This window comes from Polistes dominula, unplaced genomic scaffold (assembly GCF_049000335.1).
Source record: "Polistes dominula isolate Pdom_NZ unplaced genomic scaffold, Pdom_raw_medaka contig_73, whole genome shotgun sequence".
In the NCBI taxonomy this organism is placed as follows: domain Eukaryota; kingdom Metazoa; phylum Arthropoda; class Insecta; order Hymenoptera; family Vespidae; genus Polistes; species Polistes dominula.
This window is the reverse complement of record NW_028300951.1, coordinates 4,480-75,063: the sequence shown is the minus strand read 5'-3', so window position 1 is coordinate 75,063 and position 70,584 is coordinate 4,480. Positions and strand designations below refer to the sequence as shown.

At 39.1% G+C, this 70,584-nt stretch overlaps 6 protein-coding genes and 2 long non-coding RNA genes across 20 annotated transcripts in view; 5 read left to right on the top strand and 3 right to left on the bottom strand.

The window, feature by feature from the left end:
- Mtmr6 (Myotubularin related protein 6) overlaps positions 1-5,306 on the top strand; it is a 24,026-nt gene extending 18,720 nt beyond the window's left edge. For 4 of the 7 annotated variants that reach the window (XM_089171956.1, XM_089171958.1, XM_089171957.1 and 1 more), the window contains one exon: positions 4,895-5,306. The gene's annotated coding sequence lies outside the window, so the exon portion shown is untranslated. Of the gene's footprint in view, positions 107-4,894 lie in introns of all 7 variants that reach the window. The other 3 variants (XM_089171961.1, XM_089171960.1, XM_089171959.1) reach the window with 1 other exon arrangement.
- A 137-nt stretch (positions 5,307-5,443) lies between these two features.
- LOC107072103 (uncharacterized) lies at positions 5,444-14,446 on the top strand. The gene is made up of 6 exons (XM_089171962.1): positions 5,444-5,623; positions 5,707-5,819; positions 7,105-7,218; positions 10,688-10,758; positions 11,672-11,950; positions 12,051-14,446. Exons 3-6 carry the CDS (start codon positions 7,149-7,151, stop codon positions 12,168-12,170), a joined length of 540 nt encoding a protein of 179 aa, XP_089028088.1. The 5' UTR covers positions 5,444-5,623; positions 5,707-5,819; positions 7,105-7,148; the 3' UTR covers positions 12,171-14,446.
- Positions 14,447-17,790: 3,344 nt separating this feature from the next.
- On the bottom strand, positions 17,791-34,893 carry LOC107072101 (uncharacterized). Of its 2 annotated transcripts, none has more exons than XM_015331754.2 (5): positions 31,946-32,049; positions 30,394-30,492; positions 27,332-27,978; positions 26,976-27,252; positions 17,791-20,006 (listed from the first exon to the last, which is right to left on the bottom strand). In XM_015331754.2, exons 2-5 carry the CDS (start codon positions 30,470-30,472, stop codon positions 19,723-19,725), a joined length of 1,287 nt encoding a protein of 428 aa, XP_015187240.2. In that variant the 5' UTR covers positions 30,473-30,492; positions 31,946-32,049; the 3' UTR covers positions 17,791-19,722. The 2 variants fall into 2 exon arrangements, with proteins under 2 accessions (XP_015187240.2, XP_015187239.2); XM_015331753.2 differs by lacking the exon at positions 31,946-32,049 and adding an exon at positions 32,269-34,893 and having other exon boundaries at positions 17,792-20,006.
- An 18,994-nt stretch (positions 34,894-53,887) lies between these two features.
- On the top strand, positions 53,888-55,721 carry Ppt2 (palmitoyl-protein thioesterase 2). Its single transcript, XM_015331764.2, has 4 exons — positions 53,888-54,109; positions 54,353-54,602; positions 54,697-54,815; positions 54,913-55,721. Exons 1-4 carry the CDS (start codon positions 53,954-53,956, stop codon positions 55,258-55,260), a joined length of 873 nt encoding a protein of 290 aa, XP_015187250.2. The 5' UTR covers positions 53,888-53,953; the 3' UTR covers positions 55,261-55,721.
- A 174-nt stretch (positions 55,722-55,895) lies between these two features.
- LOC107072105 (venom serine carboxypeptidase) lies at positions 55,896-57,481 on the bottom strand. The gene is made up of 2 exons (XM_015331763.2): positions 57,185-57,481; positions 55,896-57,106 (listed from the first exon to the last, which is right to left on the bottom strand). The coding sequence occupies exons 1-2, from the start codon at positions 57,470-57,472 to the stop codon at positions 56,000-56,002; spliced, it is 1,395 nt and encodes a 464-aa protein (XP_015187249.1). The 5' UTR covers positions 57,473-57,481; the 3' UTR covers positions 55,896-55,999.
- Positions 57,482-57,640: 159 nt separating this feature from the next.
- On the top strand, positions 57,641-63,155 carry Mad1 (Mitotic arrest-deficient 1). Of its 5 annotated transcripts, none has more exons than XM_089172419.1 (10): positions 57,641-57,773; positions 58,599-58,865; positions 58,967-59,197; positions 59,293-59,729; positions 59,846-60,298; positions 60,391-60,689; positions 60,869-62,095; positions 62,192-62,345; positions 62,500-62,732; positions 62,807-63,155. In XM_089172419.1, the coding sequence occupies exons 1-7, from the start codon at positions 57,753-57,755 to the stop codon at positions 61,219-61,221; spliced, it is 2,061 nt and encodes a 686-aa protein (XP_089028545.1). In that variant the 5' UTR covers positions 57,641-57,752; the 3' UTR covers positions 61,222-62,095; positions 62,192-62,345; positions 62,500-62,732; positions 62,807-63,155. The 5 variants fall into 5 exon arrangements, with proteins under 5 accessions (XP_089028545.1, XP_089028546.1, XP_089028544.1 ...); XM_089172420.1 differs by having other exon boundaries at positions 60,869-62,100; XM_089172422.1 differs by lacking the exon at positions 57,641-57,773 and adding exons at positions 58,037-58,245; positions 58,492-58,520 and having other exon boundaries at positions 60,869-62,345.
- A 2,809-nt stretch (positions 63,156-65,964) lies between these two features.
- LOC149032605 (uncharacterized) lies at positions 65,965-67,254 on the top strand. Its single transcript, XR_016176532.1, has 2 exons — positions 65,965-66,795; positions 66,857-67,254. It is a non-coding gene; the product is annotated as an uncharacterized LOC149032605 (long non-coding RNA).
- LOC149032604 (uncharacterized) lies at positions 66,740-68,556 on the bottom strand. Of its 2 annotated transcripts, XR_016176531.1 has the most exons (3): positions 67,453-68,072; positions 67,098-67,306; positions 66,740-67,025 (listed from the first exon to the last, which is right to left on the bottom strand). It is a non-coding gene; the product is annotated as an uncharacterized LOC149032604 (long non-coding RNA). The 2 variants fall into 2 exon arrangements; XR_016176530.1 differs by having other exon boundaries at positions 66,740-67,306; positions 67,453-68,556.
- Positions 68,557-70,584: the final 2,028 nt, after the last annotated feature.

Genomic DNA, 70,584 nt, shown 5'->3' with positions numbered 1-70,584 from the left:
ACCAAGTGCAATAAGCAATGCATTTGTGTGATGCATCTGTACGTTCGTCTGTAGTAACGACGAGAGAGAAAAATATAGGAGCGTTTTTGCGACACACAACTATGACGTAAGAGAGAAAATTACGTTCTCTTTGTTTCCACATTCTTGTCTCTTGTAAGGTTGTTTTAGCGTGCAGTATACTCGAAAGTCGCAAAAGTCTAAGCGGAGAGAGAAGTTGTTTGGAAGGTCCGTGTGGCCTCTTTTTGAGCAATGAAGTAGCGCACAAGAGTACGTCTAATGATCATACGTTAAGAAAGTATAAGATGAAAAAGTCGCTCGCTCTACCGTACGATCCTAAACAAATAGAATTATGTTTGAAAGTTGGAATAGAAAGAAAATTGGAGCACACCACCGACCACCGACCACCGACCACCGACCACCGACCACCGTGGTAAGTTATGCGAAAAGGTACGCAGGCAGGCAGGTAGGCAGGCAGGCATTCCATGCTTACCGACATCGGTGAATTGGTCGAACCGCGTTATGCCACCTCGAGGCCACCGAATCAATAGAGCCGCCTGGCCGATAGTTAACAATTTGGAATACCACGAGAGACAGGGAGGAAGGAAGGAAGGAAGGATGCTCTCTCTCTCTCTCTCTCTCACACACACACACGATCGACCACCAATTCGTATTTTATCTTTATACTTTTCCAAATCGATGAGGACTGACCGCTGCCACTTAACAAGATTCCGATCCTTCGATTACTACTTCCTAGTTATATAATGCTATAACAGAAATTTATTGATGACAAGTATTTTTAGTTTCGTTCTTTTGTAATTATTTAAATGTCGAGTTCCTACAGCAATTACCTTTTACAATTTAGTAGGTTTCATTAAGCCGTGCCAATGTTTACAGGGTAATGGTACACGGGAACGATATGTAAAAAATAGATCGAGTTTAACGGGTAACAAAGAGTAAAACGATAGGTTAAGCCGCCTACGGATTTTCCATGGAAATGGAGTACCAATGGGAGATCGTTAACCTCGCGAGGCCTACCGGAACTAATTCGGTCGATCCCCCTAATCCGCCGAAACAGTCAAACGCGTAAAAGCTTCAAAGGTGACTACTTAAAGGTTTCTCCTTTCACATTAATTGGAAAGTCGGGACGATATTTGGTTATCAATAAGGTGATAATTGAACGTTCATTAATGCCAAGCCCAAACTACTGTCCTCGTTATTCTCTATTAAAATAAAGATCGAGCGATTTCTGCTGTTTTCACGCGTGTCCGTTCTGTTGAAATTGCCTACATTGCCATTTTGTCTACTTGCAACGACGCACACAACACAACACACACACAGATTAGACGGATACGCCAACGTCAGTTATATGTATGTAGGAGCGACGTCAAATGCGCGAGCATAAATCATAAGCAGGTCGTGCGTTATTGTTATGCGCGCTTGGATAGAAGATAACGCGAAAGGAGGAAACAAGGGAGAGGACACGGACCGATGGCTGAAAGGAGAAGGCTGTCGAGCTGCTTGAGATTTATAAGCTCGAACCTTCGACAAGGCTACAAATCAGTTATTCTCTGTCTTGTAACTGGAAACACTGTTATACTCTACTACTGTCTTCTATACAGTCGTGGACGAGCGCTCTTGTTTTTCCAATGAAAAGTCAATAATTGTAGAAACAAACTCTCATCGTTGCATTGCCGCATTACTACATTATCGCGTATCAAACGCGTATCAAACGCGTATCAAACGCGTATCAAACGCGTATCAAACGCGTATCGACTCTATTAGTAGTCCTACAGAGGAATGTCGTCGGGAGGCCCGATATAGATTAATAAAATGACATAACATCGTTTAACGATTATCATCAGCTAGGGCGAAAATTGATTTGGCGCCACATTTGGCGATATACTGCTGGCGATGGCGAACGTGCAACGGATATAATGTATAATATATGCAAATGATGTGCCCCCTGCTTAATTACACTATATTACACTTTGAACTTCTTTTGATAATTATACATATTCCATTAAATATATTGCTCCAAAAAGGGACACAGACAAAAAAATGAAAAAGTGTAAATCCTGCTTTTACCCAAATTGCGATTCTTTCCTTTTCCATTAATTTTCTTTTTTTTTTTCTTTTTTTTTCTTTTCTTTTCTTTCACACACGCAAAATGTTCGTCTAAGCCAACGTCGACGTCTTCTTCGTTCTAATATAGAAATAGAAGAAATAGAAGGCAAATAGTAGTGACTTTAATCAAAGTGAACGAAATATTAAGCCGATTAGAATGAAAGAAATTTCGATTTAGAGAGAGAGAGAGAGAGAGAGAGAGATACTAGATTATATAGGATAGGTGAGGGCAAACGTAAGGGCAAACGTAAGGGCAAGAAAAGACATTTGGAGAGTCGGAGACGCTTTTAATTTGTAAGATTTCATTGTACCGTGTACGATACACTTATGCTCGAAGGCATTCGCTTCTCATTCGAGGACGAACTGCCAGAGGCATTTGCCTGGGAAACGTTGAAACGAGAAGTTCATTGTGTTCGCCACAATACGATGCCTCTCGCATCCTATTATCACGTACCATACTCGTGGAGTCGACGTGTTTATCGGCTCTTCTATATATTGTCCGCTTTTCGCCCCTATATACTTTGGAATAAAAAGCCAGGTAATTTGGCTTTCTCGAACATTACTTGGAAAAACATACGGAGTGGTACCTCGATAAGGATGCAAACACGTGTATTTGTTCACGTTATATGAAAGTTAGGAAGATTGGAAAAAGGTCCCTTTTTTTATAGCAAGCTTGACGAAGTTTGACTCGAACGCGTTGATGAAGAATCTTGTTGGAACGTTACTTGCAAAGGAAACAAAGGAGAAGGAAGGATTGTGAAAAGACGAAACGTGGCTGGCGTGCAAAGAAAGTACGTGCCTCGTCGTTTGATAAATGTCGTCGTCGTCGTCGTCTACTCTCTTGCTCGATTGTTTCGTCTCTTTTTGGAACAACTAAACTTGTCTTGCGATAAAGGAACTTGCTTTATCTGGCTGCGCTTATTAGCTTCGTCGTTCCTTCCTACTCTCAATTGTTTTCTTCAAACCTTTGTCCGAATCTTATTTTGCCAAATTAACTTACCATTAGAGAGAATAAATATATACAAACAACTCGTAAAATTCGTTTTTCCATAAAAGTCTTACGTACATTCGTTGCATACACAATTATCGCGCATTATATATTACTATGTATAAGTATTTAGAAAGGAACATGTAATTACAGTCTATACGCTTGGTCACGTGAAACGTGAATCCCGAATCAAACCCGAATCAAACCCGAATCGCGGTTCCGACTTGGTATAAGTAATACGAGCCATTACCAAGCGTATGGTAGCGTATGGTAGCGTATGGTAGGGTATGGTAACGCCAACGGCAACGCTAATTGGGTCGCGCACATTGTGTAAGTTACGTCCGAACGAGCAACGATCGGTGTGAGTACGTCACAGTTACAAAATACGTTTTTTATTTTTTGTTATCATTTTACGACGCATTGTTCCGTAAATCAGTTGCTTGCTCGAAATTTTTCGTCAAATAACACTGTTACAATTTAGATCTATCTGTTTCTCGAAAGAATACTTTAATCGTCGAAAAGTTCGGTTGGCATGATTAATTATGGCATTCCCAACTCTGATTGAATTAATCGCAACGCGTCGTCGTTTCCAACCAATTCCATACTCGTCATCGAAACTTTAGCCAATGTTCGTTCATTTCATCTTCTTAGTCGAGCTAGCCGATTTCTTTTTTTATTCTCAATCGTGCATCGCCGCCACGTTCCTACGATTCAATTTGCATCTTTGTCTGTTGAGTTGAAACTCAAGAGCGTTGATGCAACTTTTCTAGAAAGTCTTCAAGACGAATTGCCGTTTGTATACACTCTTGGAGATTTAGCGGATGTCTCAGACGTGGAAGGGAGTAGGACGAAGAAAAATGTATACGCTTCTTCAAGAGGGTGCAGTTTATAGGAGATCTTTCTAGCGTGCTCTCTGCTTTATACTGCTCTCCTACGTACTTTGGATACTATAACTAGTTGGATAACTCGTCCTTTTTTCATGATACAACGTTTATATATAGGTATACCTAAGGCACGTACGTGTACGTATTTCTATGCGTGTCTCTAAAATGAGTCTTTGAATGAGTCCTCGTCAAGTCTTATGGAGAAAATAGAAAGAAAATAAAAGTAGTAAATCAAAGCAATCGGAATATTGAAGTAATTGCAAGTGGCATGATGGTAAATTGGGAAAGGCTCAACGTAGATATATGCCATATTAATGCATAAGGTAGGAGGGGAGTACCGCAAGCACTTGGGAGTGATAAGCGAGATAGTGTCACTCTTCCTTGCAAATTACTATCCGGACGAGTCTATGGAGACTAGAGAGAGAGAGAGAGAGAGAGAGAGAGAGAGAGTCATAGAGTCATGGTCCGACCATGCTGGACATAACCACACGGACCAACCGAGTTAATAAAGCTTGCGATCGTTCGATAACGGATGCCGATTAACGAACGACGAAAATAGGTGCAAAGGTTTGTTTGTTACTGTCGAAGCGGAGATTAAGAACAAGTGGCGAGAGGAGCATCCCTTATCTTGTAACTGTGCCAGCCGAACGCCGCTCTTACAAGCCAGAGAACGCGAACGGAATCACCTTAAGAGATAAAAGATCCATCCATCCTTCTTACGATTTACGACCAATTTCGTTTGTTGTTCGAATAATCTTGATATACTCGATATTCGCGATCAATCTTCGATTTTGTTCTTTCCTCCCTTTTATAAGTTTAGCGAATAAAAATTAATTGAAAGATAAATGGAAGGAACCCTTTTCACGATTTAATATTATATTGACGTATTTGTTTGCAGGATTGCCGAACGTAGGAAAGAAATAGTTGTCAAACTACAAAATCGATTTACAATGAAACTTCGATAATAATCGATTGGAAAGACTTAGAACGCAACGAACGCGATACGATTTAACGAGACATTATGAAAAATACTGTATAGGAATGGGAACGTTCCGTGAAATAATGTCTATTCATCGATCTTCGCCATTCAAGCATAACACCTGCCATAGAAATGACACGTTTACGCGATTACAATAGAAACTTGATTACGTAACTTGAGAATTCGCGGCTTATTCGTCGACCACCACCACCACCCATTGTCGTGCCCACAGCAAGGCACGTACGTGTTTTATCCTCCATGTTTACTCGGACGTGCTCTTCTCTACTAGATGTGACCAAATTTTGCGCCTACTAATAAATGTGTTGCGATTTGACGTTTGTGTGTTGCGTGATGAACGTTTAGAAAGGGGATTTTGTATTGCAACAACTACAATATTTCCTATTTAATCGAAGACGACGACGACGACCCCGACCCTGGTTGGTGCACCAAGTCGGTGGAATTAGTGTGCACCCTGTCCTCCTGTCGTCTCATGCATATATTGCGTTTATGCACGCGCAAAACAGATTCCTCGTTTACCTATTGCATTTGCGTCAACTGTGTTCAGCCACGTGACCAAACGAGAACACGTTCACAACTCAAGAATTTCATGAATAACGCATGAACCTTCCTCCGATGTTAGCTGTCACGGTAGGTTCGACCGTTCGAGTTTCTAGTCTCTAGTCTAATTTATTCTCAACTTTTAGGATAAAGTTTCCTTTGCTTTCTTTCAGAGTCGCTCTGTATACCGGACGGCGAAAGAATGTGAGAGGACTATATGGATAAACACCAAACGGGCAGCGTAGATTCATCGAAATCACGAACACGTGGCGAGACGTGAAGCGGGGTAAGACTAGACGACATTTTGTCAGCTATTTTTCACTTTTATTCTATATTTTCACTATCCTTTCGAATGTAGCCTTGGACGAAATCGATAGGGCATTAAGGGTAACTTCTATCTACGCTAACCACGAGGCTTTTCTCTATCTCTTTGGCAGACAAAGCGATTGGAAAGCTCGCTGCTGCTTTATGCATAGGACCTTTGTAAATGCGCATAGAGAGTAACCTTTGCAAACCGCAGAGAACTGGTGTGTGCAACAACGATCGACGCGGAATTTGCGAGAGTAAAAGCTTCTCTCAATTTTTCCAGCAAACAATTTGCACACAACACAGTTCTTCCACCTACAATATACTTATGTTGGAATTTCTCGAGCGAATGCGTTCCAACAGTTGTTAGAAATGTTACGCGACGTAGCTAGGAAAAACCTATATATAATAATACATTTGAAGATCGATCCTATCGCATCCCATCGCAATAAATGAAATGGCACATTTTATATTTGCTACTTCCACTCGTACGCGATCAAAGATAGAAATGTTTCCTCTTTATTTTCCCTTGAAATTAGAATGTTCGATGGGTAAAGCGGATCTACCGCAACTGTAATCGCGGTCAATGCAAAAAATGTCTCTTCTCCTTTTGCTAAGTAAAAACTTAGATAAAATAGTTTCGTTCTTGATTGTCGTTGCTGCTTGCAAGGCGTGTAGTACGATGCCGCGTGTAGACTGCTTCTTCTTCTTCTTCTTCTTCTTCTTCTTGACTGATGTTATTTTTCGAGGGGTTTTTATACCAAAAAAATCCCTTACCCAAGTTGATTGACCTATAGTAGACGGGTCCACCCACGGGGGTCTCCCGATGGAAGAGCTTTAGTAAGGGTCATAGTGGAGTTTAAGAATAAAGGAACTTTCCTATGAGTAATGTTCTTTCTCTCCGTCTTATCGCACGTTTACATAGTGTATCGTATAACACTCGAGAGATCTAACAATGCACCAGTGCTTTGAAGATTTAAAGAGAATTCTTTTAGTGTGTCTGTTTTGGATTCTATGGTCTTCTAGAAAATTCGAATCGAGTTTTATAGTTCAATAATGTGCTGGGAAATATGCTATACGATTTACGCCTTACGTTGCGTGCTACGCAACACCAAGGATAAGACCCGCGTAAAAGATTAATACGAAATGTGATGAAGGATAGTAATAGGAAAACAAATAGAATAATAATAACTCCAAATGAAGTAACTAGATTATATATGCGTAAGGGTGATTTATATTGATATTGATTAGGATCTTTGTTACAGCGTTGAGCCTGCTGTGCGTAAGGAAATTCTCCGGGAGTGCGACCATGCTGGAGGCTCCACCTGGAAGTCGCGAAGACCTCGTGGAAGCAGCAAGAACTCCATGTACGCCTACAGGTCGGTGTGCCTCGACGATTTATATATTTTCCATAAAACGATTAAAAATGCGACATCGATCACCGCATTGTATTTTTTACGCTGCAATAAATGATCGACAGCAAACTATATTTATTGCGGTAGTAAATGGCAATCGTCGTCGTCTACCGTGGCCGCTCGCTCGCTCGTATGCATGTAAATATTGAAATTGCCGATAGCCGATAGCCGATAGTCGATAGTCGATAGTATGTACATACATATAATATCGTAAGCACGCCTCCCATAGAAATCGCATTAATTTCAACTAATGATTTCGCATTGATAGGAGCTATCGGAATTATGCAACGGTTAACGACGACGACGAGGAGGAAGTTCCTCCTTTTGCTTATCGACCAACGCAAAAAGTAGCTAAAGTTGGACATTAAATTGTTCGCTTTTTTTTTGTCGTTCAACAGTATAACCAGCAGGCAGACGACAGGCACCTTTGCGTGTCGAAACGAAAATGGAAACTTTACATTCTTCGATAATTAATCCAGACATTAATTAACGCAACGTCGAATAAAAATGGTATTCGGAGCATTAATAACTACACCTTATTACTTTAATGAACTTGGTCATTATTTGAATCCACGTTGAATTCCACGAATAGAGAGAACAAGATTCTAGAGAGAAAAGTTTCGATTTCTATCGCTTCGATGTTTTGCTCGTTCGCCATCTGGTTTCTTTTGAAAATATAGTTAGTCTACTTATCGAAAGAATAGCAACGGCTCGGCTCCTTTTCTTCTTTTTGCCTTTTAATCGCATTAATACATTTTTCTCGATATCACAAGTAAAATAGCTTTTCAATATTCCTACGCGAATGCCTACGCGAAAATGTGAAAAGGAATTATGAGTTCTCTTATCGATCCTTGCAAAAAGCTTGGCCGTATTTTGTCGAGAGAGATCGATCGATCCCTCGGTCGTCCTTTCTCTAACTCCATTAGCGCTTTAATACCGTTTAATAGCGTTTAATAGCTCGCAAGCAAGAAGAAAAAACGCGTGTTGGGTTTGGTTGTTCCATCTATCGCAATATCGCATTCATTCTACTTGGTTGGTTGGTTGGGTTCGAATTTTGATCGATGTCAATGCTTATTCTTGGAAATCGTAGGCATCATAAGTAGGGTGTGCTTAGTGGGGTTGGTGGCAGGCAGAGGGCAAGTCCGCCCACCCCCACCCCCTCCTCCTCCCCCCGTAGTCTCCAATCGATTGCTCGTGATGAACGGTCGAATGGGCTACTACTACTAGTAGTAATAGTAGTAGTAGTAGTAGTAGTAGTAGTATTAGCGACCACCGATGCCCGTGTCTATGAATTATTTAACGCTACCCAAGTGGCCCTCCGTGTATTTGCTCTCTCCGCTCTTGATTTCGTCCCTACGCTGCTGCTACCAAAGCCCATAACTCGGGTTCATGGTCCTTACTAGGTCAGGGCCATTTCTTCCCTGGTATCCCATAGAAACTTGGGACTTTTTTTCGATCGATAAGCACCTCTGTCAAATGCAAGTTTTTCTCTACTATTTTCTTAGTCTATTTTCTTAGTCTATTTTCTTAGTTTATCCTCGCATATCCAATCGACAAACTGAAACTAATCATTTTCTGGACGTTCTATCATCATTTATTACTCTGCGAAACTTCCACCTCTCGTGGGATTATTCCCTTAAAGCGGATCATTCTTTAAAAGCGGAACGTCTACGATACCCTGAAAATCTTTCTATAAGAATAAACGAACATGTATTTCCTATGGAAACGCATAGAGAATTCAATCGTGTCGTACCCTGCTCCGTAATGCAATATTGATTCGATTTAACGTGAAATTTGCATATCGCTAACTAAACTTAACTAAACCAACGCGCGTACGTTTTCTTTCAATGATATGTGATGTAGGAATCTTTGAATGTCCGATCAAATGATTGATGTAAGCGTTACGCGCGGTTTGCGATTTGCGATTTGCGATTTGCGATTTGCGAAGCCGATAGTGCGATAAACCGTAAACCATTGAATAATGTTCAAACATTATATCTATTTCTTGTCTTTTTAATGACACTTTCATTTTTCGAATATATTGTATAGAAATGCACGCGAGCGAAGGCATAATACGTAACAAGATATAATCGATTAGCAACGCATACCGATTATTTTAAATAGCAATCGAAACTGGTTACGAATCGAGTTTGCTAGGGAAATCAATTGTATTGTGTCGGGACACGAACGATATCGAGATTCATCGCTATTTCCTATAATTCATGTTACGCGAGATAAATCCTACGCTCGCATTTCAAGTTTATATATATACAAGAGATATACAAGAGATATACAAGAGATATACAACAGATATTTCTCGATAACATCGTAGACTCATTGTCAAAAAGCAATGATATTTTGTAGAACGCGTATCTTGGCGTATCAACAAAGCGTCGTTTTTGTAGTTTTTTACTGTGAAACATTGAATTTCGTTCAAACTAGCTCGAAGTAATAAAAGACGTTTATCACGTAGGTAAAGTTTGTCAAATTGATTTGGGCAGACTACGCAATAGGATGGAAAACTATTTCATCCAACTAATCATTCTGTCCAAGTTTCTAAACGATCGAAGAAAAGGAATGCGTTAGGAAAGTCGTCGTCGCAATACATTCATTTGTCCGAATGCAGCTGAAAGCGGAAACTGTTTGCAGTGAAAAATGTCTCTCCTCCTCGTCCTTCGTTACGCAATCACGGAATAAATCGTTAGCGACTGTATTTTGGCAAATAAGTAACTCTCGGAGAGTTCTCTTGGGAAAATTGTTGATAAAATAAAGTCCGTTGGTATAGGAGGAAAATTGAAATTCGATCGTGGAGATCGAACTGCTTTCGTGGTGGACCGACCGACCGACCGACCGACCGACCGACTTCCCTTTCACACTTACTTTTTCGGATAAGGTAAACGCGGCGCATCGGTGAAGGGTCGGTCGGTCGGTTGACGGCGGAACCATTTGCATGAAAATGGATCGACCAGCGATATCATCAAAGTGGCTTTCAAAGTCCATCGAAGGAATATCGCGCTATCATTTTTTCCCAAAATCGCGTCGTCTCTCGTTTTTATGCTCCTAAATCTAACTCTATATGGGATTATAGTCGTTCGAGAACGTAACTACGGCTAATCCCGGAGATTACCGTAATAATTTGATGCTCTTCCACTTCGACTTATTTACCTTCTATACAATCTCTATTTGATTTGATTTGATTTGATTTGATTTGATTTGATTATGTGCCGGAGAAGTGGAACGAATCGTTATCGACTATTAGTGCGCTGACGAAAAGTTAGAGAAAGAATATTTGAATCCTAACGAATTGGAGAGGAAACCGCGAGCGAGAGCCTCTTGACCGTATTTCCTGCGTACTTGGAGATTAGGAAATTGCTATTCTCCGATCTAACTTCAAACAATTCAATTGAATGTTCTCCTTCTTCTTTGCTTTCAGATCTGGACACCATGTTGTACGGATATACAAACAGCATATACGTGCTGGACCACACTCCGGAATCCTTGCCGGTGTGTATATCTACGCTTTCGCGTTTCGTCCTATTCGTAATTATGAAAAGGAAACAGCAGGTGTGTTTGGTATCGAATAAATGTAACGAGTTGAATTCTCTCGATTGCTTTTTTCAATGAAAACACGGCTAACTTATAATCTTTGAGAATATTTCTAAAGGATTTCAAATATAGAACAAACAAATGAGAGAGATTAAATGAATAGACGCGTTGTGTTGTCGGTCGGATTCCCTCGTGATAACTGGAATGCATCGGTTAATAAATCGTTACTTTCAATTAAATCATTTACCATTGATTGAAGAAAAAAAGATCATCAACGAGAAGAAAGCTTTGCATTTTTTGTTACAAATTGAACTTATCATTTTCGTTAGCGAGCTATTGAAAAACGTAGAGTTTAATTAATCTAATGAGTTTCTGTTACGTGCGCCACCTTGTTAATTGGAACATCGAGTAGTCGCAGTTAACGGCCGAATGGATGATGACCCGCTCGTCTACATTTGCGTCCTGTAATTGATCGATAATTGCTTTTACTATGTTTCGCGAACATTGACAAAAAGTATAACGCTAACGAGCAACTAACTCTAACTAAATCGTGTATGATTGTGCAAAAGGAAATTTCTTCATCGACTAATGTCTATTCTTATGGGCCATCTTATGGGCCCTGGGTATTTTATTGTAGAAATAAAATAATCCCCTGACAATATTTTCATCCAAATAAATGGAATAAAAAGTCCGTTGGACTTTTGTGTGAACCGTTGGAACATTTCCAATTATTTTCTTTCGGTATAACGATTTCTGCTCTAAATTCTTCTTTTCTATTGTTATTATTTAGAAATGAAATATTTTTTGCGATATTTGGTGTAATTAAATATACCAATGTTCATAAATGCTTGATGATTTGTTGGTCTCTCAGGATATGGATATGTTGCAACTATTCGCCTCGCCGGCAGGACGAGCACTTCTCACTAACGACGATCGACCGAGAGGAGGATCGACGTCGACCTCCTCCTTGTCTCGAGAATCCTCCTCGAGATTGAAGAGGGCCAGAAGACCATCGGGAACCGGCACAGTAAGCGCACCCACTTCTCCGCCGAGGCAACGAAAGTCGAGCGCGGAGCTTTACAAAGAAGCCGTTGAAATACTCGGACTAACGTGTTCTTTGACCGACAGTTGTCGATGCATCGATTGTCAGGTAAACAAAAAACAAACAAAACTCGAGAGAAATGGAAAAAAATGAAGAAGAAACAACTCTAATTATATATTGTTCTTCAATGCAACTTGACATTTTTCAGAGCAACTACTTTGACTGCGACGACGATTGTGGTGGCGATGCGAGAACGGAATTGGCAGCGGGCACTCCAATATTGCTCGATCACGCTTTGTCGCATCCATTGACGTGTTCTATACAGTAGCAGGCCAAGTGGATAAGAAGAAGAAAAGAAGAACCTAGAAGAAGAAGAAGAGGAAGAAGAAGAAGAAGAAGAAGACCCTTTATTATTAACTCAGCCTGCCACCACACTTGGTTTAAAACTTGTCGAAGGATTCTGCCAGATCTTTTTCCTCCTTCGCGCATCTTTCAAATTACAAATGACAACATTCCAATTTCCAATTTCTACATTTTTTGGTCATTATTGGTCAGCAGCAGCAGCAGCAGCAGCAGCAGCAGCAGCAGCTCGAACAAGAAAGTTTTGCGATCGACGAAGAAAATAGGCAGACGATGAATAAAGGGCAACCCTTTTATTTGCCAACCTATGGCAAATTATTTATAGAAGGATAGGCGTTAATCGAGAGTTGTTCATTCATGTACCTACGCGTTAGGTGCGTTAGACAACAAAATAGAGTTAATTATATTATACATCATATTTCCTACTCCTTTTATTATTATTGTTATTATTATTGTAAACTATTCGAGTTTAGCGAATTTAAATATATCGTTGCTCACACAGTTAAACCAAAGATATACATAATACATTACTGATGAGAGATTACCAGTCTTCTTTTCTCGAAGTAAGAAGGTGTGTGTCTATTGTGTATTATATTACGTAGATCCTAACGATATCAAGATATATGACATATAGTTATAAACGAAATTAGGCCTGAGAACGAATTATGCGTTCATCCGATCGAAGATGTAACATGATGTTCGTAGGAATGGGGGCAGATCAAAAGTCGATTTGAATGTATTGTAAGAGAAGGGATTCTAGTGCCAAATAACGAGAAGACACGTTCGTTCGTAAGCTACGCCGTTTACGAATTATCTGTACCTACCTTGTTGCTAAGCTTGCCAGATTATTAAATGAATATTTCAATGATGAATGAATAAATAAATAAATAAATAAATAAATAAATAAATATATATATATAATAATAATATAATATAATATAGATGGAGTTTCGAGCGCTCTGATCGAGTTTTCTATGTACATCTCGAGTTACAAATCGAAGCCTTCCCCAATAATTATATTAACGTACGCGCGCACACACACACACACACACGCACACACAGACAGAGAGAATTTCGTAAATTGGCATCATTAAAAGTACGTACAATTCGTCGTTTGTTCTTTCTTTGATAACAAAGCGGAAAAAAGATAATGATGATTATTATTATTATAATGGTTAGTTTTTTGAGAAGGAGACAACACCGAGTTACCGTGTAACCGAGTTACGACCGTTTATTAAGACTCTATGCGTTATAATAGGACGTACGCTGACTGCCAGCGATTTATCGTACAATTGAAAGATTCGATTTCGATGATGCCGTCATCGATTTCGATTAAATTCGTCTTCCTTTATCCAATATTATAATCGTTTGCGTATATCTATCGACCTTCCAAGTCGTCATTTTATATCGCGTCAAACGATTCGATCTCATGGAAATGTTACAATTTAATCTACGATTACCGCGATGGAATCTAAATAGAATAGAGCTTTTAAGAAGACATTTTTCCAATAAATAAATTATCCAAGACTAAGGACATTTTCTCTTTGCTTTGTCGAAATCATCGTTAACGATACGCTATAATCCGATTAGATATTAATCGTTCATTCTCTTACCGATATATATATACATATACATATACTTATGATTAGTTATTTACTTCTATACGTATTACTGCCTTTTTACTCGCGAACAGGAACGTTAGATCACAGAGTTAGATAATAAGGAGAACGATCGCTGTGTATAAAAGTATCCCCAAAATATACTCAATGATTTTCTGTGACGTCACTATGATCGAGGTGATCACCATGCCGCCCTCCAAGAAATCCCAGAAATAAGTATTGGTATTTTGTTACTTTTTTAGGGGACACAATTTATGACAAATTGCCTATAAAGTTCGTTCTCCTTATTATCTAATTCCGTGGTTTAGATTATACTTGGATTCATTGTTATCGCGTAGGGTCGTTAACGATCGATCGATCGATCGATTTTGCGATTTAGCTCATCATACTTTTTCATCCGTGAAAACATAAGCGAAATTCGAACGAGACGCATTTCAAATCGAGGATGACTCAAAAGCGTGACAGATATCGAGCTTTCTGTCTTTTAATCGATGATTTTATAACAACGCGGTTAATACGAATTAACCTAAAAGCATTCTTGTAAACTACGATGGCGTACTCTTGGATATGGCTAAAATTCAAATATAGCATAATAAAATATAGCTCCATTTCTGTTTTAATCGAATTCTCTCTCTCTCTCTCTCTCTCTCTCTCTCTCTCTCTCTCTATTCCTATTATTTCCTAGGAATTTCTTCGGAACGATAACTACTATGTTAAATGACTACGCGTTAAATCTACGTCACCCTCCCGATCATGCTATTCGTATCGATTTAATGAAATCGGTAAGATAAATTCCTGTAATGTGTAAAGGTAGGAAACTTCCTAGCACGTCTACCTAGGAGGGTTTTCGAGTTGTACCAAAAATAGGTTCAACTGGATATCCTTTTTATCGACTATGGAATAATACAGATAGAAACGATTAGGTATTGTAAGTAAGACAGAAAGTGGAAATTGACTCTGTCGATAAGATCGGTAAGAGAAGAGATCTTTGAAGAAATATTCAAGAGGAAAAAGATGCTTCTACCCGACGTATATTCTTATCCGATAAATATCTCGAAAGAAAAATGTATATAAGATTGATGATATAGATAAAGAAGTATTCAGTTAACCCTGTAAAATGTAAATAAGATAGATGCGAGAAATTTCGATAGGACGATTATCATTTCGTAGTCGTAGTAGTAGAGAGATAGTAGTTGTGTCGTAGGTGACATCTTTGGCGCCTCTCCCAACATGCAAATCGAATTGGTGCGTCCTGAAAGAAAATACTTTTATTCCTCGGTGCATGTGTGTGTTGACTTTTATAAAAAGGGGAAGGATACCTTGGGGAACGTCGCTTATATCGAGTTAGAGCCGTTTGAATACCGACGGCCGAAGGATCAAAAGTTGATACCCATCCGCGGCTCTAGCAGTCATCTTTATACGATTATCCGTGTGACTCCTCGAGAAAGGATATAAAGGTACAACACACTATACCACCTAGCCTAGCTACGCCCTTATTCTTAAGGTCGCCGATGCAGTTGCTCGACACCGCGCCTGGAATCCTTAACGTCGCATAAAGTATTCCTAAGAGACGACAACGACGACGACGACGACGACGACGACGACGATCCTATTGGAAACTGAGTTACGACTACTGCTGCTGCTGCTACTACTACTACTACTACTACTACGTGGTCCAGGTAGGCGTTGATACGCCACCTAAATAAGATATATATCATTATCGGGAAACGTTCTTTCATTCCCCTCCGTCAATTGTATTTTCGTTAAAGCGATAATCAGTCCTTCTTTTACTTCTAGCAAAGAAGGAAAATACAAATCTACCATGGAGATCGAAAGAAAGTAAGTTGGTCGATCATGAATGTTAGATGCGAATGTTGTTAGATGAATGTTAGGTCGCGCGGCGTAACGTGACCACCTACCCTGTGCACATCCCAAGGAGTTGATTTCGCCCAAGAGGCTACGACGTCGACGGAGGAATAATCGCTCTTCGGGAATACGACTATTCCGATAGCCCACGACTAGCCGATGCCCTATCATTTATTTAACATCCGTAATGAATCGATCTCTCCGGGGAATGGCGTCATCGCCTATCCGTGTATTTACGGTTAACTTGCTAAAAACTAGATTATCGTCTTTTATATCTTTTCCTAATAGATCTAATAGATTTAATAGACTTAATAGATTTAATAGATAATAAAACATTTTCTTGTGTTTCTTTTTTTCAAAGTTTCAACGAATCGACAAAGGTCCAATCGTCGGATCGTGGAATATTTCAAGAGACCGAATACTTGGAATTCGATCAATTTGTCGACTGTATTAAGTTGGTCCGGTCAAAGACGACTGATTGATCGCGTCTAAGCGTGTCGGTTCATCCTTTCTTCCTTCCTTCCTTCCTTCCTTCCTTACTTCCTTGCAACCATTCGTCGTTTTATTCTTCGTGCCTTGTGCGCCGAGCTATTTGTTTAAACTCGTTCGAGACTCGGCTCGTTATTAGAAAAGCCTACTGACAAATGACACAACTCTCGCGTCAGCTTGTCGCAACCTCGATCTTACGAAAGTTGATTAGTTTGCGAGAGAGAAAACAATATTTGACCCCGCCTTATAAAAAAACAAGAAACAAGAAAGAAAAAACAAAAAAAAAAAAACAAAAAATAGAAAAGAGTAATGAACGGTAAACCTTTGGAATATTACGAAGCCTCCCATCATAATTCATTTTCAACGAATTAAACAAACGTCCATCTCGCAAACTTGCTCGTTTCAACGAAGACAAAATGCGTAGTCTCGTTCGGTAACATTGTGCGGGGAGGAGGGTGATACCAGCCAAAGTGAAAATTGGATAAAGAGTAAAATATAATCTCCTTTTCAAAAATTCCATTACCCGTATGTCCGCGCAACACTGCCCCGACGATAATTGGAAATTGACATTTTTTAATCCTCGCCCATTCCGGTTACTCCCGTGACAAGAAAATCCCCATAATACGAGGCTCGCGCGCTGCTTCGCGGAAATGAGATTTGCCTGGGCGCACTCGCAAACTCATCCATCCCTTTATGCTTTTTCCTGGATAAACTTATCTTTTTTAGCCAGGTAGTCGAGCAAGTTTATTCGCGTTTGAAATATAACCGATGCGAATTGCCAAAGAAGGAAGGAAGGAAGGAAGGAAGGAAGGAAGAAAGGACCCATCGTCGCGAAAACGTTCATCTTCCTCATGTCCCGCTACGATTTAAGATAATAGAGTTTCATTAACTTGAGTGCAATTCGATAGAGAAATTTAATAAAGTGGCTCGCTCGGTCGCCTTTAGGTAATTAACTTGATTAATCTTAACGCAAGTGTAAACGCAAACGTAAACGCAACGTGCGCCGTACGTAACTAGTCCATCTTTCTATACCAAGCAATCTTTCGAAAATGACAATAATAGCAGAGGAAAGAAATAAAAGTAGTTCTCGTTTTGCAGCAATTTGCTGACACTCGTGGACCCACTCGGTCGAGTTATTGCGGCGGGGCGTAAAGCGTAAAGCGCGTACGACGAGGTTGTAAATAATATGGAAAAGTACACACCGAATCTACGATGTCATCTCGCTTTTCCTAATGCAAAACTAGCGAGAAAAAGAAGGTAGGTTGACCCGTTGGGCAATATAATATTTCAAAGTAGGGTGTCCTCCGCGGGGCCGTGAATATCTTAACAGTCATAAGGTGTATCCTCTCGCGACTATATTCATATGCAATACTCGTCCTCTCCGAGTTATTCGCCAGAGAGAGAGAGAGAGAGAGAGAGAGAGAGAGAGAGAGAGAGAGGCTTCAAAGAGCTCGTTTCTCTTTTCAATATTTTCCAATATCGAACTCAAAATAGTACCTATCTCTTTTGCTCTTTTGTTTTAATATTTTATTCATTTTCTACGATAGGATTTTCACATAGGTCGGAATATTTAATAAACTTTGTTGAACTTTGTTGAACTTTGAACGAATTTATTGATAATGAAATATCGATGAAAGAGTGTGTCCACCTTGGGACACATGACGGGTAGCAGCGGTTAATGAGGATTCCTTGATAATCGCACGTCTACTACGAGCGCGCATAGCTACGCAAGCGCGCGCATTTATCCTGCGCTATTTAATAATGAGAGCCTCTCCATTACTCAATGGCTATTAGAGCGAGGGGGTTGGTAAGATAGTGAGGGAGGGGTGGCTTTCGGTTCGAGTTCGTTCAACGGTGCAATTGGTTAATCACCGCTCTCTCATCCCAAGCCCCGTGACTGAGACACGGTTTAAGCGAGCCCCCCTCTAGGCCCGAGTCCCATATCAATTAATCTTACCCAGAATGCAATAACTGTCCAATCTGCTCCCGTGCCTGCCTGCCTGCCTGCCTGCCTGCCTGCCTGCGTCATGGTGTCGTGCAGTCAGTGCCGTAATGTTCTCTCGCCCTTTGTCTACCTCTCCTATTCCATTTTCCAAAGTAAAATCGTTTCTCGACAAAATTTCCTCTACTTGAATCTTTTCGTTTTTCACTAGTCCACAATAAGAAAAACAAATATAATATATAAATAAGAAGGAAACTCAAAGGGAAAATATATTAAGGGTTTCTTCTTGGTAACAGCCCGCTTAATTGGCATCGACCCTTGAATTGCCATGAATTACATCGAGTCTACGACCTAGTCAAAATGACCGTGATCTTTCGCTTCGTCAGATTCAACGAGATCTCGATTAATCGTTCTCGACGTTTCTCTCGGACAAAATGGGATGAATTCGTTTGAAATCGAAACGAGTCGCGTTTTGCTCTCGTTCCTTCATTCCTCACCAACGAACGGTTTACAAATGGTAACAGCTTTTATTCATAATAATAATAATAATAATAATAATAATAATAATAATAATAATAATAATAAAAATAATAATGATAATATAATAATAGACAATAATAATAATAATAATAATAATAGCAGCGAGTTCTAATTACAATAATTACATAATGATATCAATGGTACAACAATAAAAACTTTGATAAGGGAAAGAGGAAGGAGAAAGAATCGAATATACATAATACAATATTGAGAGTTGGTCTCATCGAGGAGGGGAATTTGAGGGGAATTTGAGGGGAATTCGAGGGGGAATTTGAAGGGAAATTTAGTGCGAAGAAATACCGCCACCGGATCGGTGCAACGTTGACGGTTTCTCTATTTATATTTATAGGTTCGAGTCATTTTATATCCACATTCATATGTATGTAGTAATGCGTGCGCAAGCACGCGCGAGTAAACGCTTACAATTAGACTAACAAAAAGAGATACGGTCTACGGTGCTATTTACAAGTTTGGTCACAGTTGCGATCCAGAGGACTTTGTCCAGAAATGGAGTCCCGACGAGTCGTCTTTCCTCTTCGCGAAAGAGATATGCAAAGTGTGCGTCGATGTGCGTTCCTCTCTTATTCGCTAACAAACTTCATCAATTTTTCGATGAAAATCGACCAACGAGCAAAGAACGAGGACGTTAAAATGTCTCTACGTATCTATGATAATAAACCCCCACCTCGCGCGTATAAGGTTTATATTCACAAACGATAGATATAATAATTTAGTAGAACAACGTTATTTTACATTTCTTCTCTCTTTCTTTTCTCCTTTCCCTATTATTTATAGTTTTAATGATCCAACGACTTTGGCCATTCGAAGAAACGTCGCCGATATCAGAGAATCCGTTTACGATATCTAAGAAAAAGCGAGAAAAGAAGTTTGTTTTGCTAGTCGAAATGGAATAAGAAGAAAAAGAAACAAAAATACAATTCGATTTGGACTTTGACGACGATCCAAACACCCTAAATTTCTTTGTTCCCGTGTCCTCCTTCGGATCTTTGTCCTTCGATTGCACTCTTCCGGCGATTAGCATTTTTTCATCCATGGGCACCTCTTCATTGCATTATCGACACATTTCCACTTGGCAAAGAATTCTGCGATGGAATCGTGGTGATTCCGGGTGCTGGTCGATGCGACGACGACGACGACGACGACGACGTCCCTAAATCGGCGTGCTGAGTTTCACGATGCCTCCTTAGATCGACCTTCCTCTGGAAAGCTCGTCCGCAGAGTTCGCACGCGAATGGCTTGAATCCCGTGTGTTTCCTCGAGTGCGTTATCAGATTGCTACTCTGCGAGAAGGCCTTGCCGCATACTTGACATTTGTGCGGCTTTTCACCTGCGTCAAAATCAAACAAATCCAAATTATTATCGAACGATTTTAGCAACAACCAAGAAGGAAGTTCCTTCGAGGGGTGGTATCAGAGATGCAGGGCACGCCCGGTCAAGATTTCCTCCCAAGCGGGAATCTCAGCGAAGCCGGAGCCTCCGCCGCCGCCGTCGCCGCCGCCGCCGCCACCGTGAGGAGTGAAGGGACGGATCGCCGAGAGCTCGGTGAGCTCTGATTGGCGGCCAGGGGCGGCACCGACCCCTGTGTTGCCATGACTACCACCGGGATAAGCCGTAACCGGATAGACACCGAGGGATGAGGAATTGCACGTGCGCACTTTCCACCCTCCGTCGGGAGAGAGGGAAGCAGCAACAGAGTAGCAACGATTCCAACTATGCTGCCGCGAGTGACCAGCCGAGGGATGTTAATGGACTCTCTCTCTCTCTCTCTCTCTCCTCCGTTCCTCCGTTCCTCCAAAGTATTCGCGGATTCGCGTTATTCGTCCATCCATTTTTGACTTTTTTTTTTCCAACCACTATTACGAGTATTTAATAATGCTCTAAGATTTTTCCCGACGAAACGATGAAAAGAGAAATTATACGTAGCTGATTTTTTGCCAAAATAAAAATTGATTCGCAATAGTATCGCGAGCTCTTTCAAATCGTGATTCGAGGGGATTCGGAGTTAATGGCGACCTGAAATTCCATGCTGTGGAATTCACGAGAGGGGTGGGCCGAGAGTAAGAAGGAAGTTGCCCTCTGGAATTTACGCGCTCGTAAAAATCAAGAACCGTCGGGAGTCCCTCGCACCGATGGTGGTTGCCCTTTTCGTCTTTATTTTCGCTGGGAAAAGAAAGTAGCACCGCTCTTGTTACGATTTCCTAGGTAGATTCGCGCACCTTGACAAATCCTTCGAGAGCTGCAACACAATCGAAAAACGTCGTGTTCGGCTCGAGCGGGGACCGACAAAGCTATTCGAAACTACGAGAGAGAGAGAGAGAGAGAGTTTACTCTCTTAGTTGAGAGTCACTGCGGTTTAAGACACCATTACACCCCCGTACTCTCTTTCTCAGTCGACGCCCCTAAAACTATATTAAACTCGTGGAAATCTTGCAAGGGTCTTTTCCTCCGCTAATTCTCCCTCTCTCTTCTCCTTTTCCTTTTCTATTACCGCCATTTCTACGGATACGTATTACTTTTAGAATTGACAAAGCAAAAAAGTATTATTCTTCGATACCAACAGTCCAACTTGTTCCCATTTTATCCTTAACCAATTGCATCAACATTGATATTCGATTTTTTACGACGACGAAATAGTCGACAGACAAATCTTTGAGTTTTATCGGTTGCGAATAAACTCCAAGCGAAAGAGCAAAAAGAGGAGAAAACGAGTAGGCGGAGAATATTGCTGAGTGGAGAGGAGAGAGAGGAAGGTGAAGCGGACTCTGACCGAGGCATTGATTTCTTCTCGTCTTCATCGACCACGTCTCTACTCTGCGGGTTGCGTCTCTGGAGGCGGCCCTCTTTTCTTTCCAAAGGAAAGTTCTTGCCAACGAGAGAGAAGGAGAAAGAGAGAGCGAATCGTACGAGGGTAGCATAGATTTCTTTGGAATACTTCAAATATACTAAATATCTATTTAGTAATGATTAAACGCTTTCGATAGATTCGAGTAAAAATGGAAAGAGGGAAACTAAACATCGAAAACAGGGAAAACAAGGATCGAAAGTAATTCCAAATAGCCGAATGCGTCCCCGGTGCAATTTGAATTTCTTGTCATCGATCGTCGTGCCGACAAACGCTCGAAAATGCGGGTTAACACTCGGCTATAGTAGTCCTCGTATATTTCACGGGCGTGTCCGTGCGGTGGTATCGAAATACCGGCGTGTCAGCGAATGTTAGCAGCCTCTCGAGGGGATCGAATCGCGCGTCGAATTGAGCGTCGAATCGAGCGTCGAATCGACACGGGAGCTTTGTATTTACTATTTCACGGCTACGTGCACGGACACGACCCGTGCCGTGCCGTGCCGTGCCGTGTCGTGTTTGCAACGCACGTTTTACCCGGTCGTCAAATGGGCGGATTTCGAGAGATAAAGAGAGAGAGAGAGAACAAGTGATAGCCTTCGAAAGGACGGCTATGGTTAAGGGAATACGTTAGTACGTTAGTTTATCGGTTAAAAAAAAAAAAAAAAAAAAAAAAAAAAGAAAAAAGAAGAGAAAAAGATAAAAAAAGTTTGGAAAGAACGTCAAGCAATGATGGGATTGATGGCAATTATTGTCTCTGGAGAGCGGTGGCTTCCGTCGCGATATACAATATTTCCCGTAGAGGGTAGAGACCGGAGCCAAAGTAAAGGAGGAAACGCGATACCGCCGCTAAGTCTGTTAGCTCCTTAGTGCTTTCGATCTAACCGAGGGATCCGCGGTAATAATCTTCTCCCGGACGATCACGGCGGACGTATGGCTATTAAATTATTAAGGCGTCGATCAACATTAGGAATCGTGACAAATCCGATCTGTGCCATTGGCGCGAAGGGTCCCGCTACCTAAGCTTCTCTCTACTCCTTCTAATTATCCTTGATCGCCTTACATTTCATATCTTACGATTACCGTCCATTAACGGAGATGACGCGTGCTCCTCTTTTCCTAACCAGCATGACAGTCCACCGCGATGAATAAATATCAAACCTTCTTTTTCTTTCCCTATCCTAGAAAACGATATAAGACTAATATCCTTCATCCATCTTTCTATCGCATTACTCTCTCAGGGTCCTTTTGAAAAGCAAAGTCTAAGAAGGATGAAGAAGCTTTATCGATGACGCCGTAGTAGATGCCGCAGTAGATGCCGCAGTAGATGCTGTAACGACGTTTCGCATCTTTGATAGTTAATTTCAAGCTTCTAGCCCGAAAAAGGAAGAGACGAGACGACGAGGAGGAAGATACGAGTCCTACGTACCTGCACACGTACCTGCACACGTACCTGCACACGTACTACGAATAACAACGTAGATGGATGGAAGAAGGAGGAAGGAGGAAGGAGGATTTACGTGTTCCTGTCGTGTCGATATCCTTGGAAATTTAATCATGCTCCTATACTACTATGTCGCACGGTGCCAACGCTCAACGGATCGTCGTCACGATGATAACGGATCGCGTCGAGGTATCCGTGTAACGTTATATCAGCGAATTTGCATGTTTGATGCAGCATCGGATGTTCCTACCGGCTTACCATCGTCGCATTAAACGTAACGTCCTCGACATCCAACGCTCGAAGCTCCAAGCTCGAACCCAATAGCGATAAAGCGAGGCAGCAAACTTTGTCCTTCCTTCGATACACTAACACCACTACCTTTGCTTCCTTGACCAAACTTCTTCTATGATACTCTAAATTGTTTCGTTTGTGCGAACAATTGAACAATCGGCACGATAAAGATGGTGATTACTCGGTTCGCAGTTGAAAATTTACTTTGCGTGCTACCTAGGAATCGCGAGGAAATAGATAAATTTCCAAGCACGACTCTTTACGTCGACGGAATTATGAAAAGGGGGCCTTCCGAGCGGTCCCCTCGTCGCCAAAGTTTAAACAGCTTAGGTAATGTTGCGGCCTTCTCTAAACCTCTAATAGGTATACCGTGAACGCGCCCGCCCGCAATGTTCTCAAACAGTACCCTCGAGACAAGTTTCAGAGCAAGACCAGCAGCAGGTATTCCTCATTCGTTAAAGGTAAAACGCAAAATAGCGCCACGAGAGTCTAACCTAATTGTAATTTACACCTACGACGCGTTGTTGACGTGTACAGTCGTTGCACATAGAACGTATATCCTTGATACGAGAACGTAGAATCATTTTTTTCAATTAATTCTCTTTTATGACTGTTTTAACAGGGCATCACGTTACGCCAACGAACGAACGAAATTGCATTAATTAGTTCTACGTCAACGCTTACGACCACGACGAACCGCGACGCATTCGTTCGAGAACAGAGAGAGGGAGAGAGAAAGAAACAAAACTAATGCTCGCGCGTTCGCACCTAATTCTCACTAAAATAATCGTCGGCACTTTCGTCGGCATTTTCGTCGGCAGTGAAAACGAAACGAAACGAAACAGAACGAAATGAAACGAAACGAAATCGACCAGTTGGGACAAGGAAAAGTATACAATTGACGTTGATCTTCTTCCCTCAGAGAACGACACCCAAAGAGCGGACAGGTTGTGTTTATTGTAAAAACAAAAGACGACGCACTGCCGTGTGTCACGGCAACTGTTTAAGGGGTGCGGTGTCTCTATATAGGATTGTCTCGATATAAGATTACATCGATTCTCTTGTAATCGCAATCAATGTACACTATGGAACAAACGGAATGTCTAATTAACAATCGAAATATCTATTTTACATCGTAACGCATCGTTCTGCAACAGTAGAATGACTCGACTAAGAGACCAAGAAATCTGATTGTACCGAAGGAAAAGAGATCTTGGCCGTGATCATCGAGAGAGCCGTCGTTCGAGCATCACCCCAAAGAAAAACGTTTTTCCGATGGAGCCGCAATGTTTTCGCAAGAGGGTGGTTGACCACTTGTCAGTCTGTCGCCTTCTCGATACCCATGACGCGACGTTATCCAATCGATCTCTCGTGCGGGAGCTGCTCGCAGCCACCGTGCACTTGACTCTTCATACGCTGCCACCTCGACGTACCACCCCCCCCCCCCAACGTAGAGCCCTCCTAATGACGAAGGTAACGCTTCCCCCTCGACTTGCTACTCCGCTTGCCGACTCGCGCACGAACAATATTTGCAGAGCTCTTATTCCCAACCCCCTAAAGCGCCCGACTCTCTCCCTTTCCAAGCTAACGTTTCCCTTTCTCTCTCTCTCTCTCTCTCTCTCTGTCCTTGTGTGCACCACCACCACCAACTATCTACCTACCTACCTACCTACCTACCTACCTACCTACCTACCTACCTAACTACTTGCCTACCTACCTACCTACCTACCTACCTACCTACCTAATAATGATTTTACGTTACGCCATGCCGGTCCCCGGGGAATCCGACGGTGCCGCACCCTTATTGCACATGGCCCGTGTTCACGACGAAGGGAATGTGGTTGCAGAGGGACGGCAAAAAAAGAACGACCGAGAGAAGAGATCGAAAGTGGAAGAGAAAGAAAGGGAGAGAGACAACGAGGACTTATTATCATTAGTTTCGAATCCCAGAACACCCTCTCTATCTGTCTCTCACGCACGTACGCGAACGAGTTTTCACAGTACTTGAATATAAAGCGACGAAAGAAAAAAAAAACTAACAAGTATTTGTTCGATCGAGGAAAAACGCGTAACGCGTAAACTTCGATCAACCGATTAATCTTACGAATCCTACAAATTTTCTCTCAACGTCGAGAACGTTCACCTTTTATCGTTGCCTTTTATGTTTTATGCCGTAGAAACTGAAAGCTGGTCAATAGAAATTGCTCGCGTTTGTGAATGGACCTCGAAATCATGATCGTTGGGATAAAGGAGGGAGAATCCCGTTGATCCTATCGAAAAGTAATTTCGTCGAAATAGAAACGTGATGGAAACGTGATGGAAACGTGATGGAAACGTGATGGAAACGTCGAGGAAAAAGGAAGAGAATAACTGACCGGAGCATCGTCATTTCACGAAGCAATTGCGACGCGCGTTACTCCTGAACGGAGTATCGGACGTCGAGTCAATCAATTTTTCATCCCTCTGAATAATGAATTAAATGTTCCGTTGCGACCCTCGCGTTGGATCGAGAAGAGACTTAGCAAATAAACTAGACAAATAAACGAAGTGGACGAACTCGTCGTTGCGGTCCCATAGGTTGTTAGCGGGCCCGCAAGCAAGTGACCACCACCATCGCTTTGTATCCTCTTTCAACGAATCCTGACGAGGCAGTTTTACTTCCTTCCAAGAAGGGTGAATAAGGAGCTGGAAGTGATCTAGCGACGGAAGCAACCCAAACGATAAGAAGAAGGGAGAGAACAAGGTGATAATTTGATAAGACATTGGGAGGGTTGCCATGGAAACGATACAAAGGCCAGACCCGCTTTGCCTCCCACTTAAGAACCTAGTCTTCTCCTTCAGAACCGTCGCTCCGTCAGCTTTCAGACGCACGAGTGTCAAGTGTCCCAACGCCATCCCTTCGGCGATGTTCTCGACTTCCGATATCGGAGTCGGGTTTCGATAAAAAAACAAAAAGGTTATCCTTTGCGAGACAAATGATCATGGAATTTAACTAGAGAGAAACGTATCATCATGTACTTACTTTATTTTCATCGATCCTAACATATTGGAAGATCAATCCGAAAAGCGCGGAAAATCTTTCCACTGGGATTAGCGAGAGGCTAACTCGTTCCGCTTTTCCCACGGACTATAATCGCCGCGATAAAATTCTATTCGAAGATCGACAATTGGGGGAGGGGGACACTATACTACTACTCGTGGAAGCAAAGAACCTGAGGGGTAAACGGAATACGAGAGGAACAGGGGAATCACCCCGAAAGACATTACGATTATTACCGAACGAAACTCGCAATGTGGGGCTCGGCAGACCTAACCCGGGGTGGGGAGGGGGGGGGGACCCCACACACCCTCCTGCCCCCTGCTTCTGCCACTGCCACTGCCTCTGCCCCTGCCCCTGCCCCTGCCTCTGCCCCTGCCCCTGTCCAACCATTCATCCAGCAGAAACCAACCGGCCACATGTGCCTGAACTCGAGCGAATCGTCTCGCCTCGCGCACAATACTGACTTCGTCCAGACGGTTGGATGCATTATTTATCGTAGAAAGTCGCTTCGTTAATTAATTCCTTCCAACTCCATCGGAGCAGCAGCCCGATAAATTTCTACGAGACTATGCTGAAAGTATCCTGAGACTCGCGAGATTTAGCTGGATCGCGTGATTATCGAAAATGCTTTTCGTAATGTAATTTGGGGTAAAAGAAAGCCCGGGATATACCTGTCACCTACCTGTGTGTATGTAAGTATGTTTCTTCATGTCGCTCTTCTGATGGAAACGTTTTCCACAAAATTGACACGGATACGGCCTGGTATCGGAGTGTATCAGCAAGTGCGTGCTCAGGGTGCTCGATCGTTTGAACGCTTTTCCGCACTGCTTACATTCGAAGACCTTTTCAGCGGAATGTACTGCCCTGTGTTGCGTCAAACTTATCTCGTGGCCAAAGGTTTTGTTGCAGAGTTCGCAAGCGAACGGTCTCTTCCCGTTGTGAGATCTTCTCGCGTGCACCTATCGAGGCATTTTACAATCGATGATATCGCAATTTCCTGTCAAAGAGAGTTCTCTTGACTCAATGACGTTTACGTACCTCGAGGCCGTGAGGCGTGCTAAACATCTTGTCGCACTTGACGCAGCTGTAAACGTCTGCGAGCGGATGGGGATGATGCAGCCCGTGTGCCGTGTGAGTTGAGTGCAGAGCCGGGTGTCCAGGATGGACGCCGCGTAACAGCGGGTGCAAGTGAGGCGGCAAAAGATGATGGGGCAACAATTGAGGATGAAGGTAAGAGAGAGGATGGTGAGGATGAGGTGGCAGAAGGCCACCCTGAAGATGAAGAGGTGGATAGAGTATGGAGGAGCTCGGTGTTGCCGGATGAGCTCCCCCGCCAATGGGAGGAGAAGCATTTTGAAGGTGAGCCGAGGGTGGGTCGGGCCTCAGAAGCGCCGACACGCTGAACGTATCGGCCGATCTTTTAGGCGGATGCGAGTGAGACGTCGCCGAGGTTATCGTCCCGGTAGGCGATGGCGTCGACGAAGAACGATGGGTTCGGTCGTCCTCCTCGCCAACCTCTTCCACGTCCACGTCGACTTCTTCCTCCTCTACGTCGACGTCTATCTCGGTGCAGTCTCGACGATCGAGTGCCGGAGAGGGGGACTCTGGGCACGGCGAATGCGACGGCGAGGGGCTCGTTGTCGCCGGTGAACCTACCAGACGACCAACGCCAAAGGACAATCGTTCTGCGAAAACAATACAAAAGAAAGATGAACATCTAATTGGTCGTCGATGCCATGTCGACGAATGAGCAATAACGCGTTGTGATTTACGATCGCATCGTAATTTGCTATGATGCAACTTGTGGGCCCGAGTATATTATATTTATAATCCGTGCACGCGACACGCGGTCACGTGCTGCTGCTACTACTACTACTACTACTGGTGGTGCGTATAACGCAGCCAGCCGTGCCCGGATAATCGCATTTAAAGGACTCACTCTACTGCGACCCCCTGCATCGTCGAAGGGCCGATTATTATCTTGACTCCTGGTGGCTTTGCAATCGAATCAAAATAAGGCAGGAACAGGCCACGACGAGAGCGACCTAATGTAATGAAAAACGCTCACGCCCGCGGTACTATAGCCCCGAACGGCTATAGCGTTTGGGAAAAATGAATATGTACAACAGAGGGAGATGTAGATAATATAAAGAGATAGCAATCATTTTTATCGGAAGATAGATGCACAAGATACTACTTTCGTACTACTTTCGTACTTGTTCGTACTTGCTAAAAGATCGATGAATAGATTTTGTTCTTCCGATGCATTAATATCCGCAAAGTATATTACGGCAATAGTAGGAAGAATCGATCCGTGCTGCTCGATAAAAAAATGTCATTGTTTGCGACACATGATATAATTGGAGGGAAAATAAAAAAAAATATACTATATATAATATGTATATCAATTGAAAAGATTACGTTCTGTCATTGAAAACTCGTATCGAGTAAACTAAGCTAGAGTAGACTCTTCTCTATCTTCCGAGAGAATTCATGCGAAGGTAGTTTTGACAAAGGAAGGAGATAAAAACGAACGTAAGAAAGATAAAAAGGGGATGGATCTTTGAGAAGAGAAGAAGGAAAGTGGAACGAAATAAAAATATGACGAGAAGAAAGAGGAAGTCCGGACAGATGTGACTCGGGACGAGTTAGGAAGAACTGCTTACGCAAATGCCACATCTGGGATATAGTGGAATGCGGTAAAAAGCATTCGGTGCAAAGTGCAAAGCGTCGTGAAAAAACAGTCGTCATCGTAGCGACCGTCCAGCAGATGGTTCACCTCGGTCCGCCTTTGCCGTCAGAACTTTCGTACTCGAGTACGAAGGACTCGAGCGCTTTAATATCATTCGACTAGAGTCGTTGCAATCAAGATAACGTTGCTCATTTGATAATGCTAATCCGGTCCTTGTCCCTTCCCTTTTAATCTTTCTTCGAGCGAATCCGATTTTAGTGAAATAAACGACAGAGGACAATTTGCTTCTAGAGATTTATGAAGAAAGTTTTGGAAAGAAGAAGGGTAGCAAAGACAGACAACGATGTCGAAGATAGTCGTCAACGTAGATTAATAAAGGAAGTCCAGGCCTTTTCAGGGGGAGAGAGGGGGTGGTTGGGGGGACAATTAGATCGAGTTAATCTTGCGTCGTCCGTCAGTCGTTTACTGCGTAGCGATCTGCCGCTATTAAGGCTCCAACACGCTACAAATCGTCAAACTCCTTCCGTCCTGTTCGTTTGTTCGTTTGTTCGTTTGTTCGTTTGTTCGTTTGTTCGTGGAAAGAAATATGTAAGTACGACGATCAACGACGGCGCCGTCAATAGACGGTACGACCGCGCCAGGAAGATGTGGGTTTTCAAAAAAGGATTTTTCATCGAGCCGTCAGTACTCATTTAAACTTAATACCCCTTTTTATGATCTCTTTCTCCCTCTCCTAAATCATGTTCGTTCAAAAAGAAGACAACAATAAAATAGGTAGCAAAAATACTCGTCGTGCTAGCGCTTAACATGAAAAAGAAACATCGTAACAATCGTGATACAAATTATTCGTTTCTCCTCCTTGTTTTTCATTCATCAGACGATCATTGATTCAATACGATTCCAACGCGTTTAAATAAAAATGCTACTACGCGACTCGATGATGAGTCGAAGATAAGAGGAGCCACGTGTAGCCACTAGGAAGGAGTAGGAAGAGAGCCGATATATGCGTATTAACATGACAAGACGTTACTAATTTAGGGTAGGTACGACTGACATGAGAAAGAGAGAGAAAGAGAGAGAAAGAGACCAATGTCGTACGACGAGTACAAAGGGACCGACGACGCGTCCGAATCCCTAAGCTGCGCCTCTAATCTGCTCCAATTGGGATGCTAAGAGTTAGAAGAGCCCATGTCCATCCGCGGTATGACGCGTGCTACCATTTATCCCAATCATCGGACGACCAGTCGTTATTAACGATTGGCGAATAAAAACTAGCCGCCATAGCGGAGGTGGAAGTTGAGAGAAACTCCCCCGTGTCCCACACGCACCCACGCACACACACCCACGCACGCACGCACACCCACGCACGCACACATACACCGTCGTAATAGATGCAATTCGAGTATACCTGAGTGACTTTTCGGTAGCGGTGGAAGATTCGTAACCTCAGTTGTATTTCCAAATGGTGCCCATAGTCTTGGGAACATTAAACGTACGTTGCATCCACCTAAAAGTAAAAAGTAAACAAGTAATAAGTGAATATGTATCAACATTCGTTAAGAACATAGAAAAGAAATAAAAGAAGAGGATAAAAGTCTTGTTATAGAATGTGTTTATATTCGTTCCTCGTTGCGCGTGTTACACTAAAGAACCTAGGAGGAATACGCATCTGTAACGTCTCAAGTCCTGACAAATTTGGTATTCCCAGTTCGTAGGAAAGATCAACCCCTCGACAAGAGCGTCTTTATTAGAAAGGAGGGAAACCCTCCTCTATTTATCAACCGTGTCTCGACTATTACTCCTTCTCTTTCTTTCAAACTGCATTCCTATCGAGGAACATTCATTCACCATCCATCGTCTTGGTTTCTTTGATCGGCAACCTACAACATTTACGAATACCTAACTTTACCCGCATCCCTTGACTAGATCGCATGGAATTACAAATTTGGATTTTTTCTTTTTTTCCTTATCCAACCGATTATCCTATTTATCAAGCTATAAGAATACAAAAAAAGGTCCCATTTTTGGAATTTTCCATCCCGGTTTCAAGACCGAACAGATCCCGACGGATGACGATTCGAAATGTTCGATTGAATGATACTGAATGCTGACGAATACGACGAAAAGAATCATCGGCGGGAAAAAAAAAGAATCGGTAATCCGGGCAATATAGTAACGACCGGGATAATCCGAGATAGCGCGAAGAGATTAGTTGCGCCGGCCGCGGCTCTACCATAGCAAAGGCTATCTCATTCTCGTAGGATTATCAGAAATAAATCATATTTTCCTATATAGCGAAGGTACCACTCGGCCGAGATAAGATGACCGCAGCGTTTCGGTGTACACAATGTCGTTGATACCACCGAACGTGTACACACGTTGCAGGTAACGCAGTCTTAGAGAGAGAGAGAGAGAGAGAGAGAGAGAGAGAAAGAAAGAGAGAGAACACCGATAATATCGCTCTTCGTTCTGTACAACGCTTATCCTGCATACCACGCTATCATCGTCCCTGTCGTAAATCTATAAACGTAAATCTATAAACGTAAATCCATCGTGATTTTCTGTTAGCATAGTGTGCCCAACTTTTTCCAAGGGTATGGAACGTCCTAATATTCTAACTATAAACTGGTTTCTACTTCTTATATCTTTCTTCCCGATACATTTATATATTTACTTTTCAAATAATAGACTTTCAATGCAAAATTTCTTTGACTCTCTTTCAAGATTGGAATGTTAAAAATGTTAATTATCGAGAGAAATCGTCAGCTTAACAGAAGATTCGATGTCTCGATCCGAATGGAAGGCATCAACCCTCTCCACGATCTGCCCATCACCTGGCAATTACGGCTTAAACTGTTTAGCCCGGCTCTGCGTGGGATGATGATATTATTACGTTAGCCTATTACCCTGATTAGCAACCGAGTATTAGTATAGGCACGCTGTCTAATCCATCCCCTCACCTGTTGAACGGCCATCCTGCCGACTCGATTCTCTTACGCACCTGCACACATACACACACACACACACACACACAACACACAACACACACACACACACGCGTACACACATACACACATAAATCAACGCGCAACACGCTTCTACGTTCGCTTTGCGTGTGCGATCAAAGTTTCTGTAAGGAATAGTTTGATGAAGGGACTACCAAATGATTTCTTTTTCTTTAGTCTTCATTATCGTTATTACCTTTAAAGCCTAACGTTAAACGATAATTGTCCAATTTCTATCAACTACATCTTTTTTCAATTATATCTAGAAAAAACCTTACCTTCGGATTCGAGCGAAACTTGCGAATTTTCTTGAAGATTTTCGTTGTTATTAGTTTCCTGTGACACAGCCTGTTGATGTACCAACGATGAAGTCGGTTGTTTCGGTTTGACGACCCGAAAAGCTGACGTTTCGGCTACACCTCTACGCGAAAAATCCAACGGACCCACCCCAACAGGCGAGTGTTGTTGCTGCACTTCCATCATCCTGATGATTCACTCTTTCTTGTTTCCCTTATACTTATGGAAACTTTTTCTTCTCCTCGCTACACCCAACATCCGCGTACCTCGCGGAGGATTCCTTGCTATATCCAACCAAGTAACTTTGAATGAAAGAAAAGTATCTATAGTTGAGGCACCGATCCGTTAAAAATGATCTTCGTTGCACGAAACTTCAAAATAGGTCGTATCTTTCCTCGAATACGAGAAGAAGAAACACGTTCCAATATTTCATCCTGGAAACTTGATCTAATCGCAATTAGTTTGCAATGATTGTTCTCGAACGAGCACAAAGGGTTAATCTCCTATTGCACGTCGATCGCAAGGATTGCAGGACGCTCCAAATCCAACTCTCCAAATCCAACGCTCCAAATCCAACGCCGATGAAGAAGAAAAAAACAAAAGGAAATAATGACACACCACCGAGCTTTAATGTTGCGTGTGTATATTAAGTGTGTATTATGTGTGTATTATGTGTGTGTCGCGGAGATGCGAGAGACGTTATAGCGGGTGTCTCGACGGCGACTGCCGTTAACGGGATCCGATAGTGCCGAGGGACTCCCATGCGACGACGACGACGACGACGACGACGACGACGACGACGACGACGATGATGACGACGACTACGACGACGATGGACGAAGAGTGAGACGGATATATGTATATAATAAGTTGCGCGCACGCGGTTCAGGGGGGAGAGAAAGAGAGACCGAGAGACCGATTAGAAGTGGGAGACGAATGAGTAAAGTAAGAGCAACGCAGATAGATATACGGACGAAAGAGTGGACGGATGGACGGATGGACGGACGGATGCACGAACGGATAAAGACCAAAAGAGAGAGGGAGAGAGAGAGAGAGGGGAAAAGAGAGAGGGAAAGAGAGAGAGGGAGAGAGAGAAATGTTGGATACTAGCTGGGATTTTCAAAGTTGGCTCCGCCTCCCTGGCACGCCTCCTTCTTCCCTACTCTACTCCCGCATACACACACACACACACACACGCAAACAGAGAAGCATTCGTAGCATTCGCGCGCAAGCAACCTAGCAAGTGCTCTACGTGCTTATTCTCGCGATTCACCCGGATGAGAGATTCTCTGTACGGGGGTGGTACAGCTGGGTGTGTATCTCGAATGTACGTACGCTCGATCTATCTCTATCCTACCTCTAACCTACCTCTATCCTACCTCTATCCTACCTTTACGCTCGCCAGCATTATGTGGAACCACTCGGCCACCCTGATTCCGCTCTTGACTTCACTGATTGATATTTGTGCTTTGCCCTCCCACGCGAGCGAGAGAAAGTCAGAAAACGCGCGCGCACGTCCAAAGTACTACTCGTATGGGATTCACCGTGCATCGACATTACACGCGGCTCTTTCTCCGATTACTAATAAATAAGACAACAAAGTCCTACTACTTTTCTGATTTTGATACTATATCGCGTTTCTTCCTTTCCCGAATAATATTCAAGTATTTCGATCTCAATAATGATTTCTTACATTTACAACGAACCCTGCGATAAGGAAAGAACAATAGAGAGAGAGAGAGAGAGAGAGAGAGAGAGAGAGAGAGAGAGAGAGAAATTCTGTTTTCAAGAAGAAATAAATCCATTCCATTTATCGGCGATAACGAAAGCCGATAGATAAGGTAGAATTTTTGGTGCAACGCGACAATGATAATGCACAAACAGAGAAACAAGATTTTATTTGACATGAACTTTTTCGATCTTGGCAATCGTCACTTTGCGTTCATTCGCAGCATATTTTTGGCACAGGTGATAACGAAAGAAGATTATCGATGTCTCGTTATGTGTGGATTTTCTTGAAAGGAATGCGCAATTGTCCTCCTTGTCTCGCAACACGATTAAGTCGTATTAAATTATTCGACAATTAGCAATCGTGCACGATATACAATATTTTTTCTTGATCTCTTCTTGTCAAAGGGCCGTTGAGAAACAGCGAGAAAAATATTTCGCCTAAATCCATAGACCCGTGTCAATTACTCGCTATTTCGACTTAATTCGCAACGAAATTGAAACGCACCGTCAACCGAGACCGTAATCTATACTCTCCGATCTAACCGTTTACCGTCTTATGCGATTACCGTATTAACCCTTTATTACTCCTGATACTTTCGTGGAATAGATTATGAAAAATGTCCGGCGGATTTTTGTGTAAATGTCGGACGACGACATGCATCGACAAACACGACGCGTCACGAACGCGCGTCGCCGCGTTTTCTTCACCTTTCTTTAATATAAATAAATTATTGTTTAAATTATGTTTAAATTATGTTTCAATTATGTTTTTTTGTCTATACTAAATATTATTATACAATCCATATAATCTAATGCTCTGTTAGTCAGTGGCAACTGTCTTTGCAATTGGAGGATGATAAAGGTTAAAAAAGTACTCGTCTACTCATCTACTCATCTACTCATCTACTCATCTACTCATCTACTTTCGACAAAGTCTCTTTCGCGAGATGAGAATAGAAAAACGTTGTAGAATAGAAAAAAGTAAGGTAGCGACAAACCGCATCAATCATTCTCGCTCACTCCGACGAGTGAGGAGAGTATCTTCGCTGGAGAAGATTGCTTGCTTCTCTTATCGCAGAAAATAGGAAAACTCGTGGATCGTGGTTCTCGAAAGAAAACGGTGAACAACCTAATGTCTCCTGCTAAATTATAGAACACGAAAAAACGCTTTTTTTTCCCAATTACACAAAAAGTCAAGTTTCTTTCCGTTTCCAGAGAAATTATTCGATGACTAATCTACAAGAAATTTCAACTTATCGTGGCTAACGTTTAGTGGCTACGTTTGTTTATTCGGTCAGAACCAATTTAAAGATTGAATGCGTCGAAAAACAATACAGATATAATACAATATATACGCGATATCTTAATCCAATGAATACGCAATAATAGCTCGTTTACCAACAATTATAACGATCGTCATTTTCGCATTACGTTGCGAATACAGTAATCATGTTTGTGCTTGAATTACCGATGAAAAAGAAAGAAACGCTTTCGGATCTCTTTCATTAACATCCGCCGATACCCTGTGATCGATCGATAAACGCAATTATTGTTAATCTTAACTTACAAACGTAATTATCGTGTGCGCACTATAGCAGAACATTTATTTTTTTTTTTTTTTTTTTTATTAATTTATTCTCAAAACGAATGTTTTAACAATTTTATTCTCTATTTGTACTCGAGTAAATGTCTACTTAACTTATTAATAATGAAAAATCATCGTAACATTCAGTCTAACGTTTACCTTGATAAACTATAATAGTTGAATGCGCCGCGCCGCACCGCGCCGCACCGCACCGCGCCGCGCCGGTCCAGGCTTCCGTTGGCGCCACAAATTGAATACTTGATTGTCCCGTCAAACAATTACCGTTTCAACGATATACCCTAGTAAAGACATATTCTCGTGATCGTCCTTCTCTTCTATAGAGAGAGCCAGGCGGAACGACCTACGTATGTATGTATATATATATATATATATATCTACAAACATGAGTCACTCTCGCAATCAATCAAGAAGAAAATATACTTATTAGCTATTGTTTTTATCAATTAGGGATGTGGGTGATGGTTATCGGGGAAAACGATATCTCGTGCGACACGTACGTAAACGCTTATGCGAAGCTACGGGTTGTTAACGCAGTTGGAAGCCTGCGGGTAAACGAACCAACTTTGAGTGAGACTTACGTGTCTAGAAAGAAATACTGCCAACATAATGAGAAATAATTATTTCGACTCGACGAGATCAATTCGAAAAGTCTTACGAGCTTATCGATCAACACTGATTCGATCTATAAGCTGTTCAAATCGACAGACTGTTCTAATTTCTTCAACGAAAACAATACAATGTTTTACTCCTTCTTTCTCTAAATTTATTATTATTTATTATTTTTTCCTTCCCTATATCCAATTGTGTCACGGGATTTATACGAAGAAATATGTCGCAATTGGACAACAAGCGACGACAGTCGTTGTGGCTAACAGTAATAAAAACAAAAACAAACCTAATCGTTGCTGTTTCCTCGAAGAGTATTGAAAGTTTATCTAATCGCGCCCAAGATCGTCGAAATATACGATTTAAATCCCGCGAAGATCGATTGATCTATATGACGGTGACGAGGATCAGCGCTATCAACGCGATCAATACGATCAATACGATCAACGCGACTGTAGGAATATCAATTAAAACTCGACAATCGAATTATTGATCGCGGCCAATTTCGCAAGACGACAAAAAGTTTCTCCCTCCCCATTTTTCTATGATCTAAGTTTTTCCTGACAATAGCTTGGAAGATTAGCTTGGAAGGATTTCATTGGTGGTGGTGGTCCATCAACTGAGATATGGTACAAAAGAGCACTATTATTGCAAGTATACGCGAACTTGCTAGACTATGCTTGACTCTAAAACGATGGGAATTGACATATGGTGTCGCGCATCGGAGAATTTCCATCGAAAGAGAAACCGAGAAGAGGGTGAATAAAGGAGAGAAAATTAACGCGGAACAAACGAGCGTGACCAGGGTCGGTCGGTCGGTTGGTCGGTCGGTTGGTCGGTCGGTCGGTCGGTCGGTCGGAGCCCTAAAGCATAAACGTACACGCATAAACGCACACGCATATACGCACACGCATATACGCACAGGCGTGAACGTATCGAGTCCGCCTTTCGTGACGACTTTCGACGGGGAAAACTTGGACGTGTAATCCCCCATAATATATAAAGACATATGCACCGACGACGAGCACACCCAGTGTGTTACTACCCTTCATCCCCGTGGACCGATATTTAGGGCCGATATTTAGGGCCGATATTTAGGGCCGATATTCATTAGCACTTTCATGCCAACAAATGAAGCGCGCACCGTGCAGCCTCGAACAAAACAAAAGGAGTACGATCCTTTGTAGGGATCTACCCCGTCACCTTGCAAGATTTATTTGCTTCTTTCTATTGATTGTTAAAAAGTTTGGGATTACGTCAGTGGCAGTCCGAGGCAGACGAGAGAGGCATATCCGGTTGGCTTAGATTGAGTTGGCGCCAAGCGCTGCGCGTACGACCGCCAGAATTAAATGATTATTGCGTTATATACGCGGCTGGTTGGAGGAGAGAGAGAGAGAGAGGAACGTAGAAGAGCTGACGATGGGCATTCGAAGAGAAGAACGACTTGGTAGGGGGTAAATGGAAGACACTAGGAAGGGACACGAGTAAAGCCCGCATGTGCCGGTCTGCCACCTAAAAGTCCACTTTACTGCGGGACCGTGCCCCAAGCAGTGCCCATACAAACCAATTTAACTCAGTCGAATGCCCTCTCTTGCCTCCCTTGACGCGAGAATTGGGCCAAAACGATTAATTTTTATAAGACCGAACTCTTTCTTCCAAGCGTTGCTCGGATAACGGAAACTCGGCGGCAGAGCAACCAAATTTCCTCCTAACGAGGAAATGAACGCGATGGCTATTGTCCGATAAATAAGAACGCCGCTTTGCTTACGTATAATTACGTCTTTTACGTTTGCCTAGCGCAAATAAATTCACTTTTGTTCATAACAGCAATTTGCTATTTCCTCGAGAGCATTAAAGATGCCCATGGCGCCAACTTCAAGCAACGTAGGATGATACGTGAATACGTACGTCCCATATAGGTACGAAAGTACTTACCATATATAAGCACAATATGTATATATATATTAGGTATATATATATTTAGGTTCACGCATGGGGTGAAACAGATCAAACGCAGGTTTTACCGAGCGACCGCACCTCTCTCTGCCTCATCTGAATTGATAATACCGACGTCAGCATATCAAAGACTACCCTCTACTTTCACCATTACTACTCCTCTATCGTTGTATACGATTCACGTATACGCACATTTCGTGCACGCACACAAACGACAAGGAAACTCGAACGTACCGTCGTATTCGACGTATTTAAAGAGAAGAGAGAAATAAAGGTGGGGATGATAGAGAAAGAGAGAGGGAGGGAAAGAGAGATAGTAAGAGATAGTACTCCACTTTGTAAGAGTAGGAAAGACGGGGAAACTATAGGAATGAGATATACGCTCGGCAGATTCAAATACGTTGCTCTTATTCCTTTGGAGAATACGCAAACTCGTGGGAACCGCGACATCCTGCAAGCATATATTTCAGAATACACTCGCCGCGAGAGCTTCACCGAAGCTGAACGAACCTCATCGAGAAGTTCGCTTTGACTTTGTCAAGTGCAAGATCGCGAGTTTTTGCCAGGGGCTCGACCATCGATAGAAATAACCCGTCAAAATAATACTAACATTTAACTAGCATTCTGCTAGCATTTTACTAGCATTAGTAATATTTGATTATATTAGAAATTTTGCCTATCAACGAAAGTATTGGAATCGTCGCTTTATTCACACTTCTCTCTATTCGCATCGACAATCAGGCATTACAATCTCTGCCACTTCCCTGCTGAAATGCTTTCGCTAAAATAATGTTATATTATCGGTTGGCGTAGCCACCTGAGCCGCTAAAAGCTTCCCCCTCCCGAAGCGGCTATAACGCTAGTCGGAGATTCGAGATTTACTCCTTCGCGTGTAAAATCGCTAAATAATATTTTTCTCTTTTAAAGAGTCAAAGAATGATCATTTTGATTCGTTCAAAGATAAATCCAACACGTATATTATAATCGTTCTATCTACTGCTTACACCCAATTCTGGTAGACGAGAGAAAAAAGATAGGGAAAAAGATAGAGAAAAAGATAGGGAATATTTTGCCTCGACTCATAGCCAGTTCAATGCACTTGTTAACGAACTACGATTTGTATTCATAAATGTGTTTATGGTCTCGCCTGTATACGCGGGATTATTATTCAACGTCGGTTACGTTTTACTAATTATTTTTCTATCGTTATTATTCGCTAAATATGTACTGTAACGACGAGTGCAAGTGTAAGCAGAGGTAGACAGAGGTAGATAAGAAGAATGTGAATAAAAACGAAAAACAGGAAGCGATCATTTGTATGAAAAAAGAATTGTCGTCGAAGAGCGTTGGTCAAGAGAATGCTAGCGACGCAACATCGCGTCAATGAATCCGATTGATCGCAGATCAATGGGTCTTTGCCGCCGGACGATCGACTAATCCCAAGGGTCAAACGATGCCGGTCAAGTCGGACTTCCTTCGCCAGTTGACCCCGGCGCTATTCTCAATCTCGACTCTGACTCATCCTCGTCTTTCGTTGTCGTCGTCGTTGTCGTCGTCGTTGTCGTCGTCGTTGTCGTCGTCGTTGTCGTTGTCGCAGTTAGTTGGCTTTTGCTAGTTATTATTTTATCCAAATACGTGCTCTAGCCCACTAGTGCTTTTTCCCCTTTAAAGATAGGACTCCTACTCGTAGGTAATTTCTAAAGCAAGAAACATATTTTATGAGTTTGAAATATATATATATATATATAAATATATACGTCGAATAAAATTGAAACGATCACACGAGAACGACGGTCGAAGGGGTGTGATTCGAGACTAGCCCATGTTTGTCGAGCAATCAAGCCCAATCATTAAGTTCATAGAAAGCCCGACGGGATCGAACGTTACCGCGTTACGCGTTATGCGAATAAACTGGGCGTACGTGGCGATGATACGTTCGCTCGTATTTCCACGTGTGCACGAACGACAAAGCTACAACAACATATCCATTCTTATTCTAGCTCGGATGTACCTACTCTTACACGTTAGATACGTACCTATCTACGTATTTATATTTTACACGGGTGTATGCGTGTACGGTTGCAGCGACGACTCGTGAACAGGAAGTCCAGCTAATCAGGGGTAGTGAGTGGCAAACAGGGGTGCGGTTATGCCTATCGGGGGTACATAGAGCGTTACACCAGGGATTCCGGGCGAATCGTCGAATAAGTCCAACAGTATCAGCACGACGAGGAGGGGGAGGAGGAGGAGGAGGAGGAAGAGGAGGAGAAGGCGGAGGAAAAGAAGAAATAAAGGAAGGAGAGAACAGCTCGTTTATCCGTCCAACGCTGCCCTATCCACACTCTCCTCGTGATCGATAATTCAATTAGCCGTTGGCCTCTGATTAGTTCCGAAGAAAGAGGGTAAGAGGGTAAGAGGGTAAGAGGGTAAGAGGGTGTACTAACCGACAGGAAGCGGATATATTTTCAACTCGTGCCTTTGCTCTTTCTCTTTCTGTCACAGCTTAACGTAATTCATCCCCGTGCGTTCTCTCGCTCCTTAAAGCCCGCTCCTTAACCTAGATTCATTCAATTTCTTATCCGTCCATAATTATGGAAAATATCACTGAAACAATTTGGTCATTTACAAAGGCAACTCGATACGCAACGTAAACGGATATGCAAACCTGACGTTTGCCGGCCCGTGCCCGAGAGTGAGAAAAATACAAAAATACAATTATTTTGGAAAAAAAGTATCTCTGCGTAAGTGGTAAACGATTGTTCCCTAAAAATGAGAAATTGTACGAAATAAATAACACCGACGCTTCCCAACCGCCATATCCATTGGGTTGGAAAAAGGGGCTCGGATATTATTATTCCAAGTACTTTTCTTCCCTGTTTCTGTTCCCTGTTTCTTCCTATCTTCTTTACCCTACCGAAGAAGAAAAAAGAAGAGCAAGTGAAAGAATGGCGCGTTAGAACCGCGGAGGATAATAATAAGGTTGGTAATTCGCAACTTGACGAGCCCTTACACCTTACTCGACCTTACTTTTCCAGCTTACCTTTTTATCGCCATCAGGATGTCTCCCTTGCGTACAAAGGATGTCCAATTAAAAAGCAAGCTTCTGGACAAAGGAGGGTTCAAAGGGAGAGATAAGCATCCGAACATTGAAGAAAAAGGGGAAAACCGGTGGCGCACTGATTGACGGGGGTAGTAGCTCTCAAATGGAAAATTAACATATTTAGGAAGATGAAGATTTTTCTAAACTCGCTTTTTGTCTACGTTCTCTATAATGTATCATTTATTACGTCTTACGAATTACGAATGACGAATTACGAATTACGAATTACGAATTATTATCAAGTAATGATTTGACAATCTGGTTGATTACGTTGACGCTCGGTGGTGTCAACGTAAAAACATACTAGCGCGTTCGGTTAATGCACATTGCCTGTCGACAAAGGACAAAGATCGTAATAAAAAGAAAGAAAAAAAATCTAGTTTATTCAAATAAACATAAATAAATTTTGTCGTAGCACTTGGAAGATTTTTTTCTATGCGAATTTGTGCTAAAGGAATTGGAATTCGAGTTGGAGACTTTTTGCATGTACGGCAAAGGTCGATAATAGACGCAAAGAGATGAAATGGGCAAGAGCGAAACCTTGCGCAAGAAGCTCGTAGATGCAACGTAATATGTGGAGAGAGGAGAGGTGATATCCTCGAGGCTTGAAATAGAGAAAGGAAGTGGGCTGGGGAGCTTAATTAAAACGAGAAACGAGGCGCTCGGGGCAGTGGCTCGTATAACTGCGTGTTTCCATAATTCGGTGGAAAACCCTACGCGAGCAGACGCTCGCGAGCCGAGTGGTAGTGGTCAGCGATGCTCGAACGTAAACCGTCCGACTGTGGACCTACCACGATGTACCCCGATGGTTATTAACTGACCAGGATGAACGAGACACCAGGGACTTGGTCGGATGAGCGTTCAAACGTGAACATAGAATATGCACACCTTCCGTGAATCGTGTTGTCGAAAGGATTGATGATTGCCGGCGCCTCGGCCACATCATTTACTCTCCGAACGGAACACGTTTCGCGACACGAGATATGAATACCGCGAACGAGTTTCTCCTTGCTTAAACAACCAACTACGCCCCTCGAGCTCGATATTCTCCAATTATCGAGAATATTCCGGGGAATTTACTAATCAAACCTTGTCTCCTCGTTGTCTGCTACTCTACGTCTAAATGAAATAAATGAAATAAATGAAATAAAACATGTATATATGCAAATATTCGTAGGTTTCGAAATGATCAGTAAGAGGATTATATTATATTATATTACATTATATTATACACATTGTCGTGTCTCTTAATTACGCGGCGAGTTTGCATTCTACGGGAAAAAGATGGAGAGGATGATCGTTGCCGAGCCCTTTGTCGTTTTGCGAGCGGATGAAAGAAAGAAAGAAAAAAGCAAGAATGGGAGATCGAGTTGAGAGAAACCACCCCGAGCAAAGTCAACCGAGGATCTATCGTCCTCGAGGGAGTAACTGAATCGTGCAGGTCGGAGATAGAACGAGTAAAACAGAAAGACCGAGAGAAAAAGGAAAAAAAAGATAGATAGGTCGAGAGAGAGGGGGAGAGAGAGGGAGAGAGAGAGAGAGAGAGCGAAAAGTAGAGGCGGAATTGAATCGAATTGGACCAACGGTACCTTCTGCGTGTTAGCTAGCACTGAGTCCAAGAATATTTGTTCTGCATACATACACGCGGGTCTTTGGAGACCTTTCACTTACTGTAGTAATGGAAACAAAGGACGAAAAGTAGTAGAAAGCGGCACGTGGTGCATGCAAGGATCGAGGCCACGTGGAAAGTCATGCTTGTCTCGAGGGACTACGCGCGAACTTGAAGATGGGTGCGACCGCTCCTTCTCCCAAGGGATCCTCGGCTCCGCACCCACTCTCTCTTCTACCTAATTGTTTCAAATCTGATTGTATATAATTCGTGGCTAATTAGATAGTATTCTACTTGCTTGACAAGGTCAAAGGTAACAACACGAAGATAATCACGACAAATTCATCAAGCGTATGTGACTGCTACATTTATTTCATAATATGTATAAATATTAATTATTATTTTACATTTCAAATGTATAAATGATTTTTTCCTATATATTTGTATATCGAGACTTATCCACATATATTTATGAGATAAAGAGATACGAAGGAAGAAAATCATGAGAGTGTCATTAATTATCGAATCGCGTGCATACATTTGCGGAAACTTTTATCTCTAGTTACCTTGTCTTCGAAGGACCATTACCCTTGATTTATTTTCACGTTTTTTTTTTTGTTTTTTTACACGCATAGCGCGCACCTACATACATAGGTACGCGCTACGTATACCTATTATAACAGGCACCGATGAAACTTCAACGATATCGTAGCATAGGGTGGCACAGAAGCGCGATGAAAATGGGATTGAAAACCACCAGACTAATCTCCTTTCTCTCTAGAGAGAGAAAGAGAAAGAGAAAGAGAAAGAGAAAGAGAGAAAGCGCGTTTGCTCATAATATTCATATCCACGCCCACGAGTTAGCACGCACGCGTGCACTGCCACTGTCTGTACTAGTAAATGCCACGCTGTGCGATTCTTCTCAACTATTGCCCGTACTTTTCTCTGCAAATGCATCGTAGTGCCCCCTTACTGGTACTATTCTCTAAAGGTATATTAAATGCGGCTACATACTCGAAAGCGTGCTTGTTAGTCTCGCTCGAAAATTCTTACCATTTAAATAAATGTTTAATCTCGCCAACTGTTTTACCTTATCCACAAATGCTTTGCGCATATTTGTTGCTAAGGGACGCAAAAGGAAAGGATTTTCTGAAGAAATGAGCGCACAAGATAGAGAGCAAAGGGTGGAAGAACGAAGGAAGATCCTCCTGCTTTCTAGGAGGCAAGTAAAAAACCAATCGAGTCTGTGCAGTGGCTGTGCGGCATCCCTCCGTACTCCTCGTCTCTTACCCTGCAGACCATCCCAGACCAACCCCCGCAGCAACCATTTAACCTCTGCATTGCAAATGCCACCCTCTTTTTGCCGCGACCATTGGGTTGTATAAGGGTGCAAGGGGCACTGAGTTGGGCCGAGAATGTTATTTTAACGAAATATCTTTAAACGTTGCCGAGAGGAGGAGAAGAAGAAGCAAAATGGAAGGGAAAAATAAAGAGAAAAAGAGATGGAGACTGAATAGGATAGAAAAAGAAGGAAGCCCTCCAGTCATTCTGGCAAGAGAGCACAAGAGGGCACAAGAGAGCACAAGAGAGCTCGATACTACTGGAAAAACGAGTGGAAAAGCGAGTGGAAAAGCGAGTGGAAAAGCGAGTGGAAAAGCGAGTGGAAAAGCGAGGAAGGGGAAGGTTGGTTGGTTCTCGGACGAGCTAGCTCGAAGCGAGAGATGAAAGGATACCTAGTTACGGGATGAGGGCACACCAGTTTAAAGGATTACCGGCCTGCCCATTATTCAAATGTATGCTAAACGCGCGCGGGGCGATGTGCGCGCGATAGCCTTATCAACCCTCTTACGAGCTATCCGCATCACACCGCATCACACCGCATCACACCGCATCCTATCAAATACATACACACACGTGTATTTCACGATGGTACGCCGCAATACCGATATATTGTTAGTTAGATGCATAATCGAAAAGTGTCTATATGTTAGTCTATATTTTAGTCCATATTTTAGTCCATATTTCGCAACTGCTTTCTAAATATTATACGTATAATATGCATTTTGAAAATCAACCGAAATTGTAGTTGTCTAAGACGAGGGAAACAAAAAAATCAATCGAATGCTGCTGACTCGCTGCTGTCGCAAACAATGGCAAAATTAATTACACCGATGCTGCGTGCTACGTCGAGAAATATTTTTACAATTTTGTTCATTTATCATGCGCGACGCACGAATATTTTCATACCTATGAAAATGCATACGGCAATAGTCGACAAGCATATCTTCTTATCAGGTGCAAAGCCTTGCGATAGATAAAAAAAGTTGACCTGCACTCGTATTTCAACTCCGGTTTAACTTAATTTAAATAATTAGTATTTGCATGTAGCGAATAAAGAATTCGCATTAAAGAAATTCCCATGTTTAATAATAGCGTCGAAATGAATAGGTAATATAAAATTGTAGGTCCGATCTCGATGGGTTTTCCAACCAAGTGGGAAGGGCAACTAACGTCCAAATAACGATCCATCTTTTTAGATGCAGAAGTAAAGACGTTAGTATAAACAAGAAACGATGAGCTAAACGTTATTTACCACGATTCGCAAACTAGTCTAGCTCTACTCCCTATACTTTGGTATATTACATATAGAGCGAAATCAACGTGGGAAGGAATCCTTAAGCGAGCGCTAGTAGTAGTTGGTGGGGAAAAAAAGGTGAGCGGAGAGCAAACGAGTAAGGGAGCTATGGGAAGAGGGAAAAAAAGTGGGAAAAAAATGAGATCTGTCATCAAGCGAAGAACGATTTAATGAAGATGACCTCATACGCTCTGCGGCAGAGTTTCTACGAGCATCTCTGACGGATTCTCACGTCAATCGCTGGCAGCGAGTCAAGTGGCGAGAATTGTCGGCAATTGTTTCCGAAATCCCGCGCAGATGCGCTATGGTTTCTGTCGCGCGCGCTCGCGCGCGCGCGAGAATGACAACATTTGTTGCGGCGTCGGTTGCGGCGACACTCGTGTGCATCCCATGCTGCACGCCTATGCCTTGCTACGTTATGCCACGGTACGTCACGGTACGCCACGGTACGCCACGCCACGCCACGCCACGCTACACACCACAAAGACGAAGACGACGACGACGACGACGACGACGACGACGACAACGACGACGACGATGCCAACATAACACAACGACGCACGCGCGGCAGACCCGATACTCGTGTGTGAATCACTCGGCAAAATTACAGCAATTACGAGAGACCGGTCGCAAGTCAGCACACACTATCCGCGTACGCAGCCACTTTGTCGTTTCCCACGCCCTCTTTCATTCACGCTTCGCGCAAATCTTAAACGGCTATCGAGACCGGACACCATCATCCATCCTTTTACTCCGGAATTTCTTTCCATCTATCCAAGCTCGGTTAGATTCCACACAACCTTTATCTTTTCTTTCATTATCATATTCTCCTTTTCGATTCCAAAGTATTTGTCAAATTTTTCATATATCAAATTATGGTACACGCTATTGTCAAGAGACTTCTAATTCCAAGCTAGACATTTCAAAAGCTGTTCGTTAGAATTCTATTTGTAGAACCATGTCGCAAGTCCATAATCTTGTTAGGGTCACGTGTCTTTCTCGAAAAGATACACGAAGAGAGAGAGAGAGAGGGGGGAGAGAGAGAGAGAGAGAGAGAGAAAAAGGCAAAGATCTCTTGATGTATGTGCGAAAAAATCCATTCGGATCCCTTGCTCCCGCAGGAACTGTCATTTGACACCTCCTTTTCCATCGAGAGGGCGAGTCGATATATTTGCGCCCTAACGTTGATCGGTTGATTATGATTTCGCTAATCTTGGCTGTGACCCACACTGCCTGGACCACCATCCCGATGTAATTGCCAAGCTCTAAAGCAAATAAATCCCGCATTTCTATTTTTCAAATATTCGCTACAGAATAATATTGATTAAATGTTCTTTAAACGAATCACACAACAATAACAACGACAACAGATATCACCTATTAGTCATGCAACATGATCGTTGATGATAGACACCTAATCGTGATTCTCTCCTCTGATGATATTTACTTGGATAAAAAAATGAATGTAGTTTTTAATTTCTCTTATCGATTTGATTCTAATGAAAATTGCAGAAATCCTAAAGAAAAAAGGCTCAATGAAAATGCTAATTGCCTAGGAACAAGAGAAAAAGAGAAAAAGAGAAAAAAGAATGAAAGAAATTGGATGTAAGGGAGTTAATATCACTTGGTGGCACCGATCGCTAAAGAGTATTAGGAGGGATTACTCGCCGTAAAGTGACACCCTTGGCCCCGAAGCTACATCTATGTGCACGCCGCGCGTAGTCTTAACAAAACACCAGGGGTTGGCGCGGCCTTCTGTAAATATTGTTACTACCACCCTGCCGGGAAATTTGCCAGCCATATGCCAGACCACCGATGTCCTTTTCGGCGTGCTCACGAATCGAGTTACGAGAGCTCTGCTCTGCTCAAAGCAATCTTTGACCGGTTGGTTAATCCAAGAGATCGAACCAATAATCAATTTTATGATCAATTTTATGATCTATTTTATGATCAAAATAGCCTATACGCGATATGTCAATAAAATTGAAATCTTGCATAAACATGGTTACAAGGTAAAAATCTGCTCGATAGACTAGTGATATGAAATAGTGATAACCGAACAAAATCGTAAACGATGCCACTTAAGATCTCTTGGAAAATCTAAAGAATCCTTAGTGGAAGGCTCGACACGGTTCAACACTCGATTAGTGTTCGTTATGGTAATCTATGAAAGCGGAAAAGGGTATAAAGCAATAAGCGGTGCTATGGCTTGGTGGTATGGCACGGTGGCGGAGGGGTGAATCGTAAATTAGAAAGTGCAAGGCAGGCACTGTTCGAATTAGCATCGCTTTCAAGTCGCTTTCTAATCTCGGTAAATGGACAAATTGCTATTGAATGAGGGAGTAACGAACGAGCGAACGAGCGAACGAACCAACGAGCGAACAAGCGAACGAACGAACCAACGAACGAACCAACGAACGAACCAACAGTTCAAGTGGGTTTTGCGGCCGCGCGTAGGTAGCGCTTACGATAGCGATGGAAGGGTGGAGAGAGACGCTGGTAGGAAGATTAGGTGTTGGTTGTGATCCTCGAGTAGTAAGACTTATAGTAGCCAACACGTGGCACGGATTACTCGCCCTTTACGCGCCCTTTACACGCCCTTTACACGACCAATTTCAGAAGTCCAGCCAATAATGCTACACTCAAAGGAGAATCTCTATTTGTCCTCTATATTGCATCTCTATTACCGCAACAAACGTGCATTTGCATTTATTCAAATTAAATAAAATATATCTCATCGTAAGCACGATTTGTTAGAAATATGTTAAAATTATTATATGGCTACGTTCTACTAAGACGAAGAATAATCCGTTTCGGAACGGATGTTTCGTGATGAAGACCTCGTATTCCTTACAGTACCTACATATCAACGGTGAACGAACAAGTGTGAAATCTGGTGCATCCATACTGCAAAGGGATATCCCGTTGATATCGCAATCCCCGATACGGTCGTTGCTTCGATTCACATCATCTACTACCCCTCTATCTCGTCACCGAAATCAATTAGTCGCGCAAACGATGCGAGACGGTATTACATTTAATAACGATTCATTGAAAAACATGACTAATATAAAACTATATCGTCGTTCTCTTTTCCATTGGTCCATAACAAACGTCTGTTTTGATATACATATTTCTAACTAATGACATGTAACGATACATCAACAGAAGAAGTAACAGAAAATTTTTTAAAAACTCTCTATTGCCAGTGTACTATTAGTAACTACAATATCAAGAGAGGGATATGTATTATATTTGATATATATTCTTTTATTATGATTTTAAGGAAAGAGGCGCAATCGCCAAACGTACAGAATGAATAGAAAAGAGGAGGGGTGAGGTAAGGCTCGCTTAAACTCTATAAGAATTAAAGCGAATCATTCGAGGGTAGCTAAGGGTCGTAGCCTCCAGCGATTATACTAATAGTCGGGGCGTAGACAAGCTGATAGGAAAGGGTGGTAGGGATGGAAGGTGGAGAAGGAGAAGGGGAAGAGGGCACGGTCGAGCTACTAATTGTTTTACATGCTGGCAACTTCGTTCGGAGGTTTAGACGATTCTCTTCTCTGCCTTAAGCCGTTTACTCCAATGAAAAGTCCAGCAAGCTTCAATATTCATGAGACTTAAATTAGAAACTCCGTTCTTTCAGATGTAAGTAAAAAAAAAAAAAAAAGAAAAAAAAGAAATAAAAAAGGAAAAAAAAGGAAAAAAAAAATAAAGTTTTTCATTTTCCTTTTTTTCTCTCTTTTTGCTTTGAATTTCAGTTTGAACGTTTCCAAACTGAATGACACTTGGTACGTGTAATCTAATTTAATTACATATAGGCTTAGGCATAGGTAAGGATAAATTTAGTGTTTCCTACAGATTTTCTATATTAAAATTTGGTGGGAAAAATATAGTAAGGACGCGCGCGCGCGCTACTCTTAACGAGGACGACGATGGACGTGCCAGAAGAAAAAATGTTCAGCATCATAGGCAAGAATGGGCAAACCGGAACGACGCGGCACGGCGGGCGTACTCTTCGATGCGGAAGAAAACCCAGAGGCGTAAGAGCGAACAATGGGCTCTCTTCTGGCAGGTTGATCCTCGTTGAGTAATGTTGAAATCTGGGGCGTTCCTGGGAAAGGACACCTGATCTCCGGCTGCTCCCTTCCATCATTGCCACTGCCGGTGGACCCTCACGAACAAGTAGTTAGCTACCGTTTGCATTTCGAATCGAAACACCAAGAATAATAATGCAATGTTCGATTATCTTTACGATTACTTATTTGAATCTTCTTTCTCGAGTCGCTTCTCTCTCTCTCTCTCTCTCTCTCTCTCTCTCTCTCTCTCTCTCTCTCTCTCTTTAGAGATTTTAATAAAGAATTTAATTAAGAACAAAAAGAAAGAAAGAAAGGATAAAATGAGAAGCTCTGCTTGTTAAAATAATCATAGTCCATGCAAGTCTATTCGCTTAGTATCCGCGCGATTGACGTACTGCATTAAATTCATACGTTCCAAGCACGGAACACGTTGATAAATCAAATGAAATCATTCGGTGGATCATCAAATCTATTAACCGTAGACCATAAAACTAAGATTTTCTTAGTAAAGTGATCGATCAGTCGTGCATAATTGAGGTAACGCGTTAAATTTTGTACCCGTAAAATTTGAAAAATGACATTTGATATTGTAAATACGAATTTCGATAGGATAGGATACAGATGGAACAGAGCGAGATGAACCGGTCTAGCTAAACTTTACTTTGGTATTACTTTGGTATTACATTGATATTACTTTGGTATTACTTTCGTCCTACTGTCGGACAAAGTAAGAAGCGATCATCGAAGATAGAGGCGAATAGCCAAAAATATGATAGTTCCGATAGGTAAACGTTTCCCATGGAATGGAAAGACGTTTAGGGATGGGCACAGGCCGTCAGGTAATGGAAGATGTGATAATTTAGTATGCACGGTGGAGTTTATTTGAATTTTATTGGTGGGCTCGGATGTCACGTGATGCCATGGCGCAGAAGTAGTGGCCATGCCCCACAGGGGGTCCCTCTTTTCGCTTTATCGGATCGGGGGGAGAGATGACGCTCCTCCCGTTTTCCCGTTTCCCCGAGGGGACACTTCCGTCCGACCAATATCGTTCCTCTCGCTCTTTCTCCTCCTCAAAACCTCCTCTCTTCTCCTCCTTCTTCATGATTCTCTCGCTTTCTCTCCTGGGCCACTTCCAATATCTTTCGAAATTCTCCAAGCCAGCCATGAATAAACTATTTCCCGACTTTGAATATCTTAGCGTTTTACGCGGAAATGGGACCACCGTTCGAGGGATCGGCTACAAAAAAAAAAAAAAGAAGAGAACGAGAAAAAGAGGGACAGAGAAAGAGAGAGAGAGAGAGAGAGCTGGAGAGAGAGCTGGAGAGAGAGCTGGAGAGGATGATATCGATTTGATCGACGCCGAATACAGGGATATTCTTCACCTTTTTACACTATTTTACCCTATTTTACACTATTGTGTTTTTCCTCTTTCTCTCTCTCTCTCTCTCTCTCTCTCTCTCTCTCTCTAATAACTCTCGCTTCCCTACATGAACAAAAGAATTTCTTTTTCTTTTCTTTCTTCTTTATTATTACCATCAACCTACCGAGCTGAAATGTTTCTCGCCGAGTTCGCTGAGATTGTGTGAAACCATTTGGCCCCTATCAACGATGAAAGACAACTCGAAACAAGACGAGTATATACATATATGAATCATAGGAAGATAGACTATTTCAATGGATGATTCAACTCGATCATTTCTATATAATTCTCAAATGATTCGACGAAATGATGAATCTCAATGTTATAATAGAAGCTTGCACTTTTTCGTTAAATTTTCATCTAATTTAATAGCGAATCTTCTGAAATAATTGTCGCCGGTAACAATGGCGATTAATTTTTCCGACGACGGCGATGAAATCAGACAGTCAACGTAATGAGTAGCATCGTCTGCCACACAATTCATCGGATGTCGCAAAAGGTGCGAGGAAGGGTGCGAGGAAGGGTGCGAGGAAGGGTGTTGGCGAAGGACCGTCGAGGTTATTAATATTCAGAACGAGGAGTTGGAGCAGGAGTTGGAGCAGGAGTTGGAGCAGGAGTTGGAGCAGGAGCTGAAGCCCAACAACAGGAGGAACCCAAGAGCAGTAGCAGTGCCGAGTGACAAATACCTCGCGCCCCGTCCCAACCCCGGAACGACTCGAGTCTGTAATTAACGCTAATCTCCAGGTCGTTTCTACGACATCGTACCACCCACTTCGTCTTTGCCATCGTGCGTCTTTGTACTTACCAAAGAACTGACGACAGTAGCTTAAATGGACTCTCCGTTAGTCGATCCTTTTCTCGAACGACAGATGTGTTAACACGTTCCTACGAACGATACTATCGATTGTGTTTAACCCTTACTCTTTACATGTTATTTCGAAGAAAAATTATAAATTAACTAACTATTATTTTTCTATTTCTAAACTTACTATCAAGTTTGATTTAAATGTAATTAAATGAAATTAAATGATTGAAAAAAAAATCGTTCAAGAAACAAAAGATAATAATGATGATGTTTTTCCAAAATGTTTGCTAGTATAATATTACCGTCGCTACTCATTCGTTTACAAACAAATGTACAGTTCACTTAGTATAACTAACGCCTAAATATGGTTTTACATTTTATTACAGTAGCGATGAAAATTTCTATCTAAAACAAACTCGAGAAGCATCGAAATGAATGAGCTCCGAAAAAACTTGACCAATCGAGTTGTTGCTTTTTTACGATTACTACAAATTTCTTTCGTACAAAGGTAGAGAAAAGAAAAATAGGAAGACTTCTTAAGTAGGGAGGTCAAGAAAGATTTCTTCACCCGCATTCTCCTCCCCATGGTACGGACAAGGACATGGTGAACTAAAATAGCAAGCCAGCCGACCGCGAATATCCTTGATTAAACGCTAAAAAAGAAGAAAATACATGAAGGGAGCGACGAGGGTGGTCTTGCGCACAAAACCACTTCCGTCGCTTTTTTCGCCATCTTCGCCATCTTCGCCATCTTCGCCATCTTCACCAACTTCGCCATCTTCGCAGCGGTCGAGTTTAAACGTGGAATTGGATTAACCGACTATCTATTTCGCTTTTTACCTCTCATCTTTACTTTGTTCTAATTTGGCTAACAAAACTCATTGATATTTTCCAAATCTTATATTAGATAGAGAATTTTTCATCCACTTGCAAATAATTCATTGATTGTGTGAAAATTTATCGGCGTTCGTGCAAAGACTTCGCTTATTTATAACGGGATGACAGAGAAAGGTTCTTACCTATAGCTGATAATAATATTCGCCTGTTCATGAAAAGGCGACTGAAAGGAGGATCGAGTATTAGGAGAGAAAAGGGGTTGTTGTTGTTCGAGGGGGCAAATGCCTGATAATCGCGTGGATGACGGCGTTCGAAACAATGCGCTCGACGTCGCGTTACTTCGGCACATGAGGTTCGCCGTAGCGGCTGCGGCGGTGGCAGCGGCGGGAGGGTTGATGTCAGAGCGAAGTGATGTATAGTGCTCAGAGCGAGCTCGGGAAATGCCACGTGCCCCACCCCCACCTACCATACAAACTCTCCCATAAGTATTAGGGTGCGACTAGCTACTATTCGCCTACGCACTACTGCCCTATGCAATTGGATTCCTTTAGTGCTCGCGCGCACGCGTACACTTTCTCTTATTTTCCCTTATTTTCCCTTATTTTCCCTTATTTTGCTCCCATCTTCAACCCTTAAATGCCGAACTAAAGCGATCAATGATCGCTTCAATTCGTATTCCAAGAGACATACACGAATTCGATTAGCTTCTGACACAGCAGTTAGTGAAAGATTCACCTTTGTGACATATTATTAGATACGATTAAATATACTTGAATATATTAATAGATTAAGATATACGTAGTTAAATATACGACAATATTATTAATCTGTATAAATTTAATAACATTCAGTTACTCGCGTTTCATACTTTCAGCAAAGATCCAAAAATGTCTAAGGATGTTACCCCCGCCCGATGTGTTGGAGCGTTCACTCATCAAAGAAGATCGCCCGCTATTCCTTCGTACCATTTTCAAATCTATTTTTGAGAAGAGAGTTAATTGTACGAAAAATTAAATAATATGAAAAAAAAAAAAGAAAAAAACAAGATACAATATAAGAACATTTAACCAAGAAACTTGCGCTATAGCTTTACAGTTAATGTTGCTAGTTTGATTAACTGACGTTGATAAGTAGGATCACCGTTTTATCGGCTGCAGAAAAATCAAAACTGTAATAAGTGTTATGCAATTCTACCGCATTTTTCGTTTAACCTGGCGCTATTACAAGTTCAAAAATGATCATCCCACTTTTATGCACAAACTGTCATTTAATATAACAAAACATGGCGATTGTACGATATCTCTGGCTAGTAAATATATCTTTTTTAATAATAATATTATGCAGTAATGGAGAAAAATCGTATCACGCCGTGGTAGTAATTCACGGGGTACTTACTGGCAGTGATAGCATGGAACTTATCAGTAACAGAATAGAAGAAGTAAGTTTTACAAAACAACAATATCTATCTAGATGTCGCTATTGTACTATGTTGATTATCTCATGCAAAAATGATAGTTTAACCAGGAACAGCTGTTCTTGACATTATGCAATGTTTTTAAAACTTTTCATCGCGCAATCATTTAAATTATCTCTCAATTGGATAATTCACTTTTCATATTACATATTGTTATATACATACATATGACACATATGACAATAAAACGTTACTATTTTGTTCTAGATGCATCCTGGAAGTCAGGTTTATAATATTATTAGATTTGCTGGTTGGGAAAGCTTGAAACCTATGTGGCGTCAAGTAGAAGAAATAGGAATGGATGTTATATCTATAGGTGCAGCTTTTCCTGAAGGAATCAATTTGATAGGCTATAGTCAGGGAGGTTTACTTGCTAGAGCTATTTTACAGAGATTTCCTCAACATAATGTAAGGAATTTTATATCGTTAAGTTCGCCTCAAGCAGGACAGTATGGAAGTAAGGCAAATTATAATATACAATATTATCAAAAATTATCTTAGTTATAATAATGATGTATCTATTGGGATATTAATATCAAATTTTAATCTAGCTCGCTTCCTACATTTATTCTTTCCAAACTTGGTATGTGAAACAGCCTATGAATTGTTTTATTCTAAAGTTGGACAGCTCACAAGCGTAGGGAACTATTGGAATGATCCACACCACCAGGTTTACTGTCGTCTTTCTTTCATTTTTAATGTTAAGTTTTTAATGTTTATGATAAGATGTAGATTTAATCTAATCAAGATTGTTACTATCGCATTAGGAATTATACCTCAAGTACAGCAAATTTTTGCCATATGTGAATAATGAGGAAACCAATAAAATTGTCTACAAATCGGGCCTTGCAAAATTAAACCGTATGATACTCATTGGCGGTCCAGATGATGGTGTCATTACTCCTTGGCAAAGCAGTCAATTTGGATACTATGATCAAAATGAAACGGTCGTCGAATTACGCAATAGATCTATTTATCAGGATGACCTGATTGGTCTTCAAACTCTAGACAAAGAGGGAAAATTGAATATTATTACTGTCCCGGGAATACCTCATTATGGATGGCACAAAAATATATCGATAATAGATGAATTTTTATTGCCATATTTAGATTAAAGAACATATTACTAATCAAGTTAAATTAATATTGGTAACAATTCCTAATCGCTATTAAATAATATATGTATTCGTATTGCCCAAAGAATTAATTACAATTTTTACAAGTTTGCATTTATTCGAACGATTTAACTTAAAGACTAATCATCTTCCAGTAAAGGCTGTCATTTTTAGCTCCATAATGGATTGATTTATTGTGTTCATTTATATTCTCTATATACTCATGTACGCAGTATATATCATTTTTCAAACATTTTATTACAATATTAGTGAAAATGTTTCCTTTTGTATATGTGTATGCGCATATAAACATCAAACTATTATACAAAATATCATTTTATAAAATCTGAAACAATTTTTTACAGCTCCAATATTGATTACAATTGTCAATTTTGAATCTTTTTAAATAAGTATATTTATGTAAAAAGCTATAAAATAATATAATTTTATTATTATTATTATTATTATTATTTTAAATATTATTGAAAATTGCAGTACGTACATCACTCTCATATTCACCTGACAATCTTGTAGTTCTTGCAATCTAGTTTGCTGCACCTATTTGTTGATGGAAACTATACCTCTACACTTGTTTATAAACTTTAACAACAAACTTAACATTTCTTCTTTACATATTGTTTCTCTTTTTATTTTTTTTTTTTTTTTTTTTTTATTCTATTTTATATTATATTATATTATATTATTAAAATCAACAAAATAGTGAAAAGTATCACATTAATTAGAATTGTTCGTTACGCGTAAAGCGAGTAATAAGATCGAGAGCCCAACGAGGTTGGTCATAAGGAACCAAATGACCTGCATTTCGAACAAGAACTTCTGTTAGATTATCAATAGACTTTGTATAACCAGCCAACTCATCTTCAACCCGCCACTGCTTACGATCAACCGTTTTATATTTCTCTGCACCAGACCATTTTAAATTTTGCAAAAAATTAAGAACATACGGATATGCAACAATAATATCAAGTTGACCATTATAAAGGAGAACCCTATAATGTTGTAATAAATCTGATACCAGTACAGCTACAGATTGCATTATATCTGTTTTCAAATAATTCTCAACTATTTCACTTGTAAAATTAAAGGTACAATTGCCTACATGTATCGCACGCCTAACATCCGCTCTTTGCACCCATTCTAACAGCCATAGTGATTCATTAGTTTCCTCTGTCTGTAAATAATTAAAGTAATATTTGAAACCTGTTGCATTTGTAAAAATAGATGGATCACCAGAGAATAATACGTTAATCGTCTCTAAAGCATCCACATATTTCTTTTGTTTAATTAAATCACGTGTTTTTTCCTCATATTGATGGAACAAATTCTTTAGATTTATATCTATTAAACCTATTTGATATAAATAATCGCTATATACAAGTTGATTCTCAGGATCTATATATCCATTTCCTATCGCCAAACCTTTTAAATTTATTTTCACTTTTGCGTTAATATTGTAATCTTTGATGGCATAAGAAACAGCAGGTACATATTTTCCGGCGTAAGATTCACCAGTAACAAAAAAGTCATTATTCTGAAGTTCCGGAAAAAGTTGAAAGAACTGCACTAAAGCAATATTAATTTCTTTTCCTATTTGGGTTTCATTTCTGGCATAGCCTTCATCATTCTTAGTGAAGCTGTAACCAGTACCAACAGGGCTATCAATGTAAATTAAATTGTGAGAATTGCTCCAGGAATAATTACGCGGTGCAAGATGTATGTTTGAAGTAATCAAAAATGGTCCGTGTAAGATAAAAATACTAAATAAGGTACTTAGTCCTGGACCACCTTCTAACCACAATACCACTGGCGCATCCTTTGGATTATGCTATATATGGAAGAAAAAGTTCTAATTTAAGAAATATCATCTTGTTAATTTATTTAAATTAATGTAATATATATTGACCTTAGCAGGGAAGAACCAGAAAAATAAATTAGAATCGTACTCCTTATTTACTGTTAAGTAGCCTGCGTAACTACTAACAGAGCTCATTTCCCTGTGTTCAACGATAGATTGCATTCGAGCTTCATCAATCTTTCCACTTTCAATAAGCGGCGTTAAGAAAAGAGGATTACCAACATCTGCATTTTCATCAGGAAGACATCTTTTTGATTCTGCATAAATGTTTGTAAATGCATTCGTGTTTGTTTTTATAAACACAAACAAAACTAATAAACTAAGTAACTTGCTCATCCTTATTGATATATATCTATATTTATATAAAGATATATTTATGAGTGAATCTTGATAATGTAACTTTAACAATTTTTTACGATTCTCTTTCGGTTTTTCTTCTGTTACGTATTAAACGTACACATTTACTAATTTAGGACGTATACTGTGGTATTTCCATGCTTAGTCATTCAAATGTACATATATAATTAAGCAAGCGATCACTCGACATTTTCAATCGATTATCGATATTTTTAGCAACGATATATGCCAAACAAAACAATCCTACAGGCGTATACGCATGAAAGATCATTCAATAAAGGTATGCAACATTTTTAACTGCTTATTAATAATTTGATATTGTAATTTGATAGATGGTTTCAAGATTGCATCAAGGCATCGTCAAATATTATTTTTAAGAATAAGAAACTAACCTAAAAACCTAACCCTTAGACTGACAATGCTGTCGATGATCTTATTGGTCGTCGTTTGGACGAGTTTGGGAAAAAAATACTTTTATTTATAAATAAATTTATAATATGTGTGTGTCTGTTTTGTTTTTTAACAAAAAAAAAAAAAAAAAAAAACGACATCTCTGCTCAAGCACGTACATTAAAAGCTTTTCTAAAATAACAGAGATAAGAGATAATTACATACACGTGAGAACACACACACAACACTTGAGCTGCGTACATACTACTACATAAAAGACTATTTTTCAGTATTTTCTTTTTTCTGTTGAATTTCAAGCAAATTCATTTGTACGAATAACCTAAATAAATTCGTTTATCAAGGTTAGTATACCTATATAAAGCGCAAATATAATTATTTATCGAATATGGAAAATAATATTTTATAAAGAAATGTTTCAAAAATTAATAGCAATAGCAAATAGGTATATGTATATTGATTTTGAAAAGTCATTATGTTGCTAGCAACGCTAGATGACGGTATAGAGTTAAATTATATTCTATATTCATATTGTTGTGCATTTTATAATTGTACATAGCAAGAGATTAAAATTGTAATTTTGTTTTTAGCTAAAATTGGTTTGGTGTGCTAAAGCTAGGTTAGAAATAATAATGAAAAGTACCCTTTATTAAAAAGATTTGTTATTAAAGTTAGAAATATATTATTGTTCATATAGATGGATGACAAGGATCCTACAAGTGTAATTAAAATGATTAAAGACCTTCGATCTGGCTCAGAAGGTTATCGACGAAATAGTGGAGTTTCCGTTCGACTATCTGCTACAGCATGTAATCCATCAATCTTTAATAGCACCGATGTATGCAGTATTTCTCCAAAACGTCCAAGACTGGATGATACAAGTGCCAGTAATTCTATATTAAATAAAAGCGAAAGTGATCCTGTGCCTGGTAGTCCGTGGGAATGGAGAAGATTAAAAGGAGAAGTAATTATTATTATTATTATTATTATTATTATTATATATTTAATACTAATGTAGTAATACTAATTGAATAAATATATACGTTGAACTGAACATATTGCTAGGTAGTTTCCTTAAAAACAAGATTATCGCATCAAGAAGCGGCAGTTCAACAACTTCATAAAATTCGTAGGCAAATGGAAGAAGTATTTGAAAAAGAAAAAAATCTTTTAGAAATGCAAGTAGATCAAGAAAAGCAGACAATTAAACAGTTAGAAGTGCGTTTGGATGTTGCTAGAAGAACTATTCAAGAAGCACGCGAAGCACAAACTGTCGCAGAAAAAGAACTATTTCAGGTAAAGCCATTTTAAGTTGCTTTCTTCTTTATTCTTTTTAACTAATTGATCTCATCGATGATATAATAATTAATAAATTGTTTTCTTTTAATTAGGTAAAAGTTAATTTAGAACAAAAAACTGTAACTTTATTAAATGAAAATGCAAAACTTTTGGAGGATCTTAAAAATGCATCCGTGCAAGAGAAAACTTGTCCACCTAAGGATGATGTAGCCCAAGCGGATGTTCAATTGAAGTTACAAGCTGCCGAAGATAGAATAGCTCAATTGGAAGAAAAATTAAAAGAATGTAGAGCATCTCAAAAGGACTACGAGATACAAAATGTAGAACTTCAAAATATCAAGATTAAAATGGAAAAATTAGAGTCGGAGAAAGCGTTATGGGAGGAAGGTAAACAATTAGTGGCAAGAGCAGCGAAAGCAAGCGAATTTGAAAAAGAATTGAATGCAGCTAAGGAAACAATCGCAGTTTTAAGGGAATCGGTCAGGGGAAAATTACTTTTAGAAGAACAAATGGCTAGCATAACTAAAAGGTATATCGGTCTGCTGACTCTTGTATCATTATATCTTTAATGATTCAATTTGATTAAAAATCTAAAATTTATTTTCCATTAAATCTTGAATACATATTTCTACATGTATTTTATAGATTAGAGCATACGGAAAAATTAGAACAACAGATAGCAATGTTGGAAACTACAAAATCTGAATTATTACTTCGTCTCTCGGAGTACGAATCAATAGGAATTAATGGTGGACCTACCGCATTGAAACGCGAATTACATCGACTTCAACAAGCAGAAGCAGTTTTAATGGCAGAAGAAGGTCAATTAAAAACTAAACTAGATGCGGCACAAAGGGAGTGCCAAAATTTGTCAAGGAATTACGAACAAGCTAAACAATTAGCTATAGATGCGACATCGTCAAAAGAAAAATTGAATAAACTAGTTAGCAGATTGCAAAAGAAAATGATGCTTGTGACCAGAGAAAGAGACAGTTATAGACAGCAATTGGATTTGTATGAAAAAGAAATGACTGTTGACAGTAGTAATGCGATGCTTGAAAGAGTTCCTTCATTAGAACGTACTATCGAAGGATACAGGTATTTGAAATTATTCTCTATCGTTCCATACAATAGGAGTGCATGAAATAGTAGTAGTAACTAAAATAATTATCATTTTAATGATCAATTAGGGACTTGGTTGCAAAATTAGAAACCGATTTGGAATCTGTAGAAGGTAATAATCAAAAAGAAGAATGCAATAAGTTGAGGGAAGAGATTGAAAGATTAAAAGGAGAAATAGAACATCGAGCTTTGAAAGGTGATTTTAACAGTAATGCTAGGGTATTACACTTTACCATGAATCCTGCTGCAATAGCAGAACAGCAAGCTGAGGAGAAGCGTAAGGTATTATTGCGCGAGCTGGAAGAACTGAGAGCAAAAGTCGCTACTGGCAGCGCAGGAACAGTGGTGTCTACTTTACAAATACAGGGTAAATAGTGTATTGTTGTGCAATAGAACATACTATTTAATATATTATTAAAAATATTAAACGTATACATTTTATATATATATATATATATATATATATATATATATATATATATATATATATATATATATACATGATTTATCTTTTTTTTTCTTTTTTATTAATTTTATATTATATAGAAATTAATGAACTCAAGCAAACTCATGAAATAAAGATTGCGCGTCTCAAGGAAGCGTTTAAAGCGTCTTCTCAAGAGTACAGACAAGCATGTTATCAATTATTTGGTTGGAGAGTCGACAGAACTAAAGAAGGACGTTACAAGTTGTCCAGTCAATACGCTGAATCTCCTGATGACTTTCTTTTTTTTCACGTTGGCGAGGAAGGAGTCGATCTTCTAGAAACTGCTTTTTCTGCGACTCTCGGTACTCTGATCGAGCGGCATTTACAAAAACAACACAGTGTTCCTATGTTTCTTAATGCAGTGCAATCTGAACTCTATTTTCAACAAACAATGACGAATGTTATCAATTAATTTTATTTACATCATCATCATCATCATCATCATGATAATCATCATCATGATAATCATCATCATGATAATCATCATCATCATCTTTATTTGCTTTATTAAAAAATGCATAACTAATTATTGTATAAAGTATTCATTTGTATGGAATTGAAGTATACTAGAAACACGTGTAATACTTAATAAATTATATCTCACCATAGAAGCTATTAAATATTGTTGTAAATATTCTAATTCACATCATCAAATTCGACAATTTTATTATTTATAATTTGAAAACAAGTGGCAAATACATTATATTAGGAAACTATATTCTTGTACAAAATCTTTTACCAGGTTTATAAACGATAATCGAAGATATTATTGTTCTTTGACTGACAAAAAAAATGTATGTATTTATATAAATTAATATCTTCTTTGCAAGGAATTCCATGTCAATTATTATGCGAATAGAATGCAGCTGCTCTGATTAAAAATTATCTAGACAATAATATGTTAAGAGGCAAATATAATAATTTAGTTAAAAGAAGAAGTAAATATTATAATACTATTAAAATAAACTTACTTTTATCATGTAAAAATTGATTTGTGGGTTGCATTTATTTTTAATCAATTAATAAAAACATATAGTGTGTGAGTTATTTGTATTTTATTACCGACTGGTAACATATGTTTCGCCATCTATCAATACTAGATATTACTTCACTGTACCGACTAGTAAATTTAGGCTGCCATCTAGCGGAAGTAAATGTTACTATGTCTTACCGACTAGTAGAATATGTTTCGCCATCTAGACAAAAGACAAAACATCACTAGGATAAAATCAAGATGGCTACCTGTCAATGTACTTTGAATACCGTAAATACCGGCTATGTGCAGTGTAAAGTATTTAATTAAAAAAATCCTTTTAGTGATGCAATAATCAAGTGAATAATATTTTTTATTTATAATAATTCGTTTCATATTCTTTATTTAGTGATCGCCAATTCTGGATGAAAATAATTAAACTGGATAAAGTGCTGTGGGACAGTGTTATGTCATAACCTAAGAAAAATAATTTTCTTAATTAAATCCGAGAATGCAGATGAATTCGAGACGTTCGTTTTATCAAATTATTATAACAAATACTAGTAAGTAAAGTATATATTTTGTTATACGAAATTCTACTAATTATTAAAATATATGGATTATTTTGTCTTTTAACTTTATGCATTATCTAAACATTTTCTCTCTTCAAACTTATTTTGGTATTTATATATAAACTACTTTTTTAAATATTTTTAGATCAACATGCAGATCTATATTTTTAATTCTAATCCAAGAACATTATACTCACGAGAAGAAGAATTCATTACACCATTCGATAAATGGATATATATATTTCATTTTCTTACGACTAACGATTAAAAGATTTGCATTGATTATGTAATCCGAAAAAGAGTTTTATTCTATAATATTATGTAAATAGAATGCAGCTGCAGTAACAAAGAATAATCAAGACAAGAATGTGTCAAAAGGTAAGCATTGCAATCTTGTATTTGTAAAAAACAAACCTATATCAAACTGATTGATAAACTGATTCATTTAACAGGATAGGTAAATAATTTGACTAGAAATGCCTAATCATTATTATCAAGATTGATAAGAAGAATTCAACAATAGTGCAACTATGAAAGATTTTTGAATGCACTGTTCTTATTATACTTGCACTGCGAGAAAATCATATGTAGTAATATTCTATCAAAAGAATACCAGAACAAATGTATCTTAGTTATCACAAAATAAGAAAACAAATGGCAAATACATTATATAAGGGAACTCTATTATGGAACAAAATCTTTTTAATCAAGTTTTGTACACAGTAATAGAAGATATGTTTTCTTCATTGGCTGACAAGAAAAATTGATGTATTTGTTAATAAATATCTTATTTGCAAGGAATTTCATGTGAATTATTATGGGAATAGAATGCAGCTGCTCTGATTAAAAATAATCTAGACAATAATATGTTAAGAGGTAAATATAATAATTTAGTTAGAAAAAGAAGTAAATATTATAATACTATTAAAATACACTTATTTGTATCATATAGTAAATGATTAAGATTTTCTTAATTTTTAATCAATTAATAAAAATGACTGTGTCTTTTATGTTAGATCATCATCATCATCATCATCATCATCATCATCATCATCATCATCATCAGCATCTTCCTTAAGAAAAATTCAATCATGATCATCATTAATATATACTCTATATATACACATATATTTCTTTTCTTATAATACATTAGTGTTTTGCATAAACTATACATATATATGTTGATGTGATGATAGTGTATATATATAGTTAAAAAATATTACATTAATTCTCATGCGTGACCATAAGAATATAATTTCATGGAAAATTAATTATTATGTAACAAAATATTTCGATGCATGTACAATTATATGTAGTAGTAATTCATGTTACAGTAATCGACTTTTATTAACTGAACAACAACAAAATGACATATTTAATTTGTTACTAAAAACATATTTATGACTTATTTTTAAAATATTACATAAACACACTTGAAAATAAATATTGTTTCAGATAATAAAAGTATTATTATTATTATAATTAATTTTGTGGTTACGGATTAATGATAAAAAAACATTTCTTATTATTTGAATTTTCGCGGGCAACACATTGCTGAGGAAAAAATCAAGATGGCTGCCGTGTCGTGTATTACCACGTGCACTATTAAATATTTAATTAAAGAAATGCAATAGTGATGCAATCATAATCAAAAGAATAATATTTTGTATTTAGAATAATTCTTTTCATATTCTCTTCTCTTTTTAGTGATTAGTGATTGCCAATTCTGGATGAAAATAAATACAAATGGGATGTATTGGTGTGTGGTACAATAGTATTACGTCATAACCAAAGGAAAATAATTTTCTTTATTAAATCCGAGTATATATAGATGAATTCAGGATGTTCTCATTATATCAATTTATTTTAACAAATATTAGTTACTACTAAGGTACATCAATATGTATTTTGTTATACGAAATTTTACTAATTATTAAAATATATGTGTGGATTAGTTTGTCTCTTAACTTTATGCATTATCTAAACATTTCTGTCCCTTTTCTTAGCAAAACAACTTTACATGCAATTCCATCACACCAACTTTCCACGCACACCAATGACACCATTCAAAAGGAGAGACTCCACACGATCATGAGGGTTTTTTAAACCATCACTTCAACTTTCCACGCAATCCTATGACTCCATCCATAACCAAATATCCCATACAGTCATGAGGGTTTTTTTAACCATCACTTTAATTCTGCTGCACGCAATTCCAGTTTAATGCACTCTGTGTTCTTATTATACTTGCATTGCGAGAAAACAATATGTACATATTGTGTAATATTTTATCAAAAGAATACGAGAAGAAATGTATATCTTAGTTATCATCACAAGATATATGGATAACACACGTGGCAAATACATTATATTACCGACATTCAAATCAAGTTAAAATTTTTTATCAAGTTTTACGTACACACGGTAATAGAAGATATTACTTTTTTTCCATTAGCTGACAAGAAAAATTGATGTATTTGTTAATTAATACTTTCTTTTGCAAGGAATTTCATTTCATTTCATTACTATTATTATGGAAAAAGAATATGCAGCTGCTATTATTACAAACTAATCTAGAAAAAAATATGTAAAGAGGTAAATATTATAATAAGTTATTTTAAAGAGGAAGTAAATATTATAATACTATTCAAATACATTTATTTTGTTATCATATAGTATAAATGATTGGGATTTTATTAACTTTTTAATCAATTAATAAAAATGTATATTAGGAAATTAGTCTTTTATCACCGACTGGTAAAGAGAATATGTATCGCCATCTAGCAGCGGTACTAGCTATTACTTCATTGTACCGACTGGTAAAATTATGCTGTTATCATCAAATGATGGAAATATTTATTTCACTTACCGACAAGTACAATATGTTTCTTCATCTAGACGAAAGAAAATACATCGCGCTTGGACACAATCAAGATGGCCACCTGCCATTGTATACTGCCACGTGCAGTAAAGTTAAGTATTTAATTAACAAAAATTCAATAGTGATGCTTTAATTAAGTGAATAATATTGTTTTTATTTACAATACTAATTCAGTTCATATTCTATTGTTTTTTTTTAGTGATTAGTGCTCGGCAATTCAGCTTAAGAAGAAAACCATTGGACTTGACGTGTGATATCTTGTGAAGAAAAAAAACCTTTGGATTTGATGTGTGATATCTTGTGAAGAAAAAAAAACCATTGGACTTGACGTTTGATATCTTGTGAAGAAAAAAAAACCATTGGACTTGATGTTAGATATCAATGTTTAAGAAGAAAACCATTGGATTTGTGTTTGTGATCTAAAATAGAAAACCATTGTACTTATTATTATTATTATTATGTTAAGTTAAAAGGAATATCATTGTACTTACTATTATTATGTAAATGTAAAAAGAATATTATTGCACTGTACAGGTGGACAGGTCGACAGGAAAAGTATACCATTGCACTTTAAAGGTTACTTGTCGACTTACAAAGTATACCATTGCACACTTTAGGTTACTTTGGATTACCACGTTTTGTGTCAAATTTTATTTCTTTTTTATAACCTATCCTATCATCCAAGCCATTTAATTTTCCTTTAATAAAATCAACCATTACATGTAAGTATTAATTATTATAAATGTTACAAGTTAAGAAACTTATATGTTTTTTTTGGTCGTATAAGGTATTTTTTTTTTATTTATAATGCATGAACATTTTAATAGAAATATTTTAGTAGACAATTGAATTTATTATTAACATATATACATTTTAGCATATTAATGAAATATTTTTGAAATAGAAAGTTTAGAATAGCATTGAATTTGAAGTTATGTAAACTGAAATAGAAAATCATTGCAGTTGTGGTTATGTCACTGTTTATACTTGAACTAGAAGCAAACCATATATAGAGTAGTAATATTTTATGAAAAGAATATTAGATAGAAAAAATGTTTCCTAGTTATCACAAATTAAGAAAAGAAATGGATAATTACATTCTAGTGTTTGCAGTTCTTACTATATGTACTAAATTTATTAATGTACTTATTTTACTGGGAATCGACTAAGAGCAGAAAAATGTATATATTTGTATGGATTCATTTGTGATTTTTTGTAGAAATACTATCATGTATTTTATTATAGAAATAGGATGCAACTATATTAGACAATAAGAGGTAAAAATAATAATCTTGTTTAAAATACATTTATTTTTGTGATATAAAACGTAAGTTAATATAATATAATTAATTTTTTATAAGTTTACATAAATTTTTACTTTAGTTACCGACTGGTAGAGAGAATATGTATCGCCATCTAGACGACGAAAGAAAACACATCTCTGGGACAAATTCAAGATGGCTACCTGCTGTCACATTGTACTTTTGTGTAAAGTATTGTGTAGTAAAGTGTAAAGTATTTAATTAACAAAATTTCTTACAGTGATGCAATCATAATTAAGTGAATAATATTGTTTTTATTTATAATAATTCTTTTCTTATTCTCTTCTTTTTTTTTGCAGTGATCACCAAATCACCTTAAGAAGAAACCCATTGGACTTGATGTTTGATATCTTGTGAAGAAAAAAAAACTATTGGACTTGACGTTTGATATTTCCTTAATAAGAAATCCATTTAACTTGATGTTAGATATCTGCTTAAGAAGAAAGCCGTTGGATTTGTGTTTGTGATCTACAAAAGAAAACCATTGTACTTATTATTATTAGTATTATGTTAACTTAAGAAGAATATCATTGTACTTACTATTATTATGTAAATGTAAAAAGAATATTATTGCACTGTACAGGTGGACAGGTCGACAGGAAAAGTATACCATTGCACTTTAAAGGTTACTTGTCGACTTACAAAGTATACCATTGCACACTTGAGGTTACTTTGGATTACCACGTTTCGTGTCAAATTTTATTTCTTTTTTTGTCACCTATCCTATCATCCAAGCCATTGAAATTTTCCTTTAATGAAATCAACCATTATATGTCATTATTAATTATTGTAAAATTTAATTATGAAACAAATTTATGTGTTTTTTGTCGTATAAGGAATTTTTTTTAATGCATGAACATTTTAATAGAGAATTGAATTTATTATAAACACAAACCTTTTAGCATATTAAATAATTATGTAATAACCACGTGAGTTGTACATATAATGAACGGAACGTGTTAATTTAATAACCATTGCACTAAAGGTTATGTAAAAAGTTAAATAGAAAACCATTGCACTTGAGAGAGGTTATATGTAATTAAAATAGCAAACCATTTCACTAAGTATGGATATGTTAGCATAAGAAAAATACCACTTTACTTGTAGACATATATGTGTAATAACGTATAATGAAAATTATTAATTTTTTTAAGAGGCTATATCACGTTAGAAAGATAAAATTGGCACGTCTCGTGGTTATGTTACTTTCAAGAAGAAATAAATCATTGCACATAATAGATTTTACTATATTATAATAAATAGACGACCACTGCACATTAGTTTATAAAAGATTTTAAACAACAACAACAACAAGAATATTTGCACTTGTTTATATAATAAGATAGAATAAAAAAAAATAAAAGGCAATGTTATTTTAAAGTAAAGTAATGGATGTCATGCGAGATTGACAAGAGGGAGAAGCCATTACAACTTGATGTATGTCAGCTGTACAGTTCATTTGCATATATAATTACGAGATGGCGTCTTGAACTCGGTAGCGTTGGGCTTGCCGATTTAGTATAAAGGGAGGTGCAAAGCGCGTGGATTTCAACGCATCGGGGTGCGACCCCGACTCTGCAGAAGCAGAGTACTCCTGTGGCTGCGCTCAGGAGCAGGTTGCAATACACGCTTAGGCCTGAGCGTTGTATTCAGCTTGCTCCTGAGAATGACAGCCTTTGGAAAAAGGGATGAGGAGTAGTAGTAGTAGTAGTTGCATGTAGTAGTAGTAGTAGTAGCTTGAAATAGTAGTAGTAGTAGTAGAAGGATGAAATAGTAGTAAAAGCATGAAATAGTAGAAGCATGAAATAGTAGTAGTAGTAGTAAAGAATTAGAATAAGAAAATTGGGGGTCTTCTAGTATTAGAGGGGGCCTGGTCTCTAGTTAATGGGGTGGCAATCAATCGTGAGGCCGTGCCTGTAGCCGATTTTACAGGTCAAGGTCATCGAAGGTCAAGGACATCCAGGGCAAGGTAGCGCGCGAGTTTCATTCATTATGTGGGTCAAGGTCACGCGCGAGGGTTCTTTCATTATGTGTGTGTGCGTTTTAATATTCACGCGCGCGAGGGTTAAGTCAGTATGTGTGTATCAATTTATTTATTTATTTTTTTTTTTTATTGGGTTTATTAGGAGTTTGTGTGTTTATGTTTTTTTGTGGGTTTTTAAGAGTTTGTGTATATGTTTTTTTTGGGTTTTTTCAGAGTTTGTGTATATGTTTTTTTGGGTATTTTAAGAGTTTGTGTATATGTTTTTTTTGGGTTTTTTTAGAGTTTGTGTATATGTTTTTTTGGGTATTTTAAAAGTTTGTGTATATGTTTTTTTGGGTATTTTAAAAGTTTGTGTATATGTTTTTTTGGGTATTTTAAAAGTTTGTGTATATGTTTTTTTGGGTTTTTTCAGAGTTTGTGTATATGTTTTTTAGGGTATTTTAAAAGTTTGTGTATATGTTTTTTTGGGTTTTTTCAGAGTTTGTGTATATGTTTTTTTGGGTATTTTAAAAGTTTGTGTATATGTTTTTTTTGGGTTTTTTCAGAGTTTGTGTATATGTTTTTTTGGGTATTTTAAAAGTTTGTGTATATGTTTTTTTGGGTTTTTTCAGAGTTTGTGTATATGTTTTTTAGGGTATTTTAAAAGTTTGTGTATATGTTTTTTTGGGTTTTTTCAGAGTTTGTGTATATGTTTTTTTGGGTATTTTAAAAGTTTGTCTATATGTTTTTTTTGGGTTTTTTCAGAGTTTGTGTATATGTTTTTTTGGGTATTTTAAAAGTTTGTGTATATGTTTTTTTTGGGTTTTTTCAGAGTTTGTGTATATGTTTTTTTGGGTATTTTAAAAGTTTGTGTATATGTTTTTTTGGGTTTTTTCAGAGTTTGTGTATATGTTTTTTAGGGTATTTTAAAAGTTTGTGTATATGTTTTTTTGGGTTTTTTAAGAGTTTGTGTATATGTTTTTTTGTGGTTTTTTAAGAGTTTGTGTAAATGTTTTTTTTGGTATTTTCAAAGTTTGTGTATATGTTTTTTTTGGTATTTTCAAAGTTTGTGTATATGTTTTTTTGGGTATTTTAAAAGTTTGTGTATACGTTTTTTTGTGTATTTTAAAAGTTTGTGTATGTTTTTTTGGGTATTTTAAAAGTTTGTGTATATGTTTTTTTGGGTATTTTAAAAGTTTGTGTATATGTTTTTTTGGGTATTTTAAAAGTTTGTGTATATGTTTTTTTGGGTTTTTTCAGAGTTTGTGTATATGTTTTTTTGGGTTTTTTCAGAGTTTGTGTATATGTTTTTTTGGGTATTTTAAAAGTTTGTGTATATGTTTTTTTGGGTTTTTTCAGAGTTTGTGTATATGTTTTTTTGGGTTTTTTCAGAGTTTGTGTATATGTTTTTTTGGGTATTTTAAAAGTTTGTGTATATGTTTTTTTGGGTTTTTTCAGTGTTTGTGTATATGTTTCTTTGGGTATTTTAAAAGTTTGTGTATATGTTTTTTTGGGTTTTTTCAGAGTTTGTGTATATGTTTTTTTGGGTATTTTAAAAGTTTGTGTATATGTTTTTTTGGGTTTTTTCAGTGTTTGTGTATATGTTTTTTTGGGTATTTTAAAAGTTTGTGTATATGTTTTTTTGGGTTTTTTCAGAGTTTGTGTCAGGGTTGCGTCAGGGTTGCGTCAGGGTTGCGTCAGGGTTGCGTCAGGGTTGCGTCAGGGTTGCGTCAGGGTTGCGTCAGGGTTGCGTCAGGGTTGCGTCAGGGTTGCGTCAGGGTTGCGTCAGGGTTGCGTCAGGGTTGCGTCAGGGTTGCGTCAGGGTTGCGTCAGGGTTGCGTCAGGGTTGCGTCAGGGTTGCGTCAGGGTTGCGTCAGGGTTGCGTCAGGGTTGCGTCAGGGTTGCGTCAGGGTTGCGTCAGGGTTGCGTCAGGGTTGCGTCAGGGTTGCGTCAGGGTTGCGTCAGGGTTGCGTCAGGGTTGCGTCAGGGTTGCGTCAGGGTTGCGTCAGGGTTGCGTCAGGGTTGCGTCAGGGTTGCGTCAGGGTTGCGTCAGGGTTGCGTCAG

What these genes read in the sequence shown, in the direction of transcription:
- LOC107072103 (XM_089171962.1), top strand. Translation starts at nt 7,149, where the DNA reads ATGCTGGAGGCTCCACCTGGAAGTCGCGAAGACCTCGTGGAAGCAGCA. An exon ending in AACTCCATGTACGCCTACAG is followed by an intron (nt 7,219 to 10,687) that starts GTCGGTGTGCCT and finishes CTTTGCTTTCAG; the next exon opens with ATCTGGACACCATGTTGTAC. An exon ending in GTCGATGCATCGATTGTCAG is followed by an intron (nt 11,951 to 12,050) that starts GTAAACAAAAAA and finishes GACATTTTTCAG; the next exon opens with AGCAACTACTTTGACTGCGA.
- LOC107072101 (XM_015331753.2), bottom strand. Translation starts at nt 32,473, where the DNA reads ATGATGGAAGTGCAGCAACAACACTCGCCTGTTGGGGTGGGTCCGTTG. An exon ending in GCTACCGAAAAGTCACTCAG is followed by an intron (nt 27,979 to 30,393) that starts GTATACTCGAAT and finishes TTGTTTTCGCAG; the next exon opens with AACGATTGTCCTTTGGCGTT. An exon ending in ACATACTTACATACACACAG is followed by an intron (nt 20,007 to 26,975) that starts GTAGGTGACAGG and finishes ATTTTGACGCAG; the next exon opens with GTGAAAAGCCGCACAAATGT.
- Mad1 (XM_089172419.1), top strand. Translation starts at nt 57,753, where the DNA reads ATGAAAGATCATTCAATAAAG. An exon ending in GGAGAAGATTAAAAGGAGAA is followed by an intron (nt 58,866 to 58,966) that starts GTAATTATTATT and finishes ACATATTGCTAG; the next exon opens with GTAGTTTCCTTAAAAACAAG. An exon ending in ATGGCTAGCATAACTAAAAG is followed by an intron (nt 59,730 to 59,845) that starts GTATATCGGTCT and finishes TGTATTTTATAG; the next exon opens with ATTAGAGCATACGGAAAAAT.
- LOC107072105 (XM_015331763.2), bottom strand. Translation starts at nt 57,472, where the DNA reads ATGAGCAAGTTACTTAGTTTATTAGTTTTGTTTGTGTTTATAAAAACA. An exon ending in TCTGGTTCTTCCCTGCTAAG is followed by an intron (nt 57,107 to 57,184) that starts GTCAATATATAT and finishes TTCCATATATAG; the next exon opens with CATAATCCAAAGGATGCGCC.
- Ppt2 (XM_015331764.2), top strand. Translation starts at nt 53,954, where the DNA reads ATGGCGATTGTACGATATCTCTGGCTAGTAAATATATCTTTTTTAATA. An exon ending in TCAGTAACAGAATAGAAGAA is followed by an intron (nt 54,110 to 54,352) that starts GTAAGTTTTACA and finishes ATTTTGTTCTAG; the next exon opens with ATGCATCCTGGAAGTCAGGT. An exon ending in TCAAGCAGGACAGTATGGAA is followed by an intron (nt 54,603 to 54,696) that starts GTAAGGCAAATT and finishes ATTTTAATCTAG; the next exon opens with CTCGCTTCCTACATTTATTC.